This window comes from Ovis aries, chromosome 21 (assembly GCF_016772045.2).
Source record: "Ovis aries strain OAR_USU_Benz2616 breed Rambouillet chromosome 21, ARS-UI_Ramb_v3.0, whole genome shotgun sequence".
Taxonomy (NCBI): Eukaryota; Metazoa; Chordata; class Mammalia; order Artiodactyla; family Bovidae; genus Ovis; species Ovis aries.
The window spans coordinates 45,814,351-45,866,707 of NC_056074.1; the positions used below are offsets into that span (position 1 = coordinate 45,814,351).

A 52,357-nucleotide genomic window follows, 5' to 3' on the forward strand; every position below is an offset into this window, starting at 1 on the left:
GACCTCATTTTCTCTGCGCGTTAAGACAGAGCAGAGGCGCGAGGGGCCCACACAGGCGGGCTGTGTAGTCGGCTTGTGCTCCATGGGCAGCGGCACCAAAGATCGGTCCTTGATAGCCCTCAGACGAGGACAGGACCTGTTTAGGGTTATGAGAAAACTTCTCAGAGTGTTCAGAGTCCCCTCTACCCCTCTGCCCACCACACACAACATGCCCCCACCATTCACACCTTGCTCTCGGGGAAGAACTGGTCAACGTCAGTGAACTCATATTGAGACATTATTATAGGTGATGACGTTCACACTTCCCACCAGGGCTCACCCTTGCAGTTGAGCATTCTTGGGCTTGGATAGATGTATAAAGGTGGGTACTCACAGTGACAGCATCATGGGGTCCCGAGAAATAGTCTCACTCCCCTGAAAATCCTCAAGCTCTGCCTGCCCATCCCTCACCCGCCCCAAACCCCCTCAGCCGCTGAGCCTTTGACTATCTCCACTGGCCCGCCTTTTCCAGAATGTCACGTGGTCGGGCTGAGACCACGCGTGGCCTTCTCGGGCCAGCTTCTTCCCCTCAGCCGTGCACATTCACATTTCGTCCGTGTCTTCCGTGGCCTGATAGCGCATTTCTCCATATCACTGAGCAATAGCAGCATCACTGAATGATAACAGCCCACTGTCCTGGAGGACCGGCTTCTCCATCCATTTGCCTGTGAAAGGGCATCTTGGTTGCTTCTGCGTCTGGACGACTCTGTGTAAACCTGCTTTATGTCAGCCTCTGTGTACAGCTTTTCCCACACTGTCGCTTCTGTCTTGAATCCAGTTTCATTTCACGTGGCTTGTGAGCGTCCTCGGGTTCTGAAGGGAGCTCCTCTCTGGCCCCTTGCCGGAAGGACCTGGTGGGGCGCCCTCTGTTCCCGTAACTTCCCAGTGTCCTCTGCAGTCAGATGCTCTCTGTGTGAACGCCCACGTCTACCCCTGGTCCTATGTGTCCCCGCCAGGCGACGGCTCCGTCCTACATCTGGTTTCCCTGTGACATGTTCTCACGTCTTGCCGACTAAACCCTGCTCTGCCCTGCTATTGAGAGCATGCCCATAAAACTCGCCTCTTACCTGAGTGACGTCAATGGAGGAAAACGTGTGGCACCTTCATACAACGGAATATCACTCAGCTACGAGAAAGAATGAAACGATGCCATTTGCAGCAACATGGATGGACCCAGAGCGCGTCGGATTGAGTGAAGTCAGCCCGAGAAAGACAAACGCCGTAAGACATCGCTTCTACTCAGACTGTACTACTCAGACTGTAAAAAGAAATGACACAAATGAACTTATTTACAAAACAGAGACAGACTCGCAGATTTAGGGAATGAATTTACGGTCATCAGCGGGTGGGGCTGGGGGAGGGAGTGTTTGGGAACTGGGGGTTGGCATGTGCTCATTGCTGCTGCCACTTAGGGTCCCAGTCGTGTCCAACTCTGCGACCCTGTGGACTGTAGCCCGCCGGGCTCCCCTGCCCACGGAATTCTCCAGGCGAGAAAACTAGAGGGATTTGCCACACCTTCCTCCAGGGGGTCTTTCCAACCCAGGGATTGAACCCGGGTCTCCTGCATTGCAGGCAGATTCTTTCCCGCTGAGCCACCAGGGAAGCCCCTAGGTACTCACTACTGTGTGTAAAAGAGACAACCGACAAGGGCCTGCTGCGCACACAAGGAGCTCTGCTCAGTGTCACGGAGCAACCTAGACAGGAAGGGAATTTGAAAAAGCATAAGGTGCGTGTGTATCTATAACTGAATCACACGCCTGGAACTATCACAGCATTGTAAGCCAACCATACTCAGGTAGCAAATAAAGCTTCTTTTTTTTTTTTTTTTAAAGTTGCCTCTTATTCTGCTCATAGCGGGCATGGACAGGGAGGCCACTGTGAACCCTGACCCGCCAGGAAATGCAGGGAGCCTGCTCCCCAGCTCCGGGCCTCCTGGCTGTCCCAGGAGCTCACTCTCTCTGGGGAGAAGCCCGCTGGATGAGATGCTGGCTCTCATGCCCTGGCAGGCCGGGCCGCACCTTCAGGCGCCAGGCCGCACCTTCAGGCACCGAGCCTTGAGGCCGAATCTCTCATCCCACCCAAGTAAGCTTTCTTGCTGTGGCTCTTTGGGGGGAGCGTAGCAGGCACTGTGGTGCGCCTGGCCACTCACACTCGGAGCCTGTTTCCGCAAGTGGCTGGCTCAGAACCTCCTCATCTCTGCCCCGAGCGCCTGCTGCATGCTGAACAGGGTGTCCCAGCCATGCTGTTCCCAACACCCCCAGCCCGCATCTCCATGGGACTTTGCAAGGGGGTCCCTGCAGAGCCCAGCCTGCTCTGGGCCTCTCTAGGCAAGCTTCTCTTTACGTGCTCTGCTGACAGGGAGCTCACTCCTGTCCCAGGCTGACAGTGGCCCACTAGCCCCTGACCCTGGATCTCCTTCTGGGACGGCCTCGCCTCCCCTTCAAATCAGGTGGGGGCCTCCCTCATGGTGGTGCCTTGAGGGACTGCACACGTTTCCACTCGGATCGTCCCCACTTTCAACCGAACTCCACAAAGAGGCCCCAGGAGGACCCCAGGGCTGGGAGGGGGCACCCCACTTCCTGGCCCAGAATCTAATCCGGCAGCAGGCAAGAGGGGGTGCAGGTGACCCCTGCTGGCTTGGAGGGATGCCCGCCCAGCATCCCTGCCCCCTCACCACCACGGAGCCCCGCTTACACTCACATGTCCTCTGGGGGGCCAGGCAGCCCACATGGAGTAACTGAGCCCCACCGTGGTGGGGGGCCGTGTGCAAGAGCCCCACTCCTTGGGCACCCCATCTCCCTGGCCCGGGGGTCAGAGGCCAGGGGTCTCCCTTGAGGGTTTTCTCAAGGATGCGGGCAGCCCACCCAGCCAGGCTTCTGGCTCCACCCAGCCCATGCCCTGGGGACCCCAGCCCAGCCCTCACGTTTGGGGAAAACCAGCCACTTCCTGTTTGTGTACACAGGCCGCTTGCTTCCCGCGAGCGGCGGAGGGTCGGCGCGCCAGGGAGCTGGGCGTCCCAGTCCTCACGGGCCCGCTGCTCCAAGGAGAAACTTAATCACTTTGTTTTCTTGGTTTAAGTTTTGCTTTTTAATAAAAAAAAAAAAAAAAAATGACCCTGCTCAGCTCTGGCCCCAGGCCCTGTGACGTTCCCTGCACAACAGGCGTCACTTTTAAACGCTTGGCCGGCAGGCAGCTCAGGGCCAGGGCTCTGAGGGCGGGCGGTGGAGCCCAGGACTGGCTCCACGCTGGGAAGGCTGGGGGGCAAGGCCGGGGGTGGCCAACCTCCCCATGCTGCGCCCCCGGTCAGCAGGGCCCTGCAAGGCTCGGACCCTCCCCAGGCTTCGGCCCTCAAATGGTAGGTGGGCTGGGCAGGGAGAGGCCTGGGGACCGGCCTACCGAGATGGCACAGCAGGGGTGCCAGGCGCAGGGGCCACCCCAGAACCCTCTCAGCCCCCCTAACAGAGCTCACAGCACGCCCTGTTCCCAGCATTGAGCTCACCCCACGGAGGAGAGAGCTGAGCCGTCTCTGGACAGGGGCAGACGGGGGAAGTGACCTTGGCGGCTGACGGGGGCCGCAGTGGGCTTGGGCTGGGGAGCGAGGGCTGGCCTGCCGGCAGGAAGGGCCACAGAGGGAGACGGGGCTGCGGGGGCGGGCGGGAGAGCGGAGGTGTTCGAGATGCTTTTCCGGAAGGAAGGAAGGAAGGAGCCGCAGGCGCAGAGCCCTGGCTGTGTGGCGTGGGGACTCCAGTCATCAGGAGAGCTGGCTGCAGCGCCCACCGCGCACCTCACCCACTCTGCCTCACCTGGTGAGGACCCCACACAGGCCTCCTTCCCTCCCGAAGCTGGACATTCACTAGGCGGTGAGACCAGAAGGGCCCCACACGCATGCAGCTCGCAGTGTGATGGGGTGCTGGAGAGGCAATCCTGAGAGACCGGAGAGCCGCCGCCCGGGGCCAGCAAGGAGATGCAGCGTCGCCCTGGGCAACCAGGACCTGTCAGGGCAGAGGGGAGGGCAGGGGCCGAGCCCTGACACAGGGTGTGGAGAGTGAAGGGGTTCCAGGAGCGTCGAGGTGGGCGGGCCTTCTCCATGAGTGTCGGGGTCTTCATCTCAGGAGCAGAGCACGGGTGCAGGAGGGGGGCCTGGAGCATCTGAGAAATGGCAGAACAAGTGGGCCTGCATCTTCTGAAGGCTTGGGTCTGCGCGTGTGGGCGAGGGTGAGGGGGTTACAGAGAGCATTCTAGTGCCCAACCCACAGGCAACTTCCAGAGGTTTAGGAGCTGCAGCAGGGGTGGAGGCGTGCAGCCAGAGAGGGCAGCTGGAGAGAACGGGGACGGGAGGTCACGGCTGAGAGGCTGGGCCTGAAGCACCCATGCACTGGCCTGCGCGTCCACCCCCGTCCACCCCCACCCACCCCCCCATCCACCCACCCCCTCATCCATCCATCCATGCGTCCATCCATCCATCCATCCATCCAACCATTCATCCATCCATCCACCCACCCACCCATCCACCCACCCACCCCCTCATCCATCCATCCATTCGTCCATCCATCCATTCATCCATCCATCCATCCATCCATCCAATTATCCATTCGTCCATCCATCCATTCATCCATCCACCCATTCATCCATCCATCCATCCATCCAATTATCCATTTGTCCATCCATCCATCCATCCATCCATCCATCCATCCATCTGTCCATCCGTCCATCCATCCACCCACCCACCCACCCATCCACCCACCCATCCACCCATCCACCCATCCACCCACCCACCCATCCATCCACCCACCCACCCACCCATCCACCCACCCACCCATCCACCCACCCACCCATCCACCCACCCACCCCTCCACCCACCCACCCCTCCATCCACCCACCCACCCATCCACCCACCCACCCATCCACCCACCCCCCATCCATCCACCCACCCACCCAGCCACCCATCCATCCATCCATCCACCCACCCCCCATCCATCTATCCATCATCCATCCGTCCATCTATCTGTCCTTTCACCACCAAATGCCCAATGGGCCTCTGGGATAAGCCTGAGCAGCGGCACGGGCATTAGGAGCGAAGCCCCTAGTGGGAGCAATGTGGTTCCTCAGCGGGGGGGGTGGTAAAGGAGGGGGTCCTGAGGCCACCTGGGTAGGGAGGGGGGCTTGGAGAATTGGCCTGGGAAGCTCTGAGAAGGATGCAGCTTCTTCTCGAGGCGGGCTAGTGGAGGGTCTGATCTCAGTATCAGAGTATGCTGATATCAACGGCCCGAAGGGGCCAAAGCCAGGCACGGGGGGTGTGGCGAAGGAGGCTGAGGAGATCAGTCTCAAGGGGCTGGAGGTGGGGCTGAGGGCGTTTGCCGGGGGCTGGAGGCATCCAGGAAGGAGGCATCCCAGGTCCTTCTGGAGCCCCTGCAGGGATAGGATTGCCCTGATGGAGTGAAGGAGGGGCCAGGATGCAGCAGGATCTGAGAGGCCCAGGCGGGGCGTGGGGCTGGACCCTGGGTGTCGCTGAAAGAGGCCTGGAGGTAGACAGTGCTGCTGGGTGGGCCCTGGGCAGGTGGCCTGGGGAAGGGGCTGCTTCCTGCCTGCTGTTCTAGCCCCATCCCACCCACCCGGGCATGGCACCCCCTTTGGGCCAGCCTGGAGGTGTTTGCAGGAACTCTTAGTGTCTCCCCCTTTGATGGCCCCACGTCCTGGCCGCCTCACCAGCGAGGGCTGGCCCCAGGCCCCAGACTCCTGGCCGGCAGGGCTGGCCCGTGCCCTGCCCAGAGCAGAGGCGGGTGGAGAGCGGGTGCGGAAAGAGGGGACCCGAGGAGGCAGCCCTTGGGCTGGACCTCGGGAGTGAGGCTCCAGGGTGTGCTTCGGCCCCCGGGGTAAATCGGCTCAGCTATTTTCTGCATTAAGAAATGGGCCGGGGGGCGGGGGGCAGTGGGACGTGCTGTGTGTTTCCACCGCAGGCGCAGAGCAATTCGGTCATTCGTTTTCATTCCAGTATCTGGAAAACAGCTGATTCTGGAAACCTAAGACTTCCCTGGGCAAGGAGCAACGAGGAGGAGGGCGCCCCTCAGGCCAGGGTGGGAGCTCAGGCCCAGGGAGGCCTGGTCCCTACTTGGACGGGGGCTGCGGCTGGGCCTGTAGGGGAGAGCCCCCACACCCCCCGAGCCCGTCCCACCCACGAAGCCCAGCCAGGTTTCTATAGCACCGGTGAGCCTGACACCCAGGGTTCTGGAAACTTGGTGGGTTAATCTGGGCGCTAATCCTAGCAACAGGCTGGGCCTGTAGCCGCTTGTCGCCTGGGGCCGCTGAGCCAGGCCCGAGACCCTCCTGTAAGGGGCCTGGCCACACTGAGCCCGGCTCTCTGGGTCTCAGCACTGGGTGGAGCCACCCCAGAACTGAGGCCTGCCTGGGCACCCTTCCTGGGCACCCTCTGGGCTGCTGAGGGTCCCCGAGGATGCCCTTACCTTGAGCTTGCCAGAGTCCGAGGAGATTAGCAGGTGCTAGACACCGTGCGGCTCCCCGCGGCGAGCAGGAGGAACCCGGGGGCCACTGGGCAGGCTCTGGGACCGTGGCCCTGGGTCTGCCCGGTCACTAAAGACTCAAGGAGGGACAGCTCTGGAAGCCTCGACCAGGGAGCCTGCTGCATGTGTGTGTGTGTGTGTGTGTGTGTGTGTCTTGTGTGTGTTGTGTGTGCATGTGTGTATGTGTGTATGTGTGTATGTGTGTGTCTTGTGTGTCGTGTGTGTGTGGATGTGTGTTGTGTGTGCACGTGTGTGTTGTGTGTGTGGTGTGTGTGTGCATGTGTGTGCGTCTGTGCGTGTGTGTCGTGTGTGTGTTGTGTGTGGGTGTGTTGTGTGTGTGCATGTGTGTGGTGTGTGTGTGTGTTGTGTGTCGTGTGTGCGTGTGTGTTGTGTGTGTTGTGTGTGTGCGTGTGTGCATGTGTGTGTCTTGTGTGTGTGTGTGTGTGTGTGTGTGTGTGTGTGTGCATGTGTGTGTCTTGTGTGTTTTGTGTTTTGTGTGTGTTGTGTGTGTTGTGTGTGTCCTGTGTCGTGTGTGTTGTGTGTGTTGTGTGTGTGTGTGTGTGCATGTGTGTGTCTTGTGTGTGTTGTGTGTGTTGTGTGTGTTGTGTGTGTGCGTGTGTGCATGTGTGTGTCTTGTGTGTTTTGTGTTTTGTGTGTGTGGTGTGTGTGTGTTTTGTGTGTGTGGTGTGTGTGTGCATGTGTGTGCATCTGTGCGTGTGTCTTGTGTGTTGTGTGTGTGTGGTGGGTATGTGCGTGTGTGTGGTGTGTGTGCATCAGTGTGGGAGGGGCTGCTCCTCTGTGTCTCTGCCTGTCTGCCTCGCGGTCCGGTGGTGCATGTCTGTCCATCATCCATCCCTCCATCCCTCCATCCACCATCCATCCATCATCCACCGTTCTCCACCCGCCACCCGTCCTCTCACTCACTGATTCGATAACAGCCCAGAAGTGTCGTCCGCACCTGTGGCTGGCTGTGTTGCCCAGGCAGCAGCAGGGCTGAAAGGGTCGCCCCTGTGTGACCCCCGCCTTGGGGCTGGAGTCCTGGACGCCTCACTCTGTCCTCCTGGACCCTCTCAGACCAGCCAGCCTGGTTCACAGCTGGACCTCACTCTGCCGGAGGCTTGGCCTCTGCCTGGATGGGGATGAGATCCTGAGTCCTGGATCCCACGGGGCAGGGCCCTCTTTCCTGGGGGTTGCAGGCACAGGCTCCCAGAGACACAGAGGTGGGGCGGCCCCACCAGCCTCAGCGCAGGTCCAGGAGATTCTCGGCTGAGTGATGGATCCTAGGAGCCACCGTCGGACGAGGTGGATGAGGGGCTGACGTGGTTTTCCCCTCCCCACCTTCCGCCCTCTTCTGGCCTCTGGGTCAGGCCTGGACTCTACCCCATGGCCAGTCTCCTCTCCTGCCAGCTGGTGGTCCCTGGGAGGGAGGCAGAGTCCAGACTGGCCGTTCTGGGGGAGAGGTGGGGAACCGGGGGAGGGTCAGAAATAGGAAGGGGACGGAGGAGAGAGAAGGGGGCTGTTGCCTTCAGATGAGTGACCTGAAGGAAACGGACAGGGAGAAGGGACCAAGGAGAGCTCTGGGCAGTGTGCGGGAGGCAGCCCCAAGTCCTCCCCAGGCCCTGCAGAGAGGCCGGTCTCTCCTGAAGCCTGAAGGCAGCCAGGGCGGCTGGAGCCAGGCCAGCAGCCGTACCCAGAGGAGCAGCACCTTTTCCACTGCCGGGCCCGTTTTCTGCTCTCCAGCCCCCCACCCCCAGCTCCCTGGCATCCAGACCCAAGAGCCCCGGCACCCCATCAGAGGTGGAGGCGGCCTGGGTGGAGCAGGGCGGTGGAGGGCAAGGATCAGGCCAGGCCCATTGTTTAGAAACGAAGGAACTGACTTCAGCCCCGGGAGCGGGGCCTCCCACCCCACCCGGGCTTCCTGCTCCCCAGGCGCCCAGAGTGGACTTTGTCCACCTTATTTGGGGATTGAGAAGCCGCACAGCGTGCGCGTCCCTGCAGTCCACAGCCTCAGGGTGGAGGGTACCTCTCCAGTCACTCTCTGTGACTCAGACTTACAGCCTTTTGGAGAGAGAAAGTGCTAATCAGGTATCCATTTGATCCTCCATTCAACTGTCCATCTACCCTTCCAGGTATCCACCAACCCCTCATCCACCCACCTAGCTATTCATATGTCCACAGTTATCCTCCCTTCTACGCTCACCCCTCCAACCACGCAGCTACCCCTCCATCCACCATCCACCGTCCACCGTCCACCGTCCACCGTCCACCGTCCACCATCCACCCATCCACCCCTCCATTCACCATCCACCATCCACCGTCCACCGTCCACCGTCCACCATCTACCATCCACCCATCCACCCATCCACCATCCACCCATCCACCCATCCACCCATCTACCATCCACCATCCACCATCCACCATCCACCCATCCACCATCCACCCATCCAACCCTCCATTCACCATCCTCCGTCCACCGTCCACCATCCACCATCCACCCATCCACCCACCCAACCCTCCATTCACCATCCACCATCCACCCATCCACCATCCACCATCCACCATCCACCATCCACCATCCACCATCCACCATCCACCATCCACCCATCCAACCCTCCATTCACCATCCACCATCCACCATCCACCCATCCACCCACCCAACCCTCCATTCACCATCCACCATCCACCCATCCACCATCCACCATCCACCATCCACCATCCACCCATCCAACCCTCCATTCACCATCCTCCGTCCACCGTCCACCATCCACCATCCACCCATCCACCCACCCAACCCTCCATTCACCATCCACCATCCACCCATCCACCATCCACCATCCACCATCCACCATCCACCATCCACCCATCCAACCCTCCATTCACCATCCTCCGTCCACCGTCCACCATCCACCATCCACCCATCCACCCACCCAACCCTCCATTCACCATCCACCATCCACCCATCCACCATCCACCATCCACCATCCACCATCCACCATCCACCCATCCACCATCCACCATCCACCATCCACCCATCCAACCCTCCATTCACCATCCACCATCCACCATCCACTATCCACCCATCCACCCATCCAACCCTCCATTCACCATCCACCATCTACCGTCCACCATCCACCATCCACCATCCACCCATCCACCCATCCAACCCTCCATTCACCATCCACCATCCACCATCCACCCATCCACCCATCCACCCATCCAACCCTCCATTCACCATCCACTGTCCACCGTCCACCATCCACCGTCCACCATCCACCATCCACCCATCCACCCATACATCCATACATCCATTGATCCCTCTATCCACCCACCAGCCACTATTGATCCGCCATCCAGCCAACCACCACCTACCCATCCAGCCAGCTGTCCATCTACCCACTCCTGTTCTATATCCTTATCCATTCTCCCATCCATCCATCCATCCACCGCCCACCCATCCAATTTGTAACCCAACAATTTTGTAGCATCTTGGTTTGATCATTAGAAGCTCATTGCCAAGAAAACAGTTTGAATAAATTCCCTGGCCAAGAAGCAAAACGCTGCCTCACTTTGTCCCTTTCATCCGTGGCTTGTAGAATTTGAACTACCGTGAGTCATCCCTGGGACCAGGGCTGTGCCGTCAAGACTTTCCATTTTCCATGATGCAGATGACAGAAACATACGTGGGGCACCAACATGGCCACGACCCCAGTGGGGCAGGGTCTTTCCTGCGTGACCTTGAACAAGCACCTCATTCCTCTGGGCTTGGCTGACTCTCTGTTACACTGAGTCGCCGAGACTTCTGTGAGGGTCAGTGGGGAGCAAGAATCTTCCCGATTCAGCAATTTCAGTGTCCCCAGCAGAGGCTGGGATGGTGAAACCAAGGCAGTCCACGGAGACGGCTGACACAGGGGCCTGTTCCTGGGATTCCAGGCTCTAGCAGATGGTGCCCCAGCCCCTGGGCCTATCAGATGCATTAAGGGGAGAAACAGAGCTTTGGACCGTAGGTAGGGGGCCATAAGTCCACTTTAAGTCTCTTTTCCCAGCAGAAGCGCTCACGGGCCCTATCTTCACTCTCAAGAATCCTGGTTGTTTAATCATATGGTCATTAACTGGGCATGCTGCTGCTGCTGCTGCTAAGTCACTTCAGTCGTGTCCAACTCTGTGTGACCCCATAGATGGCAGCCCACCAGGCTCCCCCGTCCTCGGGATTCTCCAGGCAAGAACACTGGAGTGGGTTGCCATTTCCTTCGCCAATGCATGAGAGTGAAAAGTGAAAGTGAAGTCGCTCAGTCGTGTCCGACTCCTATCGACCCCACGGACTGCAGCCCATCAGGCTCCTCCGTCCATGGGACTTGCCAGGCAAGAGTACTGAAGTGGGGTGCCATTATATGACCAATTAATTACATGCTCCCTGTCCTGAGTGCTCAGCTCATTTGAGTAGGGTTTTGAAGGATGAACAGGAGTTCTCCATGTGGAGGCTGGAAGGACATTCCAGGCAGAAAGAACAGAGGTGAAAGGGAGGCCCTGGCTGGCATTTTGGGTTTGTAGAGAGTCTGATGTGTCTAGAGCTGGCATGCAGCTTATGCCCAGGCCGGAACTGGTTGTACTGGTGACTGGAGAGGGAGGGAGTGGTCAGTGGAGCCCGAGGGTCTCCCAGGTCAAAAGGTTGAATGTGACTGGGAGCCCATGGGTGCCAGGGTGTGGGCCAAGATCGGGTTCCTGGAGGAGTGGGTGGGAGGGCTGGCTGGTCAGAGCAGCTGGCTCTGTTAGGTGGGGAGGAGTGAGGAGTGGGCCCCCTAAAGTGGCTGTGAGAGGGAAGCTTCCCAGAGGGAAGGCGGTGAACCCAGGGCCTCTGCTCTGAGCTCCACACATCCCTTGCTGGACGTTTGGCCCTAGAAGGCTCCCCTCTGGTGTGCAGCGGATTTGGAAGTCTCCCCGAGTCTGCTGGCTGGGGTACCCTCTGCGCTCAGTCTGGCCTGAGTCCACCTCTCAGGCCCCAAATCCCAGCAGCCTCCCCGACCCTCCAGCTCACCCTGCTATCTGCAGCCCCGAAGCCCTGCCTTGTGCTCCTGCCCTCTTGGAGCAGAGCTCTGAAAGCCCCTGGTCACTGGCCTCTGACCCCTGACTCTCAGGCCCCATTCAGTGACCACAGGCCATCCAAGGGGACCCGTGACTCTCAGGCCCCATTCAGTGACCACAGGCTGTTCAAGGGGATCCCTGACCTCTGTTCTGAGGCTCCCTGGCCCTCATCCTGGATTCGGGCCTCAGCAGAGTGCATGGGGCTGGCAGACCCCACGGGAGCAGGTGGGGCCTGGTTGAGGTTCCGGGCTGGAGCCGGCTGGGAGATGGGCTGGTGGCGCCTGCCTCCCAGGCAGGGCGGGCTTCCTGTCTTCCACTTGCCCCGGGAAGTGACCCCCGCTGCCCCCAGCAGCCAGTGACGTCAGCGTCTGGGGTGACCAGGCCCGGGGCTGGCACCTGCCCACGCTTTGCCCTCTAAGGTGTCTGGACTGTGTTGTGTGGGAACCAGGTCCCCCGGACTTGAGGAGTGCAGCCCTCATGCAGCTTCTGGCTGGTGCCCGTGGACCCACTGCTCCGTGCCAGGCCTGAGCTGTTGTCGGTCAGGGATATACGGAGCCCCACACGCAGGAGGGGCCCACCAAACGTGTGTGTGAGTAAATGAACACTGGCCCAGCTGAGCAAGTCCTCCCTTGAGAGGAGTGGGGCCTTCCAGGGGCCAGAGGGCAGGCTGGGGCTCCAGTCTCCCTGCAGAGGGCAGGCTGGTGGCGGGCCAGGGTGCCAGAGCCCAGGGAATTCGCGCAGAGATGGGGAGGGCAGGGGTCTGCCCCACCCCCACCCTGGGAGCCTCAGGAGTCTTCAGGGGTGGCCAGTGCTGTGGGACGTCTTATGGCATGGGCACCCTGACCAGGGGCCCCCATCACCCTTCCCACATCATCTATTCCCCTCCCCCATCATCCTCCCCCATCCCCCATCCCCCTCCCCCCAGCCTCCCATCACCCCCACTGGTCCCTGTGCTCCCGCAGGGGCTGAGTGGCAGCAGACATACCAGCTGGCATGGTCCCCGAGTGGCTCCTTGGTCCTGGCCTCGGGCGGACGGTCGCGTGGGGCCAGGCCCGGCCTTCCCCTCGGGGCTGCGTGCGGACTGTGGCCGGCAGGTGAGTGGGCAGAGAAGCATGCCAGGGTGCACCCAGCTCAGCAGCCTGGCATCCAGAGCCACTCCCCTCAAGGGCTCCCTGCGCCAACCGGCAGGGCAGCCCACAGACGCTTATTACACTCTTGCGATGAAAACGCAGCTTCAGGAACCATGACTGGAGGCCCGAGGCCTGGGGAGGCCACGGCCCCACCTCGAGGGGCCAGGGTCCTGATGCATCCGAGGGGCGCGATTCACGGGCAGGCCCTGGGTACGGAACGGCACCCAGGCCAGTTGGGGGTGGGTCTTTCAGGGCGTTTGGGCCAGGCTCAGCCGAACTGCTTCCCAGGGTGCAGGGCTCAGGTCAAGAGCTGTGCTGGCCTGGCTCGCTGGGCGCTGACCCTGCCAGGGCAGGATGAGGACAGCATGGACCCAGCGTTTTGCTGCCCTGGCTCCAGGGCCGGGGACTCCGGGCGCCAGGGGGACTTGCCGGCTCAGGGCGGGAGGCAGGAGGCCCGGCTGCCTGCGGGACGTGGACGCCCGGCCTCGAGGGTCCACTTGGCCTGTGGGGCCGTCCCCACACCAGCGCCATCCAGGCAGGAGGCCCCGCTGGCCCGAGAGGAGGCTCTCTTGGCCCCTGCCTCAGAGATACTCAGCCGGAGAGGCAGAGTGGACGAGGGCCTGAGGCACATGGGGCAGGCCAAGGAGACTGCAGCTGGGGGTCCAGAAGCTACACCCCCAACCTGGGAAGGGCACTCCCTGGAGGCCCCACTGGCGGGGCGCCCACTGTACAGTGGGGAGTGGGAGGCCTGAAGGAGGCAGCCGTGAGGATGCGCCAGCCCCCCCACCCCCTGACCTCCCCGCCCTCCCCAGCCCTCCCCAGCCCTCCCCACCCCCCCAGCCTCCCACCCTCCCCAACCCTCCCCAGCCCTCCCCACCCCCAGCCCACCCCACCCTCCCCACCCCCAGGCCCCCCAGCCTCCCCACCCCCCCAGTCCCCCCAGCCTCCCCACCCTCCCCAGCCCTCCCCAGCCCCCAGCCCACCCCACCCCCCCAGCCTCCCCAGACCCCCCACCTCCCAGCCCCCCAGCCCCCCCAGCCTCCCCGCCCTCCCCAGCCCTGCTGCTGCGCTGGGCAGCTGCACCCTTGGGGCCTGGCCCCCAGAGGGGAACGGTTCCAGACCCGCTGTCTCCTGTCCTTGGTGCCTCACCCTGATCCCCGGGTGCCCTGTCCCCCCACGTCCCCCTCACGCTCCCCTCCACCACGGCTGAGGGCCTCTTAACCGCCACCTGACAGTAAGCACGGGATTCCCCATTTCGAGTCTATCAGGAGCTTTAAGGACCATCGCAGGGGCCTCTCTGCTTCCTTCCCACTGACAGCCAGCTAGAAAGCCCCGGCTACGGCCCAGCTGGTGTCAGGCAGACCCCCGTGGAGGAGAGACCCCTGGGCTCCACGGCACTTCTGGGGCTCTGTGCCCTTGCTTCTGTGGGGGGTGCGCCAGCCTTTCCTTGGGCAGAGTCTCTCTCGGCTCCTCGGACCTGCCTGCCCGAGAAGGCACTTGGATCCCAGAGACACTGACTGGTCCCTAGCCCTGGGCGCCAGTTTCCCTTGGCTGCCTTTTGCCCTGTGTCCACCCTGATGCCTCCACCCAGGGACAGGCCCAGTGCAAGGCCCACCCTGCCCCTGGCACCGAAAGTCCTGCAGACTCCGAATGACTGCCCACCCCCACGCCCCAGCACCGCATGCCGTTGCGGCTGGCCCTCTGTCAAGCATCTTGCGTGCTAGCTCACGGCCTCCCCAGCGCAAACCTTGCAGAGGGTGCTGGGGGCGTCCTCACTTCACAGACAGGGAAACTGAGGCTGGGAGCCTGCTTTCTGACCCCACTGGCAGAGGCTGTGGGCAAGAACAGCGGGTGCACGTGTCCCCCTGCGGGAGGCGCGTTGAAGCTGAGCCATGGGGGAGGGGGTGCTGCCTCTGAAAGGAACAGGGAAGGGGCTTCTGAGGCAGGGATGCCCTGTATCTTGAGGACCCGGGGAGGGGCACGTGTGGCCAGAGCCTTGGGCGGGTAGGTGCCAAGAGGAGGCTCGGAGGAGGATCTGACATCGCCCTGGTGCAGCTGGGGGCCTGAATGCACGTGGCCGCCCTGTGGAAAGCTGACTTGGGGTGGGCGGGCATCTACGTGAGGGTCAGAGCTGGCTCCAAGAGCAAGAGGATCGTCCCGACATCTGGGGAGCTCAGAGCGGGAAGATGGGTGGCCATGAGCCCTGATGCAGAGCTTGGCATGGGCAGAGGGTGGGCCGTGAGCCCTGACACAGAGCTCGGCACAGGCAGAGCCAGCCAGGGGCTGGCATGGCTGGAGGGTGGCAGCGGGCGGAGCAGAGGTGAGGCTGGGCGGGGAGGGAGTCCTGGGCGGGGAAGGGGAGGACCCTGGGGCGCTCCCTGGAGAGGCCCCCTTTGACCCACACACGAGGGCCCTGGTGAGTCCGTGTGTGGCCCCGCTGTGGCTTGCCGGGCACACGCCTCCTCTTCTCCTTGGACACGGCTCTGCAAGGACCCAGATGCTCTGTGGGCCCCTCAGGCCCGCCTGAACCACGTCTGGGCGGCTGGAGGCAGCAGGCAGGGCCATGGCTGGGATCCAGGGTCTGGAAGGTCCCCAGACGCTGTGGTCACTTTCTGGGCTGTCCGGACGCCCGGGCAGACCCAGCTGCGGGGCCAAGGAGAGCAGGAAGCCACGGGGCCACGGAGAAGAAAGGGGTGTCTGGCAGGGGCGCGTGCCAAGGGTGCCGCTGGGTGGTGGCCCAGGGCCAGACGCGGGTGATGGCTCCGGCCTGCCGCCCCGCCTTGCTGCTTCCGCTGCCTCACAGGGCCGGGCTCCGCTTGGCCGAGTTACAGCGGGTACAGCCGCCTGCCCTGTACGGTCCAGCCCGGCGCATCTCGTCACCTGCGCCGGGCAGTGTGCTGGTTTGCCTACAGCATCAAACACAAACCAGCCCCGCCTTCCTGGAGCCGCCAGTCCCGTCCTGGTGGCTGCCCAAGGGAGACGGGATCAGTCACCTGTGTGGGGTTGGGGGGATGCAGGAGGGTGGCGTGAGGCTCCAGAGAGAGGGACCCCTGGCTCTTGAAGCTGAGATGGGTGGGGCCTGAGACGGGGCAGGTGTCACCCCTCATCGAGGGAGGCCCCACCCCTGGCTGCTGTGATGGAGAATGCAGGGGTGCGTGTCTCTGCGGAAAGCGGATGCCTCTGCTTGACTCTGGGTCCAGGGGACAGAGTTCTCCGGGGGTCCCGGGGCCAGATGATCACATTTCCCGGCCTGGCCTGGAAGCCTCTGCCGCATGGCTCTTCACTCCACAGCTGTCCGGGCGGGCCTGCAGTGGGTGGGTGGGGTGACCAGCTGGAGGGCCGTGCCTGTCCACCTGAAGCTCCACCCGGGGTTCCCGCAGCGACAGGGCAAAGCCCAGGACCCCCTGGACTGTGGAGGGGTCCAAGCAGGCCTCGGGGTGCCCACTTGCCCCTCAGCTCTCCGGCGTCCGCAGCACTGGCCGGCCGCTTTGTGGAGGGGTGTACTATTCCTGTCCTGGGGGCTCCCAGATCAAAGAGAAGGGGCTGAGACCAGGGGAAGTGACGCCCTGCCGTGCGGGGATGCGCAGATGCTCAGGATGCTCAGGACCCACCCCAGGACCACGAGCCTGGGGCGGTGCAGTGCCCTGGGGGATGGGATGCGAGTGTTGCCAGAAGCCGGTCCAAGGGCAGTCCTGACTGTCTGCACAGTCACCCCAGAGCCCCGGGCAGCTGGGGGTGGAGTTGGAGGGGTGTGCCCAGCTCGCTTCCCCAGAAAGATGGCGCCTCAGACCTGGAGGGGTGGTGGGGAGCCTGGTGGGGGTCAAAGGGTGGAAGGGCAGGGCCGGGCAGGCAGGAGGCTGAGGGGCTCCAGCCGGGGGGATTTGACGGGCAGGCTGACGCTCCGAGCCTCCGTTTCTCCTCTACGCAGCGGGTAGTCCCTCACCTGTCTTCTCGGGGCTACTGTGAGCTGCGTGGACTCTCGGGTCCGGGGAGCCTTGGCTTCCCACGGAGGCAGCCAGGAGCGAGGGCAGGAGCCTCACCAGGGAAGGGCGTTTTGAAGGCTGGAATGGCACGCACGCAGGCGCCAGGCTGTGGACAGAGGCATGGAGGGTCCAGTAGGTCAGGGCGGCCGAGAAGCCAGGGGCCACGGCCCTACCCTGAGCCCCAAGCAGACCTGCCTGGGGGGAGGGAAGCCCTCCACGGGATGGAGGAGCAGCTGGTGCCAGCTGTGGAGGGGGCAGCCCAGCCACCAAGGCCAAAGCCGTGTGCTCTGAACCCCCTGCGCAGCAGCCTCCGGGGGTAAAATGTGGCCCCTCTGCCCTTGGTCTGCTGCACTGGGCTCAGGTGCCCGCGGGCAGACTCGGGTCAGCACACCTGCCCCCACTCCCGGGCCGGGGCCCAGCAGTCCACTGCAGGAGCGCAGCCAGCCTCTGTCTGCCTGGCCTGGACGAATGTCGGGGTGCTGTGGACCCCCTGGAGGCCCGCTGGCCGGGCAGGCAGGAGAACCTTCAGCAGGCTGGCCTGTGAGGGCAGCGGGCACCCCGAGTTCCCGCCCCAGGCACATGCCCGAGGCCGTGGGTCAGCGGCCCCCACAGTGGGGCCTTAATGAGGAAACAGGGTCTGGAGCTGTGTAACGGTGACAGCCCTCGCGGGGCGTGGCGGGGGCGTGGCGTGGCGTGGCGGGGGCGTGGCCTGGCATGGCGGGGGCGTGGCCTGGCGGGGGCGTGGCATGGCGGGGCGTGGCGGGGGCGTGGCGTGGCGTGGCGGGGGCGTGGTGTGGCGTGGCGTGGCGGGGGCGTGGCCTGGCGGGGGCGTGGCCTGGCGGGGCGGTGCGGGGGCGGGGCGTGGCGTGGCCTGGCGGGGGCGTGGCATGGCGGGGGCGTGGCATGGCGGGGGCGTGGCGGGCCGGGGCCGGGTGGCGCGCTGCCCTGTCCTCGCACCCTGCCCCCTGACCCCCAGCTCACGGCATGTGACCGCAGTTTCCCCGGGCCGGCCTGAGGGTGACCGGCCTGGACTCAATTTATCCCAAGTGCGCGTGTGTGTTTTTGTACTTCGTCACTGAATCCCGTGCGTAGTGAATTAGTTTCCTGATGTAGTAAACATTTCGGAAGGCCAAGATCCTCTCCCTCCTGTCCCCGTGCCAGCGAAATTCCCCGAGCCCCGCCCTCCCTTGCCGAGCGGGCTTGCTCCTCATCCAGGAGGCGTGAGCCCTGGTTCCGAGACCCTCCTGTCGGCCCCCAGAGTTCCCCGGGGGCCCCAAACCTCCGTTCCAGTCCTGCTCCCTCTGGGGGAGCGTTGCCAGCCTAGGGTTCAGGGGGTTCCCAGGCACCCCCCCTCCCGGGGCAGGAGTGGTCAGAGCTGCCTCTCAGGCCTGCAGAACAGTGGTGATCAGGGCTTCCGGTGAAGGAAGGTCCGAGTTTGAACCAGTTTCTTAAAGCTGGTCTCCACAGCCAAGGAGCAGGAAGAGGCCCTAGGCTGGAGGCCATCTTACCAGCTCCTGAAGGCCAAAGCGGCCCATGGCAGGCTGGAGCAGGCTTAGCAGGAGCTGGGGTGTCCTCGGGGTGCGGCTCGCAGGCTCTAAGGCGGATGCTGTGGCCAGCCCCGGGTCCTCCCAGCTCCCCCCACCCAACACTGTGTTCAGGCTGCCAGAGTCCCAGGGACCTCTGAGAAGGGGACCCCCTTGGTCTGATGGTAGAGTCTTGCTGGGGAAGGATTGCTAAGGCCCCAGGATGCCCACCCTGCCCTGGAGGGGCCCCAGGCCCCCAGCTCTGAGGACCGCTGTGGGACGCGGACCTGGGCCCCAAGTCACATGGCTGCCTGCGCTGACCGGCAGCTCCTGGCATTCCGGTCCCGCTGGGTTCTCCACAGGGCCTGGGGGCCTGGGGAGGTGATGGGGAAACTGAGGCAGAGAGCGGGCAAACCTCTGCTAGCAGAGACCGTAGGGGGGGCTGGGCACAGCAAACTGACCCACACACAGACCTATTTCTACTTTGCAGCCTGGACGGGGGAAAGGGCTACCCCGTAGCAGTGTGTGTGTGCGTGTGCGTGTGTGTGCGTGTGTGCATGCATGCCTGTGTGTGTGTGCCCTTACGCCTGTTTTCACGTGCGTGAATGTGTGTGTGAACGCATCTGCACATGTGTTTGCACACACAGGCATGGGAGTGTTTCCATCGTTCTGTGTGTGGGTGCCTGCATGCTTGTGTGTGGGTTTGCACACGTGTTTGTCAATGTGTGTGCTTGTGTGTACACACGCGTGTGTGCACATGTGTGTGCGCGTGTGCGTGTTTGTGCCCCCGGCCCGGATCTGTCTGCACTGGTGTTTTCTTGCACATGTTTGGCATACTTGGCTGCTGAGTTGGGGGGCAGCGGTTTGGGGGGAGGCCGGGCGGTGGGGGAGGGGCTGTTGATGCCAGTCGTCCACCCGGGCTACACATTCTTGTGGTTCTGTCTTCAACTTGGTAAAAATTTGGGAAATTTCTAAATAAAACAAAACAAAGGAAAAACATTTTCAAAAGGATTTCAAAATCGGTGCTGCCACTTCTCCCAGTAACCAGACCCGTGGGGCCTGGGAGACGACCCTGAGCGGGGAGCACGGAGAGGGAGAATCTTCTGGCAGTCAAAGAGCCAGGCGTGTCGTGAAGGGGTGAGTGCCCCGTCAGGGGGAGTATGCGAGCCGTCCTGAGATCCCCACCTTCCCTGTGACAGGAGGTCAGAGTGTCAGGCTTGGGGGCGGATCTGAAACCTTCCCGTATGCCTGCGGGGCAGGGGGTCTTGGACCCCAGCTCTCTGAGGCCAGTGGGGGCCCTGCGGGAGCTTGGATGTCACTCAGGGCAGCTGAGACCACAGCTGCAGATGGGAGAGAGGCGGCCTGTTGGTGGATGGACATGCTCTCAGCGAGGGTGGTGGCTAGTTTTGGGGAGTCTTCTGACTGGGGAGGTGCAGGGGGCCGCTAGGCTGAGTCATGGGGTGTGGACGGGGGCCCAGCTGATGACAGCCCCCGCCTCCCTCTTGGTGGACAGCAGCCAGGGGCTAAGGTCGCTGGTGAGGGGCTGGTGGCAGCCCCGCCCCTCCCCTGGCAGGGGCTCCACAAACCTGCGAGCAGGCTGCAAGCCCTCAGCTGGTGGGGGGTGCCAGAGGGCAGGGCCCTGTCAATGGGAAGTAGGGGACCCCGGGGCTGACAGTGAGGATCAGTCTGGCTGGGGAGCAAACGCAGAGTTCAGGGGCTACATGGGGAGCCTGGGGGCAGTGAGAAGGCAGGACCTCGCGAGGTCCAGGGTGGTCTGGGGGGCTTAGCGACTGTCGTCGGGCCCAGACAAGGGATTCCCACAGGACTGGGATGCTTGGGCTGCTGGAGGAACAGAAAGGTTGAGGGGCGCTGGGCCTCCCAGGGTGACAAGGCACCCACTCTGGGGCACAGTGGAATGAAAGCCCCTTGGGCCTCTCTGCTCAGCATCGTGCTCCGGTCAGGCCCCCCAGGCTCAGGTGGGACTGGTGCTGTGGCCTCCCTGTTTGTGGGGTCGGCATGCACGATCAGGGCCGTGCGTACCTGTGAGGTGCTGACCCCCGCCTTCCGCACCCAGGGCCTTGTCCTTGGTGACCCTACCTCCCTGAGTCAGCCCTGCTGTCCCCAAGGACTCAGGGGAGCCCATGGAGACGATTCAGGGCTTGCCATTTCCCAACCAGACCTCCTGCTTTGTTTCCCAGCGAGTTTTAGCTTGTGACGGCTCCCAGTTTCCTTCCGGGCTGGATGGGCATGTAGTGAGGAGGTGGCAGCCCCAAGGCCACTGGGCAGGGCTGACCTGTCCCCTCCGTGCCTCTCAAGTCAGGTCCAGGCTGGCAGCCTGGAGGCCAGTCTCCGAGGGACCTCAGGACGCCCCCTGGGCCGCGTGTCTGGGCTGGGAGCCACAAAGACTCCGTGGGCCTGCGGCCAGCCTCGGCGGCCTGCTCCCACTGTTCCGGACGTCCAGGGCCCGGCCAAGTCTGGCGGCTCCTCTCTGGGCACACACCCTGCACATTCCTGTCTTTGCCCTTTGCCCAGGCAGTACCCCCTCCCCTCACCATCGCCTGCCTGCCCTCCTGCCTACCCCCACCTCCCGTGTTCAGCCTCGGGCCAGCCCCCAGGGCTCTGTCACTTTAAGAGGGCGATGCCCATGGCCGTGGTTGGCTGGGAGCGCCTAGGATGAGGTGCCACGTCTCACCCGGGGGTGGGACCACAGGGACCACTTGCCGCTCACTGATTTGTGGCCAGGCAGGCTCTGCCCTCTGGCTGAGAGGGCCACTGCTCTGTCTCCAGAGCCTTCTGTGGCTCCCCGGCACCCTTGGTTCTACCCCCAGGCCCCTGGCCGGAGCCCCGGGCACTTACTCTTCCTTCTGCCCTCCAGGTCCCCACCGCCTGGGCCTCTGCTCCTCTGCGGGGAGCAGCAGCTCCTCCTTCCCTCCTGTTGCAGGCCCCACACGCCTTCCATACCCAGCTCAAATGTCAGCCCCTCGGTGCCGACCACGTCTCCCTCCTCTGTGACCATGTCTGACTCGCCGACTCGGGGACCTGATTCAGCAGCCACTTCCCGAGGCTCCTCCACCACGGGGCCCCTTGCTGGATGGCACAGGTAAGGGGACCCAGGCAGGGGCTGGTAACAGGGCCCCCTCTGGAGGGGCCAGGGCAACCAGCTGTGATCAAACACCCCTCGCCACTGGCTCAGGAGGGCATTGCCCTGGAAGCCTGGGAAGTCCAAACTTCGGGCAGGGGGGCAGCGGCTCACAGGGACGGGCTGGCAGCCATGCCCCTGGCGGAGCCACAAGCGGCCACTCAGAGGGGCAGGGGGTCGCCTCCCTGGGCAGCCAGGTGGGAGACTCCCTGGGGAGAGTCAGCGTCCCACACCCGCAGCATGACCCGCCCCCTAGACTCACCGGGAGAGCCCACCTTGTCAGTGATGTTCTCGGGGCCTGCTCGGCGCTGGGTGTCTGCACTGAGGGTGCGCAGGGGCAGGGCAGGCCCGGCCCCGCCCCCAGGAGCTCGGGGGTGGGTGGTGAGGGCTGGATCTGGCGGGGAGGACCATAGGAGGTGCCTGGAGCAGGCAGGTCGAGGAGCGCACGAGGGCCGAGAAGCCAGGCGGGCAGAAAGCCGGAATGCGTCAGCTCCCAGGTGGGTGGGCCTCCCGGGCGCGGCTTGATGTCTAGAAGGAGACAGTGAGTAGGGAACGTCCAAGCCAGCCTTCCCACCTCTGGGAGCTCCCTGGGGGCCGCAGCCTCGCCGCCCCAGCTGGCCATTTCTGGAGACCTGTGTGTGGCCCAGGCCCCTGGCCCTGCTCCTCCTACAAGCCTGGGAACTCCAAGGGGCTCTGGCCCTGCTTTACTAGGGCCCCTCTGCCCACTGCCCAGGGATGCACTTGAAGGGTGGGCCAGGGAAGGGCGGGGAGATGCCTTGGGAGGTGGGGGGCCGCAGGGATGGGATGAAGCCTTGGGAGGTGGGGGTTGTCTGGGGCTGCACAGGTCTTGAAGGCAGAGCTGTAGGCTGGCTGGTGCACAGCACCCAGACCAGGGCTGGGGGTCTGGCCTGAGGCAGCTGCTGGCTGGAAACGGGCCTGGGGGCCGCTGCAGAAGAAGGGCAGAGGGAGCGGGAGCTGGGCAAGACCTGGAAGGGGCTGACTGAGGCAGCGGCTGCCGGAGTCTGTACGCAGGCAGAGGTCCAGAGTGTGGCCCTGGATCGGGGGTCGTGAGCAGGTCTCTCCTCAGATCCCCACCCAGGAGGCTCCCGCCAGGCTGTGGCAACAAGGCCGGGACCCAGAGCGGCTCACGGCACCTGCTTCTGAGGTTCTAAAGATTGAGAAAGGGAATCCCTGGTGGCCCAGGGATCACAGCTCTGCGCTGTCACTGCTGAGGGCACGGGTTCGGTTCTTGGTTGAGGAATTAGCAGCCCACAAGTGGTATGGCATGGCCCCTCAAATAAAGTAAAGTAACAATTGAGATGAATGGACAGAGAACAGTGTGTTAGTTCTAGGCGTACATCGAAACAGCCTGATGGGTGTGTACATTGCAAAAGGGTCCCCACAACGAGTTTTGCTAACGGCCGTCACCCCACAGTTACAGTTTGTTTCCCCAAAGGAGGACCCCTGATTTTGCTCTCCATCCCCACGTGAGGGCTTCGGGAATCTGAGGCAGGGGGCACCGTGCCTCTGCCACTTCACAGGAGGAGATACTGGAGGGGCCAGCGTCCTCGGGGCAGGCCCCGGGCCCGGCTGGACCCTGGGCCCCTCAGCTAGGAAGCAGCAGGCAGAGACGTCGGCAGAATGTGGCTGTTTCCGATTTATAACCTAACAGCTCCACGTGCTCTGGTGACTGAGCTGTTTTCGGCTGGCGTGGTGGTCTCAGGGTCTTCTCAGCGACCCCGTGGGCCAGACAGGGCTCCATTTCCAAGTGGTTCTGAGTAGTGGCATCTGGGGAGGCCTGGGTGTGTGGTGGGGGCCTCGGGGTTGTGGTGGGGAGCCCAGGTGTGTCGTGGGGGGCCTTGGGGTGTAATGAGGAGCCTGGGCATGTGGTGGGGGGCCTTGGGGGTGTGGTGAGGGGCCTGGGTGTGTGGTGGGGGGCTCGGGGGTGGGGCTACTGCCCGATTTCTGGAACCTGGTCCCCGCCCCCCGCCCCGGCGAGCCCCAGAGGCCTGAGGCCCTGCCTGCACACAGTCCCCCAGCACCATGGGACCCGGTAGTCAGGATGCCTGCTGGGCTGTGAGGCCCAATCTGGGGCACCCTGCCCATCAGCTGAACAAAGGGCGTCACCTGCCCCACGGGACAGAGAGCCCAGTAAAGGCCCACGGGCGGCCGGGGCTCTGGTCCCTCCCTGGCTCTCGCCCCGCCTCCCGTGCTGGTGCCCAGGGCCTGATGTCAGTCAGACCCTGGTTTGTCCGTCGGCAGCCGTGGCTGCCCCCGTGCCCTCAGCCCTTGGCCTCTGGCCGGTGGCTCCTTGGGTCCCTGGCCTGGGCTGTGGCTGGGGTATGGGCAGCTGCCGTCCAGGTGTGTGCCTGGGGGAACGGCTCTGGGGACGCAGGCAGGAGGAAGCAGGGGTTGAGGGGGTGCCGTCCTTTCTGGGAGAGGCAGTGTGAGGCCCCAGGCTCTCTGGCCCCATGTGTCCAGCCTTACCTGGCCCAGAGCTGAGAAGCCCAGGCTGGGACACAAGGCGCTTGCTAGGTGGGCAGGCTGATCCAGGGGCTACAGCCCAGACCCCCTGTCTCTTTGCAGACTGTCTTCAGGGAGGGTTCCTAGGGGATGCTGCCCCTAGGAAGCAGCTCTGGGGGGCTGCCCCCGTCCCCGAGCCAAGGGCTGCAGGTAGGCGAGCTCCCTGTGAGGTCTAGGGGAGGGTCCCCCTGCCTCTTCCAGCTCCGGGGGGCTCCCAGCCGACTTGGGCTGTGTCTGCCTCACTCCAGTCCCCGTCTCCACCATCACATGGCCTCCCTCATAGTCAGAGCTTTGCCACTTGGAATGGCGTTTCAGTTCAGTTCAGTCGCTCAGTCGTGTCCAACTCTTTGCGACCCCATGAACCATGGCACGCCAGGCCTCCCCGTCCATCACCAGCTCCCAAGAGTCTACCTAAACCCACGTTCATCGCATTGGTGATGCCATCCAACCATCTCATCCTCTGTCGTCCCCTTCTCCTCCTGCCCTCAATCTTTCCCAGTATCAGGGTCTTTTCAAATGAGTCAGCTCTTCATATCAGGTGGCCAAAGTATTGGAGTTTCAGCTTCAGCATCAGTCCTTCCAATGAATATTTAGGACTGATTTCCTTTAGGATGGACTGGTTGGATCTCCTTGCAGTCCAAGGGACTCTCAAGAGTCTTCTCCAACACCACAGTTCAAAAGCTTCAATTCTTCGGCACTCAGCTTTCTTTATAGTCCAACTCTCACATCCATACATGACTCCTGGAAAAACCATAGCCTCGACGAGACAAACATTTATTGGTAAAGTAATGTCTCTGCTTTTTCATATGCTCTCTAGGTTGGTCATAACTCTCCTCCCAAGGAGTAAGTGTCTTTTAATTTCATGGCTGCAATCACCGTCTGCAGTGATTAGGGATGCCAGAGAGCCCTGCTGCCCCGTCCCCATCGTGGGATCTCGCTATCTCCGCCTGGCCCCTGCTCCCTGTCTCTGGGCAACCGCTGCCATGGTGGGGTGACTCCCAGGCTTGCCTCCCCACCGCCGACTACTGGGCGGGCCCCCCCGGCCCGGGCACTGACCCCCTACGTGTCTTCTCAGTCCTCTTTGGGACCTAGAAGCATCGCTGATGTGTCCCCCCGTGAGCGGGATTGCCACTTCCCCACTGCGAATGCTATCCCTCTGCAGCCTCCCTCGGGAAGACCACCAAAATCTCAGTTTCTCAGGCTCCAATCCTGGGCCCGTTGTTTGGCAGATGAAGCATCTGAGCTTCTCATTCATTTTGTCCATTGTGACCCAGAGGAAGAATTATGAAGCTCTGAGGGGATGCTCAGCAATGGAGTATCCTATGTATTTGATCAGGAAGCAGAGAACTTTTTCTATAAGAGGTCAGAGGGAAAGTGTTTTAGGCTTTGTGGGCCCCAGGTCTCTGGGTCTGTGTTGCAAAGCCTCAGTTCCCCTAATGGAAGCAGCTGGAGGCTGTCAGTCAAGAAGGAGGGGTTGCCTGCCGATAGAAAGGCGTTTACAGAAACGCAACCGTCACTCAGCCCCCGGCCGCCACTGGCTGACCCCGTAAGATGCAGGTGGTCGAAGTGGCTAAGCCAGACGTTTACAGACAAACGAAATCTCACAGTGGCGCTTGGTCTGGGCACTTATGGTGGCTTGTGAGTCCCCGTTAAGCTGCTCCAGTCGTGTCTGACTCTTCGCAACCCCATGGACTGTTAGGCTGCAAGGCTCCTCGGTCCATGGGATTCTCCAGGCCAGAAGACTGGAGTGGGTTGCCGCTTCCTCCTCCAGGGGGGCTCCCCAGCCCAGGGATCGAACGTGCAGCTCCTGCATCGCAGGCAGATTCTTTACCACCAGGGAAGCGCATGGCGGCCTCATCCACCACTTTCAAATGGAACACAGTAGCGTTTCAAGAGACTAAAGGATTTCCCCCACAGTTTACACAGAATAAAGGGCTTTCCTCTTTGCTTAAACAATGATGAGCTTTTCAAAAGGCACCAAAGCCAGATCATGGCCAAATCGCCACATAAAAATCTAAAAATAGAGTAAGACAAGTGGATTCCATCTTCTTTCGATTGTGGTAAAATATACACAAGAACAGAAAGTTTACCATTTCAGCTGTTTCTGAGTGGCATTAATTACACTCACGCTGAAGAACCAAGGCCACCATCTGTCTCCAGAAATCCATCCATCCTGCCAAACGGACATTGTGTCCCCAGGAAACCTTCACTCCCACCCCCGCCCCAGCCCCTGGCCCCAGCACCCTCCTTTTTGTCTCTGCACGGGATGACCACAGCCCAGAAGCTCACTGCTGGCCTTGCGGGTGCTGCATGCTTGGGCCCCGTGGGTCACACACCCCTCCTGGACTCTCCTCGGCATGGGGATGGGGACCACTGCTTCCTCCCTGTCCTAACGCTCGGACTCTCGCCGCCCCCCACCGCGTCTGCTCACCAACACCCGCTGAGCCGGCCTACCCCCTGCCCCCTCCAGCCCAGATGCACATCCTAGACTCACAGCTGTGGTTGGCAGCTCTGGGGCACCCCACTAATCCGCAGCCCACTGGCTGTGCTGAGACTCGGCCACAGGGACCCTTGGTTGCCCCTGGGGCCCCTCCAGCCCTGAGAGCTGGCCCTGCCCGCAGGGCTCCCCCTTGCCCCTCCTGGCCGCCACTGTGGACAGATCTGAACATCGCTGGGTCTCCTGCCCAGCCCCCCACCACCCCCCCAGCCATCCATGGTCCACAGTGGGTGCAATGGACCCAGCCAGTTGCCGCTCCAGACCCCTCACAGGCTTTCAGAGCCCCCAAGATGACAGTCAGTCATAAGTTTCCCCCCTTTTCTTGGTGGACCCCTCTCCCTTTCGTCCTGATGGTCCTGCGTCTGTTCACTGGCCCCCACTCCCCACATGCATCCCCTCTCTGGAGGCTTCCTCTCCTCTGATTGGTTTCAAAGCCAGGGTCAGGGGAGGGAGCACTGTGGCCTGACCCTCTTCTGGGGAAGCTGGGGTGAAGCCAGTGCCCAGAGTTTCCCGGCGCCGGCGGGGAGTTCAGGGACCTTCCTTCTCCTAGTCTCCTCCTGCCCTCCAACTTTCCCAGCACTGGAGTCTTTTCCAGTGAGTCAGTTCTTCGCATCAGGTGGCCAAAGTATTGGATGTGAGGCTAGGATGTGCGTTCGGGCTGGAGGGGGCAGGGGGTAAGCCGGCTCAGCGGGTGTTGGTGAGCAGATGGGGGGCCGGGAGTCCGAGTGTCAGGACAGGGAGGAAGCAGTAGTCACTTCAGCATCAGTCCTTCCAGCGAATATTCAGGACTGATCTCCTTTAGGATGGACTGGCTGGATCTCCTTGCAGTCCAAGGGACTCTCAAGAGTCTTCTCCAACACCACAGTTCACAAGCATCATTCTTTGGCACTCAGCCTTCTTTATGGTTTAACTGTCACATTTGTACATGACTACTGGAAAAAGTGTTTGAAATTGTCCATCAAAATTGGGGGGAAAGCCCCATATTCAAATATCTTTTCAGGGACTGAAAAATGCAGGTGTGGGATGTCAGCAGGGTCGGGGGAATGAGGAGGCTGGCAGGACCCGAAGCTGGGACACCTGCCTGGAGGCAGGGATGAGGGGGCGTCTGATGAGCACAGGGTGGCCGAGAGTGCTACTCCATGGGCCTGCTCAGCCTGCTGGGGGCTGCGACGCTCGAACACGTGAGTGCCCGTCAGCGGTCTCGCCCTGGAGGAAGGTACCAAGGCAGCCAGCTTCGACCCCCTCGCGGACCCCAGCCAGAGGGCACTGACCCCAGAGGTCAGGCGTCTGACTCCATCTTTCTTGGACCGAAATTAGTCCTAATTCAAGTGCTCCCCCGGACCAACAAGTGCGGCGCCCGCAGGGCATCCGGCCAGGAAGGCAGCCCGGTGCGGGGGCACGCAGGCTCTGTGGGAGTCAGGGTTTGCCCTCAGGACAGAGCCCAACGTGCTCTTCTGGGTTCAGTGCCCGTTTCCAGCAACAAGCCACCCTGTGGCGTGGTGAGAGCCTCCAACCTGCCGGCTGTGGCTGGATTTCAGGATCCCGGCTACTAGAGGGCGCGGCGCAGGTTCCAGGCGCTCAGGGCCAGGATACCCCGCTGAGAGCGCCTGCACGGCGCTCCTGGCTGGTCTCCACTTGGCCACTCCTGGCGGTGGGGCGCTCGCTACCTTTGCTTTCGGCACTCACCTTCATTGAGGGGCCGTGGCTCTCTGCCGGCCCCTCTGTCTATGGAGCTGAAATCTGCTGCCCAGGGTGCCATCCCCACCCCTCTTATCGTGGGTCCTACATCCAGAAGGGTCTCCTGTGTCTTCTCTCTCTGAGCCACCCCATAAAGGCTCCAGCTGAGGGACAGGCCTTTGCAGGTGGAGTCCCACCCCGACTCACCCTCTCCTCCCCATCACGTGGCCCCAGTACCGACCCCCACTGCCCAGAGCATCCCGACTTCTCTCCCACCCTCACCCTCAGAGGCTGCTCTTGCTTCTGGCCTGGAGTTGGTGGGCCCAGCTGGGCCCTGTCAGTGGGACCTGGGAGGCCTGCTGGAAGGGGCCAGACCCTTTGACCCCCCAGGTCACCCCTTTCCCAGGGCCTTCCCTTGGGGAGCCAGGGAGGCGGCTGCCCCAGGCCCTGGCCAAGGACACAGAGGACGCCACGCCATGGAGCGAGGCCCCGCAGAGCACCGGCGGCCTGGCCGTGGCCGCCTGGCACCCAGCACCCCGTCAAGTCCGCCAGGCGGAGGTGGGTGGTGCTGCCAGGAGTCGGTCCTGGGGTCCTCAGGACCAGGATCTCCTCTGGAGCCGAGAGGACAGGGCTCCTGGTCACGGAGTGGCCCCCGCTGACGGGCCTTGCCGATGAAAACCTGAGCCAGAAGTGAGGTACAGGCGTGGGGCCCCAAGACGCTGCCGGCCACCCCATGTCCCTCTGCGGAGCTGGCGGCAGCCACAGTCAATGCGGGCTCCCAGAGAAACGCTCAGACACACAGACCCACGTGGACAGCACACACCGGCACACCGAGCGTCCCAGAACTGGCTCAGCACGTTTGCTCTGAACCCAAACCAGACTCCCGCTGGCTGTGTCCCCTGGGGCCACACATGGGGTGGGCGGGCTGGTCCCCAGAGAGACCCCCCCCTTCCCCACAGTGCACACAGGCCCTCAGGGAGACCCCAGCCTTGGCCCTGCATGTTCACTGAGGCAGTGGGGGGTGGACGGGACCCTGGACGCGGAGCCCTCTAGCTGTGAGCCAGTGGAGTGGCCTGTCTGAGGTTGAGGGAGGGTCCCCCAGACCCGGGCACCCTGGTGCATAAAGACGAGGTGGTGGCTCCTCTATGCTCAGCTCCATCCCACTTCAGGCGTCCCCTGTTGGGTGTGGCGGCTGCAGCCCCCAGCCTCACGGGGAGGCTGAGCACAGGGAGGCCCTCTCACTTTCTTCTCCTCAAAGGCGCACGGGCCCAGCCACACACGGTCTGACCTTGCCAGGCCCCAAACAGAGAAAGGCTCTGGATCTTTACGGGAGTCAAAGAGCCCCGGGGGCCTCTGGCTGACTCAGCCCACCCAGCCATCAAAGAGCCCAGGGATCCCTCAGGGGCGCCCTCTGCACCCACTCCAGGAGCCCCTGTTCCCCGGCAGCACCTTCCAGAGCAGGCAGAGAAGGCCCAGGTCTGCAGAGCCCAAAGGCCACTTTTAGGAAGGAGAGTCCAGCAGGCTGGTGAGTGTCTCAAGGCCGAGCCGGGATCTGTGTGCACCTCCGCAGGCAGGGCCCGGAGGAGTGGGTCTGAGCTCAAGGCTGCAGGGTCCCCGCTCCCAGCCTCCGTCCTGCCCCTTCCCCAGGTGGGGTCTGCCCGGAGGGATGCCCTCTCCTGATGGGGAAGGAGGCTGTGCCAGGCACGTTCCAGAAGGGGCTGCAGAGCCCATGCTGCTCCGCTGTGTGTCCAGACCTGCCCTCAACCCCTTGGACCACAAGGTGAGGGTGAGGCCCCCTGAGCCTCCAGGGGGCCCCTCCTTGTCCCAGACGGACTCTCTGAGGCCTGTAGACCAAGAGGGCTCGGGATGGACCAGGGCCGGCACACAGAGCATCTAGCTGGGAAAGCCAGTGGCCATGCGGCGGGGAGACCCAGCAGCTCCCAGACCGGGGCCCTCAGGACGTGAGGACAGCACCCCAGGAGGGCCAGGGCGTCCAGGACGCTGGGCACGGGTGTGTGCCAGACCGCGCCCCCCCAGCCTGGCCGCGGGGAAACAGGACGGAGGGTGGAGGCCAAGCCCAGGAGGCACGGACTCCTTCTGGCCCACTTGTTCCTCCGCGCCCCAGTCGCTCCCTCAGTCGCTCAGTGAGCTGCTCACTCATCTGCTTGCTCACTCATTAACGTGCACACTCACTCAGTCCTTCAGGCACACACTCGTTCACGCACGCACTCACACACTCACGCACTCACTCACACTCGCACTCACTCACTCACTCACTCATTCATTCATTCACTCACTCATTCACTCACTCACTCATTCACTCATTCATTCACTCACTCATTCATTCATTCATTCACTCACTCATTCATTCATTCACTCACTCATTCATTCACTCATTCATTCACTCACTCATTCGTTCACTCACTCATTCATTCACTCACTCATTCATTCACTCACTCACTCACTCACTCACTCACCCTGTACTCAGCCTCAGTGGGACACCAGACACTTTTCCAGATGCTGAGATAGAGCCGTGATCAAAACAAACTCCTCTTGTCAGGAGCTTGCATTCCAGGAGCAGAACCCTGGGGCCCCCACCCACACTCACCACCTGGGTTGTGCTGGGTGTGGCTGTGGGGATGGGGCTTCCCCTCCATCCTGGGGGGGCAGCCTTGCCTCCAGCTGCGCCCAAGGAACAGAGAGGGACGCCCTCGCCAGCTCCATGCTCCACTCAGAGCCTCGCTGACCTAACCTGTGACCCCCGCTGTGCACCACCCCCCTCCCCAGGCGGGCACACACAGCAAGGGGAGACAGGCTCAGGATGAATGAGACGGATCAAAGGCACAGATAGGGCCACGCAGAGCAGGGTCTGGAAGCATTTAGGGTCTGGGGAGGAGGGGCTGCCGCCCTTGGAGCTCCATCTCCAGGCCCGCCTCAGCTGACTGCGCCCGGCTCCCGTCGCCGGCGCGGAGAAGCCACGCCAGCTGCGGCGCCCTGTCGGCGGGGTGAGGGCGTCCAGAGCCTGCTGTCCAGCTCTGCAGCCACGTCAGAGCCCACAAGCCCTGCAGGAGCCCCACTCCCTGAGCCTCAGTTTCCCCACCTGTCAAGGGGTGCTCTGCCCCCACCAGACCCCCACTGGGTTAGGGGCTCCCGCGGAAGCTCTGTGGACAGATGGGGCGGCCTGGGGAGGGAGTGGGTGGGAGGACAGGGGGTGGAAGGGCGTCAAAGGCTCAGGGCAGAGGCCCAACCTCCCTGGCTCCATCCCTGGGGCACTTCTGTCCTGGGCATCCTCTGGGCACCGCTGGGCACCACTGGGGTGCCTGCCTCCTGCAGACAGCCACCCCTCGGGCCGCCTCCCCTGAGCTACAGACTCACCTGCGTGTCCGCTCCCCGTGCCCTGGAGCCAGAACTGCCGCCGCCCTCACTCACACCTGGGGCAGCGCCATCCAGTCACCCCAGCTGGGACCCGGGGGCCCCCTTCATGCCCTCTCTCCCTGGGGCTCAGGCGAATTGAGCCCGCCCTCCTGATGAATTCTCACCTGTGTCTCCTCTTTGCTGGAAGCTCCTGCCCACGGACCAACTCTGCCCACGGCCTGCCCACAGGCCGCTGTGTCCTCTGGCCCCCTTCCCCCGCTGCCAGATACATCAGCAGGCTGCATGGCCCACTGTCTCACCCCGTCTGAGGCCCAGTCCCTCTCTGTCTCTTGCACCTGGACCACTGGGAGGGCTCCTGACTGTGCTCCCCAGAGATGTCCCAGGGCCCAACTAAGAGGCAAGGCTCTGCCTGTGAGCCAGCCTGGCTGCCCGGCTCGGAATTCACGCCTGCCGCCCCAGCACAGCCCAGCAGCTGGATTCGCCCGGTGCCCGGCACCTTCTCTCCAGCGACTCCAGCCCCGTCCCAGTGAGCATCCGCTATGCCCCTTCTCATCTATGCTTCCTAGGTCCACACCCTCCATGTGGCCCCCAGGTTCCTGCCCAGTGGACCCTGCCAGCCCCTCCGGGGAGCAGACGCTCACACCCAGGGCAGCGGGAGCTTTCACCCGCGGCCGAAGAGCTGCCACATCTTCCCTGGGGCAGGGGCTGGGCGCGGGGGCGGGACCTCCCGCGGGCCTCGATGCCCTGAGCACCCGGGTCCTTCTGTGTGGATCTGAGCCTCAAACTGCTGCTTCCTGCCCTGTCCACCCCCGTCCCCACCCTACTTGCCTCCCTCATCCTCACCCTCCTCTAGGTGGTGTCCCGGGTCTCCAGGGACCTGGCGGCAAAGCTGGCCCTGGCGCCTTCCTGCCCTCCTCAGCATCCTCGACCCTCAGACCGGCCGCGTCCCCTGCGCCTGGCCTGCTCCTCTTGCCGTCCTCACTGGTGGATATCGCCCACTGGCAGAACCCCAGGTCTCCCCGGCCGGCCCACTCTCCCCTCCCGTCTTCAGCCCTGAACCTGACCCAGCACGTGGCCAAGGGATGTCCTGGGAGACGGCCCACGAGCAGCTCGGTTTCCACCCGTCAGTTGAAGGGGGACAGGTGACCCGCGGGAGGAGCCTGGGTCCCGGAGTCCCACCTGGAGGCCCCGCCGAACACCCACCTGAGCGGTTGCGTGAGCTGGAGGAAGAACGTGGACTGTCTGAGAGGCTAGCTGGCTCCCCTGATGGGTTTTCCCCTCCAAGGTCTCGCCAACAGCTCGGTGCAGGGCTGACCGAGCGCTGAAGGCCTCACAGGCGGGGGCAGGCTGATCCGCGGCCGCCGTGATGCGTGCAGTCACTTCTACGGCCCTCGGGCCTGGGAGGCTGTCAGCGTGGTCAGCTGCACGAGTTCTTAATTTTTTCTTCCTAAGGCTACTTTTTCTTGTGTTTTATAAAGAGGCTGAGGGTTTTTTTTTTTTTTTCAGGCTATGAAAATAATGTATCTTTGCAGAATGCACCTTGGATGGTGGAGAAGGAAACTGGAGAAGAAGAAACATCGCTCAGAGCATGGAGGTGAGGCCTCCCACCAATGCCATCTCGGCCCCGTCTCATCTCTGTCACTCGAGCGGTGGTTCCAGCATTTGAAACATCAGGGTGAGGAGGGGGCCGACGGCAGGCGGACAGCGGAACTCAGGGTTGTGACTAAGTTACTCGACGGAAGGACCTTGAAAACCCGAGGGCAACGTGCGCTCACTGGGGACTCGAGCAGGAAAGCCAGTCCCTTGCGGCTCCCAAAGAGAGGTGAGCTCCAGGGTGACCGTCAGGTGTCCAAGCCTCTGGCGTGGGGCTGCTGCCACGGCCCTGCTCAGGAAAACCTGGGATCCCGATGGTGGAGCTGGTACGGCTGGATGGACACCCCCGGGATGCTGAGTTCCAGCCTGAGTCTGACGGTCGCTCTGAGCCTGCGTGGGAGCAGACCCCCTCCCTGTGAGGAGCTGGGTCCTTTCCTGACTTCCAAGCCTGCTGCAAGCCTGGCATCACCGCATGACCCAGCCTGCAACCTCCTTACGGAGGGGAGGGCGAGTCACACAGGGACAGACGGTGAGGACAGGAGCCCTGAGTGTCAGCAGTGGGAGGGCGACACCCACGCGGCTGGCGGTGCCGGGGCGCAGGGGCTCGCCAGGCCTCGAGGGCCGATGGGACGCGCGCTGCCAACCGGGCTGGCGGTTTCCATTTCCCAAAAACCCCTCATGGTGCTGCGCTAGGTTCTGGCCCACAGCAAAGCGATCTAGGTAAATGCCTTCTTTTTGCATTCTTCCCCATTACAGGCTATGGCAAGATACTGCATAGAGTTCCCTGTGCTGTCCAGCAGGCCCCTGCTTTCTGCGTGTTTTATGCACACGAGTGCGTATCTGCTGATCCCAAGCTCCTGCTGCACCCCGCTCCCCTCCTGGCCCCCGTGGTAGCCGCAGTCTCCGTTTCTCTGTCTGTGGGTCTATTTCCGTCTGTATCAGTCTGTAGATTCTACACATAATTGATGTCATAGACTATTTCTCTCTCTGTGTGACTTACTTCCTTAGTGTGATAACCTCCAGGCCCATCCATGTTGCTGCAAATGCCACTGTTTCATTTTTTTATAGCTGAGTAATATTCCACTGTGTGTGCACGTGTGCGTGTGTGTGTGTGTGTGTTAGTCGCTCAGCTGTGTGCGACTCTTTGCGACCCCATGGACGCAGCCTTCCAGGTTTCTCTGTGCGTGGAATTCTCCAGGCAAGAATACTGGCGTGGGCTGCCATTCTCGTGATATATATACACATCACGTCTTCGCTATCCACTCATTTGTTGGTAGACATTTCGGTGCTTCCACGTCTCGGCTATTGTAGACTGTGCTGCTGTGAACATAGGGATGCGTGTATCTTTCCAAATTGTGGTTTTGCGCAGACATATGCCCAGGAGTGGGGCTGCTAGGTCCTTGCTGTTGCTGTGCAGTCTCTCAGCCGTGTCCAGCTCTTTGTGACCCCAGGGACTGCAGCACGCCAGACTTCCCTGACCTTCACTATCTCCCGGAGTTTGCTTAAACTCATGTCCATCGAGTTGGTGATGTTATCTAACCATCTCATCCTCTGCACCCCCTTCTTTGGCCTTCAATCTTTCCTGGCATCAAAGTCTTTTCCTATGAGCTGGCTCTTCACGTCAGGTGGCTCAAGTATTGGAGTTTCAGCTTCAGCATCAGTCCTTCTAATGAATATTCAGGGCTGATTTCCTTTAGGATTGACTGGTTTAATCCCCTTGCTGTTCAAGGGACTCTCAAGTTTTCTCCAACACCACAATTCAAAAGCATCAATTCTTTGTGCTTGGCCTTCTTGATAGTCCAACTCTCACATCCATACATGACTACTGGAGAAACCATGATTTTGACTGTTTAGACCTTTGTGGGCAAAATGATATCTCTGCTTTTAATATGCTTTCTAAATCTTTCTTAGCTTTTCTTCCAAGGAGCAAGCGTCTTTTAATTTCATGACAGCACTTGCTGTCGGCAGTGACTTTGGAGCCCAAGGAAGCACAGTCCGCCCCTAACCTTCCTTACTGGACCTTTCAGAGGGCCCTCGTAGATCCAGTCGTTGGGATTGCTAACTGTCAAGTGTCTCAATGTCATTTATAAATTCGGAGACCGTGAAAAGGACCACTGCGTGGGTCTGTGAGCCCAGTAGACCAGTGTGGCTGGATGTTGACCTGACTCTATTTCTTGACCCCGTGGGTCTCCTCGTTAATAGGGACCCATGGCAGCTCTTCAAGATCAGGGTATCGGTGATCTCTATTTAACACCCCCACAAGCACACAGCCACTTGAGTGAATGGCCTTGGTTACTTCAGGGGAACAGTCGAGAGACCCCAACAGCAGTGCTTACCATGATGTGTGAGGCCTTCCTCTCTCCAAGCAGCAGGTTCTGGGTCTGAACACAAATGCAAGCGCGGCGGCAGGGCCGTGGCTGGGCTCTGCCGTGGGGCCGTCCTACCTTCGGCCTCTTTCACGTCCATCCCTGATCCCTTTCGAGAGCAGCTCCACCGAGATACAGGCCACCTGTGGACATTTGCAACTCACAGCCTGACAGCTTTGACACATATCAAACTCACACACGCATGGTGGGTAAACTGCAGCCACAGCCGGGTGGCACGCACACCCGTGGCGCCCAAGGTGTCCTCCTGCCCCTCCCCTACCTGCCCCCTGCAAACGCTTGCTGTCGTGCTCTCCAGAGCCTTCTGTCCTCGGAACCAGGCAGGGAGCCCCCTCGTGTTCCTTTGGCTTCTTGCCTTCCGCACTGCCCCTGCCTATCCTGGGCTTCCCTGGTGGTTCAGCTGGTAAGGAGTCCGCCTGCAACGCGGGAGGCCTGGGTTCCATCCCTGAGCTGGGCGGATCCCCTGGAGAAGGGAAAGGCTGCCCACTCCACTATTTTGGCCTGGAGAATCCCACGCACTGTATAGTCCGTGGGGTTCCAAAGAGTCGGACACGACAGAGCGACTTTCACTGAGACTGCTACCGCCTTCCTGAGCACCAGCTCCCCCATTCCTTCTCGCCGCCCAGCGGACTCTGTCGCTTAGAGTCGCCCCTGCTCACTTTCATCTGGTTTTCTGCGGATGGGCATTTCAGCTGTTTCCAGTCTGGGATTGTTGCAAATAAAGGTCTCATGAGTGCCCGCTCGCAAGTCTTCATGTGGGCGTGCTTTCTTCCTCTTGGGTAAACGCTGAGGCGGAGAGTGGCTGGGCTGTATATGGGAGGCGGGGGTGGCTGGGCTGTATATGGGAGGCGGGGGGTGGCTGGGGTTTATATGGGAGGCGGGGGTGGCTGGGGTTTATATGGGAGGTGGGGGGTGGTCGGGCTGTCTATGGGACCTGGGCGGTGGTTGGGCTGTATATGGGAGGTGGGGGGTGGTTGGGGTTTATATGGGAGGTGGGGGGTGGTTGGGGTTTATATGGGAGGTGGGGGGGTCACTGGGCTGTATATGGGAGATGGAAGTGCTCAGGGCACATATATGGTAGATGTATATTTGACTTTTTAGGAAACTGTACCCTGGGAACTTCCCTGGTGGAAGAGTGGAATAGAAACCACCTACCAATCCCAGGGACAGGGTTCAATCCCTGGTCCGGGAAGACCCCACACACCAGGGCACCTAAGCCTGTCCACCACAGCAACTGTAGCCTGCTCGTTCCAGGGCCTGAGAGCCAGAACTCATGGGCCTCTGTGCCACTCCTCCTGACGCCCAAGCACCCCCAAGCCAGCAAGTGGCAACTACCGATCCCACGTGCTGCGGCTACTGAAGCCCATGCTCCCCGAGCCTGGGCTCTGCAGCGAGGGCACTCCCTGCAGCGAGGAGCCGGGGCACGGCACCTCCAGAGTGGCCCCCGCTCTCCGCAACTAGAGGAGAAAGCCCGTGTGCAGCAGGGAAGACCCGGCACAGCCAGAAGTAAATGAGTACGCACAGCTCTGTGTGCACGCCGATCTCAGGCAGAGGTTTAAGGCTTTTTTTTTTTTTAAAAGAAGCTGCACGTTGGAATATAAATGGAGGCAGCCGCCGTGGGGAACAGCATGACAGCTCCTTACAAAACTAACAATAGAATTACCATGTGACCCAGCAGTCCCACGCCTGGACATGTATCCAGAGAAAACTCGAATTCGAAAGATTCGCGCACCCCAATAGCAGCACCATTTACGACGGGCAAAACACAGAAGCAACCTCAGTGTCCATCAGCAGAGGACTGAGTAAAGGGATGCAGTGTATGTATACATGGACCACCGCTCAGCCATGACGAGGAGTGAAACGGCGCCATTTGCAGCAACGTGGATGGGCCTAGAGATGACCAGGCTGAGTGAAGTAAGCCAGACGGAGACAGCGCCACGCGACAGCCCTTACTGTGGGATGTAAACCGTGACACAGGCGAGCGTCTCCGTGAAGCAGAAGCAGACACACAGACACAGAGAACAGATGTGAGGTTACCAAGGGGAGGGGCGCGGGGAGCCGCGGGCCCCAGGCGGCGCTGGAGATGAAGAACCCGCCACCCAGCGCAGGAGAGATGATGAGACGCAGGTCCGATCCCTGGGTCGGCAAGAGCCCCTGAAGGAAACGGCAACCCAACCCAGTATGCTTGCCTGGAGAATCCCACGGACAGAGGAGCCTGGCGGGTACAGTCCATGGGGGTCACCGAGTCAGACACGACTGTGCGGCTAAATGACAAACAACAGTGATGGCGTAACTGATCATGAGCCACCTGTGAACAAGCATAAGCATGATTCCTAACTGCCGGCCAGCAAGGGTGAGCAGGAGGGGATGACACGGGCCCAGCGACACTCAAGGTCTGACCCGGAGTGGCTTTTAGGGGCCCTGCGGTCGGGGACACGTTTCGAGCCTTCAGAACGCACGTCACTTCCCCTGTGAAGTCGGTCTCACGTGGCCTGGCGGGGCTCAGCTCTGCAGAGAGCCCAGTCCCCACCAGGGGTTTCTGTGGTCGTGGCCGGGGCGGCGTGGAAGCCCCAGTGGGGAGTAGCATGGCCTGGACCAGGAGACGGCCCTGCGCACCCTGATGCGGACACAGTGCCCGCCAGAGAGGAGTGGAATGTTCTGCCCACAGCCCAGCTAGAGGGGCTGCTTGGCGAATATCAAAGGCCTTCGTCAGGAAGTGCACCATCCCTGAACTGAAGGGTAGAAGCCGGGGGCCACCACCCACTTGCCACCCTGCCCAAAGCCTGCCCGGGGCTGGGGCTCTGTCCCCCACTCTGGCCTGGGGCGTGAACGACAGGGCACGGCTGCCCCCAGCGCCCTCAGCGTCCTCACATCCAAGGACCAGCTGGCGAGCAGAGAAGCCCTGCTCAGCGGGAGGAGACAAGGCTGCCGCCGCCCTGCATGGCCTTGGGATGCGTGCAGGACTCAGGTGGGCAGGGGGGCGTCCTGGTCCTCCCGGCCCAAGGGTAACCATGAAGGGGCAGGGTCGGCAGCCCCGGCCTCAGAAGGGCGCGCTCCAGCGCTCAGACCGCCCAGCCGAGGGGTGGAGCGAGCTTAGGGAGCAGGGTGGTCTCGGTCTGGGGCCGCCGCAGCTGAAGGTCACACAGAGGGCAACCTACACAGAAGAGGTTTATTTCTCACAAAACTGGAGGCTGTGAGTCCAAGATGAAGGTGCCAGGGTAGGGACTGGTCAGGGTCCTCCTTCTGGCTCACAGATGGCACCTGCTAGGCGAGTCCTCTCCTGCGGGGAGGGGGCTCTGTGGGGTCCCTTTCTCAAGGGCTCTTACCCCATTACGGGGCTCCTGAACCGCCCTCCCTCAGGTGGGGGCTTTGGGAGGAGCAGGGCGAGGTAAGCTCAGCAGTGGAGGGAAGGCAGAGACCTCGGGCCGCAGGGAGGCCGGAGGGTGGGTGGGCTGGAGTCAGCAAAGGAAGGAAGGGCCCAGAGGAGCGTGACGGTGGAGGACGGGTGTGGAGCGTTAATAATGGAGAAAAGGTGTGAGTTACAGAGGATGAGGGGCAGCGGACAGAGCGTCAGGAATGGAGGATGGCGCGGAGAGCAGGAGGCGGCGCGGGAGGAGCGGTCATGGGGGACGGATATAGAGCCAGGGAAGGCGTGCAGAGTGTTAGTGGAGGAGGAGCACGGGGGATCGGGAGGGAGAGTGAGGTCTTCAGGATGGAGTGTGGATTGCGCAGCGCTGTTAACAGGGGCGGAGAGCGGAGCATTGACTGGAATACGGAGCATAAGGGAGAGGGGAGTGTTAATAACGGGGCGCGGAGGACGGAGTGCAGAGTTCCAGCGTGGAGCCCAAAGTGCTGGGAATGGAGGCCTGAGCAGAGCAGCAGCAAGGAGGGCAAGCGGCGGGGCAGGGAGCGCTAGCACGGGCTTGGGCGTGGAGCGTGGAGAACAGGCCACAAGGGGTGGACCGCCGAGCATCAACAGTGGAGGGCGAAGCAGAGAGCGGGGCTGGTGGAGGGCAGAGTGTGAACTGCGCGGGGCGAAAGCGCGGAAAGTGGAGCGCAGGGCACCACGGAGCGCGGCGCACGGGGAACGGAATGTTGAACGGAATAGGGCTGTGGAGAATCAGAACTGGAGCCTGGACTATTAATAACGGTGTGGAGTGTGGAGAGTAGAGTGTGGTGTATTAATGCTGGACTGTGGAGAACAGAGTAGCCCCGCCAGGTGGCTCGTAGGGAGTCTAAAACAACGCAGATACAAGGAAGAGGCCGGGTTGTCCCAGGCATGAGTGTGGCGTGGTCCAAACGGGCAAAGCGGTCCCAGGTCAGGGGGCCCTTGTTCAGCCAGGTTAGCACCACAGAGTGCAGGGCGGTTGAGGATGTGTGCAGGGTGACCACAGTCCTCCAGCGGAGTGGACACCACGTGGGCTCTGCCATGAGGGAACAGAGGTGGGGTGGGGGTCACTGGGCCCTGGGCAAGCCGGAGGGCAGGGGGCACCAGGGGCCAGAGGTGCAGGGTCAGCGCGGGGCTCCTTGGGGGCTGGGGCAAGGAGGGAGGCCCGGTCCCGGCACTCAGGGCTCGGGTTCCAGAAGGATGCTGGGTACGCAAGAGAGAATCACCCAGAATGGAGGCAAGAGGAGGGTCAGAGGGCAGAGGTGACAAGGCGGTAAGTGCCCAGGGCCGGGGGGAGACCTGAGGTTGGGAGGAGCACAGACTCTGTGCCCGGAAGGTGACGTGAGCCTCGAGGCTGGGAGGTCTCGGGGGACAAGGAAATGGTCTGGAAGCCCACCGGGGAGTGAAGAGGAGGCTCGCCCGCTTCTAGGCCAAGGGCCCCAGCCTCCATTGCAGCCCCTCGCTCTCCTTAAGGCTGGCAACCTAGTGTCCACCTGCCCTAGTGTCCACCTGCTGAGCCAAGGTTCAGCAGAGGCAGGGCGACCCGCTCTCTGCACCTTACAGACCCTGTCTCCAGCAGACACCCTACCTTTGGCCTCCTCCACCGGGGCCCCTCTCCTGATCGGAGCCTCCCTCCCCACCCTCTCCATCTCTGGCTCCCAAGCCTCTGGGCGGGTTTCCACCAGCCAGATCCTGTTGAGGAGGATGGAGACTTGAGGAACTGGGACCCTGACGGCCCCTCCTAAAACCGCCTGAGCACACCCAGCCTTGCACGCCTCCACGTGACTCCAACCTCGGGGTGCGCCTCCCCACCCAGCCCACAGACACGCACCTGCCTGCCCAGCCCCAGGCCGGCCCTGCCGAGCCTGCACAGAGCAGCCCCAGCTGACTGGCGGGGCAGGTGCCTGCAGCCCCCCGTGGGGCTCAGAGCGCCCATCAACCTGCCCGAGGCGGGCGGCTGGGCCCCGGAGCGGGGTTGGGGGGCAGCTGCAAGCCGTCACCCTGGGCCCAGGTGAAGGCCGCGGGAGCGGAGGGGGCGTTGCACAAGCCAGGAAGCAAAGGTTGGGGAAAAACAAATGTTATAAGTCAGCTTTTCATCCCTTCCACGAAAAGGCCCTCCATCCAGCCTCGTGGCAAGCGGGGCAGTCTGCCAAGGTTGCTCGCCCACATGCTTCAGGTCCCTTCCAGGCCACCCGCCAGCCCTGGGTCTTGGCCTCACCGCCCCCCGCAGTTCTCTCCTGAGGGGAAGGGGCTGGGGCCCCAGGAGCTGTCTGCTCCCTGTACGGCCTGGGGCCGAGCCTGGCCACCTGCGGTCAAGTCGAGTGACAGTGACCGGCTGGGGAGCGCGTCGCGGGACGGGGTGGATGAAAGCCCTTCTCCTGCACATCCGCGACCCTCCCCTCCCACCACAGGGAGGCCCCCCGGGGGCTCCCCAGCTCCAGGCAGCCCCCAGACCACCACAGACAGGCCAAGACTTGGCTGGGAGCCGCGAGCAGATGGGGAAACTGAGGGCAGGGGAGGAGGGTGGGAGGGCGCAGGGAGCACCCCAGTCCCGGGAACTAGCCCTCGATGCCGGGATGGGAGTCGGGGCTGGCCTGGCGCTGCTGGTGCCTTCCAGCCTGCCCCATCCTCCGTGCCCTCATCCCCGGCCATGCCAGGGTAGGGAGGGCGCTGACAGGTAGAGCCAGTGTGACTGTCAGGGCAGACCCCAATGGGCCGGAGTGGAGTCCAGCTGAGACAGCATCTGCTTCAGGACCCCAGACGTGCTGAGAAGGGTGGAGGTCGGCTGGGGGCTCCTGCCCCCACCCCAGGTCGCAGGCCCTCAGGTGGGCTGGGTCTGGCCCAGGTCTGTGGAGTTCCCCCACCAGGCCTCCGTGGCTCCGGGCTCACCTTTGCTCAGAAACCTTCTATGGCTCCTCAGCACCTGCTGGAGGGCTGCCCTCCTGCCCCTCGAGTGGGGAGGGGCTCCTGCCGCAGTGCCCCTTACCGCCCCATTGCCCCAGGTCCCAGCATCGAGGCAGAAGGGACACGGGGCCGGCTCCCACCCCGTGGGCTCCACCCAAGGTGTGTCCAGTGGCCTCTGGGGAGACCCCCACAGAAATAGAGCCCCAGGTCCAGAGCCCGGTCCTTCCCCGGGGTAGAGGGGACGTCAGCAGGGAGGCCTCCTGCTGGGAGGGTCCGCAGAGGGCAGCTGAGTCTGACAAGCCTGGGAGTGAGGATGAGCTGTGTCCGCATCCCTATCAGGCCAGGAGACTCTCGGAGCCCCACAGGGCCAAAGGAGCGTCCTGGGGACCCGCCTGACAGAGCTGAGCTGGGGGCTCAGCCCAGGAGCGCCCCCCGCGCCCCACCTTCCTGTCCTGCTCTGGGTGCATTGTCCTTGCCCAGCAGCCCCCTTGGTGCCCCGCCCAGGGCCTCCAGCACTCGGGCCTCCCCACCCAGCCTCTCCCACGCTGCCTCTCCCAGGCTCCGGCCGCGGCCACACCCCCGGCTCCCTCTCAGGCCTTTCCAGAGCTGCCCAGTCCCTCCTTCCTGCCCCCAACCTCCACCCCGGTGGTGCCCCTGGAGCCCGCTTCCACAGGCACAGACTGGGTGGAGCCGCGGGCCTCAGAGTCTCAGTCCTGGCTCGGCCTCAGGAGGGGCCTCCACCACCCGCCCCAGAGGCCTGGCCCTGTGCAGGGGGAGGGTGCGGGGTGTGGTCAGAGGGCGGAGGCTGCAGAGCTGCTGAGGGGTTGGGGCAGGGGTCCTCACACTGGGGAGGGAACTGGGGGTCCCCCATAAACTGGCTTAGCCCAAAAACCTCAGCCCACACGTGTCCTTCCCCTTCGAACAGCTGAAATGTTGTTGTCTCCTGCGCCCCCGTGAGGTCAGCGGACCTCATGACACCCACTTTGGCCTCTGAGGTGGGGTGTTTGGGGGGGTGCGGTGGGGGGCACCCCTGCCCCCGTCCCAACCAGCCCCCAGGCCGGGCCCTCCTTCCTGGTTTCTCTGCCTGTGCGGCCCAGAGGCCTGAAAAGAAGGCAGCTCTTTCCAGATGAGGCCCCGCCCCCTCTCACTTCCCTGAAATTGGGGACCCTCCTGCCGGCCACAGAGACCCCTCAGCTCCTGAGCCCGGCAGGCCGGCTGCACAGTCCTAAGGGGAGCCCTAGGCCTGGCCTGGGCAGGACTCCAGCTGCAGGCTGGGCCCTGCCCGTGGTTCTTGCGTGGGCTGAAGTTTTCAGGGACACAGCACGACCCCTGACCTCCAGGGAGCAGAGCCTGAGGGTCACAGCGCTCAGCGCATGAACGCTGAGCCCTGGCCGCAGGATGAGGCTCCCAGGAGACTGGTCTTGAGCTTTCCAGGCCGGCCGGCAGGCCTCAGTCTAAACAGAGGACGCTGATAAGAGGGTGGTGGCCAGGAGGCCCAGGCCACCCGCCTCTGCTGGCCTCCTGGGTGCTGCAGGCCTCCAGGGAGGGACGCTCAGGAACACCCGCCCCTGCGCGGGCCTTTCTGCCCCAGTGAGGGAGCAGGCCTGTGCCTGGGGGGCCTGGATCCCAGGAGCCCGTTCCCTGGGCCTTGGACCACGGGGTGCAGCCCAGAGGCAAGAAGACCAGGTCCCTGTGATGGGGAGTCACAGGGAGAAAGAAGAGCCACGGGCACCTCAGGCCCCGTGAGCTGCTGGTGACGCCCTGAGTGCCCTGGCCCGACGGGCAGGGGCCCTGAAGAAGCAGAGGCTGGACGCTGTCTGGGGGCGGGAGGAGGGGTGCTGGTCACACACATCCACCTCCCCCAGGGTCAGGGGCCACAGGACACGCAGTCCCCCACGGTGCGAACCGGGAGTGTAGCAGCCCTACCCTTCTGGGGGGGTCTCAGCGCAGAGGAGGGCCTTCCCTCATCCCGGGGGAGCCCTCTTCAGATCAGACTGTGCTTGGGGGGAGGGTAGAGATGGGTCCGTTGGAGGGGAGCCTCCAGGCAGGCAGGAACCCTGTACCCTGGCTGGGGGCGTGTCAGAGCCCCTCAAGGAGGGGTGAGGGGAAGTCCTGAAGGCCCCCTCCTCCGTCAGCTGACCCTGCGAGGCTGGGGTCAATGGAAGCCACATGCCTTCCCAGAAGAGGGGCTCTGTGCCCCCCTCCTTGCGCCCCAAGCCCAGCCGTGCTCTGCCGCCTCCTCCCACCCCTCGGCGGCTCATGCTTGCTGATCACTCCTATGCTGGTGGCCTCCAGGCGAGGCCACCTGTATCTTCCGCTCGGCCTCTCCCCGGCAGCCCAAGGTCCCTCCTCCTCGGCCGGTGGGTGAGGTCTGTTTGGCGGGGTCCTTCTGTGCCTCCCTCCCTGGCTGGGCCCCTCCTCCCACCTCCTGGCTCAGGAAAGGGGATGGACAGCTGAAGCAGGCCCACTGGGCGGGCCCTGGCAGGGAGTGTCCCGGCCACATGCTCAGAAGCACCCAGGAGCTTCCCCAGGGGCTCCGACCTGCCCTGACAGCCCTAGGCAGACACGGGTGGTGGGGCGGCCTCCTGGGCACGTCCAGCCGGGCTGCCCGACCATCCACCTAGCAGCCTATGTTCCAGCCCAGCTGCTGGGCAATGGCTGTGGACCCCCCTGACCCCAGGGCCCCGGGACCCAAGATCAGGACTCTGCAGGCCCACCTCCAGGGCCTTGCTGTAGCCTGCCCGCCCAGACACCCAGGATCCTCTCCTGGGCTGATGGTGGCACCACCTTGCCCTGTGTCTGGCCTCCCAAGATGCCCACCCCCGTGGCAGAGCCTTCCGTGGCCGCACAGCCCCCCACGCCCAGCTTCCGGGCACGGCGCAGCGGTTAGCCCCGCATCACCTCCGAGAAGGGTTCCTTGGACCCTACCGTCGCCTTCGGGGCGGCTTCCGGGCACAGTGCAAGGGTTAGCCCCGCACCACCTCCGAGAAGGGTTCCCTGGACCCTACGGGCGGCCTGCCATTCGCCTGTCTGTGGGGCTCCCCAGGTGGTGCGGTGGTAAAGAACCCGCCTGCCCGCGCAGGAGGCATAGGAGACGCGGGTTCAATCCCCAGGGTGGGAGGACCCCCTGGAGAAGAGGATGGCAGTCCACTCCAGTATTCTTGTCTGGAGAATCCCTTGGACAGAGGAGCCTGGCGGGCTACAGTCCACGGGGTCACAGAGACAGACAAGACGGGAGAGACAGCACGCACGCACGTGGGTTTGGAAGGCCCAAGTGGCCTTCCCTCCAGCACCAGGGAGTCCCTGGGACCTCCTTGGATGTTAGTGCCGGGAGGAAGTAGAGTATCCCCTACCCACACACCTCCCTAGGGCCATGTCTGGTGACGTCACAGAGCTGGACCAGCCTTGTGTGTGGCCGTAGCTCGGCCTTGGCCCTCCTGGAGCTCAGGCCTCCCTTCTGGACCCCGGTTCCCTGGCCACTTCCCTGGCAGACCTGCTTTTCCAGGCCAAGGTCACTGCTGCTGAGGGCTTCAGCTGGACAGTAATGCAGCATTATCTCTCTGAGGACCCCAGCCTGCCTGAGGGTCCTGGCCCTTTGGCCTCCGCCTGGGGAGGGGGCATCCGCAGGGGCTGTGGGCTGGCACAGACCCTCCAGCCCTAACCCTAACCCTCACCCAGGAGGGCCTGCACGTGGGTGAGATGGCCTCCAGGGATCTGCCTTCCCCAGGGCTGCAGGGTCCTCAGGCCCTGACCCTCCCTCTGGCAACCCTGGATCCTAGAGCAGGTAAAGGGTCCAGGCGCCCTCTGAGTGGAGTTACCTCCTCCATCAGACACGATTGCGTCCCCCACCAGGGACAAGGCTCTGACCTGCCCTGAGTGGCCTGGAGCACCCATCCCCAGGAGTCTCTACTGCTCTAATGGGGAACAGGAAGGCCTCCCCCACAGGCGGGCCCAGGACTGGGTACCCGGCTGGACCACGAGAGCCCCAAGCTCCTGCCCCATGTCTGTCCTGCATGGGTTCTGCAGCTCTGGGGTCCGGGGGACTGAGCAAACTCTGGAGACTCAGGTGGGACTCAGGCTGGAGACCCTGGCGTTCAGGCACCAGGGCAGCCAGCTCGGGAACGACAGCCGGACGGCTCCAATCTCAGCTGGAGCCCTCGCACCCAGCTGGCCACCCACCACTCCAGCGGGCACCCCTAGTCCCGTGCAGGGCCGGCCGCTGTCCTCTGCCTAGCCTGCGGCACCCTCTTCCCCCTCCACCCCCCTCCCATCCTCAGTCCTTCCTTCCTGGGGGTGCCCACGGTCTCCGGGCTGTTCTTCCCTGGCCCCCATCTGCCCCTGTTCAGCATGTGCACAGCCTCACATCCCTCCTGGCCCACCAGCCCCTCTTGGAGACCCCCGATGGGACCCGTGCCAGCCCCTCCACACGGCCCGCGACCCTGCAGGACTGTCCCTCCCGTGGCCTCTGAGGCAGCTTCCTTCTGGGCCCAGCGGGATAAACACAGGAAGCAGGATCAGCGAGGAAGGGGAAGCGGCCCCCGAGAAGGCCTCTGCGGGCCGGGCCGGGTCGGAAATACCTATCCTTGAGAAACAGCTGGCGTCGTGGACCAGGGACAGCCTTCCTGGGGCCGCATAGATGGGGGCGGTCAGGAGGGAGCGGGGGGTGCAGGCAGATGGGCCCTACTGGGCCGTGGAGCCCACCGCAGAGCGGGACTGGGGTGCAGCCTGGGCTGGGGGGCATGGTGGGGGTATCCCCAGAGAGGCAGCTACCCCAGCAGGACAAATGACAGTGGGGAGCACGGCGCTGACGGCCCCCTGGTGTCCCCGCCCCCAGCACCCGGGGCCTGCGGCCCAGCCGGCCAGCACACTCCGTGTGCGGGGGGCACGGGACCCTCTTGCAATCACAGCAGCCGCTCTTTCTGCCGCCCTGGAGCCAACGTGGCTGGTGGTGGCCTGGGTCCTCTGTCCCCGCCTGCTCCCCTCCCCGCAGCTTCGTGGGTCGAGGCCTTGGCTGTGGGCGTCTCCTGGGTGTGGGCCTGGCCTTGCCTGGCCCCTGTGGGTGGGCACCTCTGGCCTGAGTCTGAGCGGCCTGGGAGCCCCACCCAGCTGCCCGGGACCCTAAGCCTCCTCCTGGCAGCCCTGGGTCTGCCCAGGGGAGAGAGCTGGACGGGCTCCGGGCTCCCCGCTGGCCTGACCTGAGAGTATCTGCCGAGCCACCCCCACACAGAGAAAGCAGTGGGTCCTCCCATCAGCTGGTCCCCAACAGTGGGAGCCCCAGAGTCCCTTCACTGGGAGCGGTGGGGCCCTGGGCGGCCAGCATGTGGGCTGGGCAGGTGGAGGCCAGTGTGCAGACTGCCCGCGTCAAGGTGGGGGGCAGGGGATGACCAGAAAGCGTAGGCTGCAGAGAGAGGAAGGGGGAGGTGACGGGGGAGGGGGAGGAGGGGGGGGGAGGAGGGGCCTCTGGGGGGTCAGCAGGAGGGCGAGTCCACACAGTGTCCTCAAGTCTGGACACCCCTCGCCTCGCTGGGGTCCAGGCCAGGGGCATAGAATGTGGCCCTGGAGAGGGGCCCTCTCAGCTTTGTGGGCTCTCAGAGGTTCTGGCCTCCGGCCCTGCGTTCCTGCCCTTGCGGGGGCGTCCTGACGTTCCAGGCTCCATGTCCCCAGACAGGCTGGTGGGGCTCTGCTCAGACCTACTCGTGGTCCCCTCTGACCCCACAGGCGGCCCGGGACTCAAGTGGGTGAGCCCCCGCGCGTGGCACCTGGGGCGGCTGGTGGGCAGGCTCTGTCTCCCCCATCCCCACTTCTGCAGGCCTGTGGGCCCGCTCAGCCCAGGGAGGGGGGACGCGGCAAGAGAGGGGCAAGGAGGAGGAGGGGGCAGAGTGGAGGTTGGGGTGCCGAGCCTAGGGCTGGACTGGAGACCTGGAGAGCCGCCTCCAGGGAGTTGTTTCTGGGTCTGGCTCGGAGCCGACGTCCCTGCAGCCATCCCCACGGCCACTGCTCCCCATGGCTGCCTGGAAGAGGCCAGGCGCTCCTCTGGCCTTTTCTCCCTGCAAAAGACTTTGAGGGATTTCTTAGAAAGAGCAATTAGAGCTGCAGGCCTGGCACTCTGGGAGGCTCCCAGCCCAGCCCAGCCCGCGTCCTCCCCGCCAGGAACCCAGGGTCCCAGGGAGCCAAGGACGCAGGCGGCCAGCCTACCCAAACTCGGCGTCGCCCAGGAGAAAGGAGTCTCTTTCTTCTCTAGTGGGCAAAGGCGCCGCGTGGAGGGACCCAAGGCAGTCTCCGAATCCACACCGTGGATCCGTGGTAGACCAGCAAGCCCAGACTAGCGGGGCTTCATAGCTGTCCAACACAGATGGCCCACCCCTGGCTGCAGCTCCACCAGGGCTCATGGGTCCTCCTTGGGACCGACCCCCCCAGCAGTGGGAACCACAGCCTCTTGGGCTTTGGCTTCGGCTGGGTGGCGGAGGCCAGCATGGGGCGGGGGTGGGTGCATGGGTCTCCCAGGAGTAGAGGGACCAGGAGGCTTCCGGAGGACAGGCCAGCAGGGATCTCCCCTAAACAAGAGGGACATGTGGTATCTGCTCCAGAGAGCTTGGGCTGTGATGTGCTGGTTTCCAGGCACAGGGCAGTGAGCCTGGTTGGGCAGGGACCTCCCCCCGAAGCTTCCCAAGGATGGGATTCACGTGTCGAGGGGCTGCGAGTGAGCAGGAAGCCCCCAGGGACAGAGCAGCCGCCAGGTGCCCTGCTTCTCCCCACACTCCAGTCCTGCGGGCTTTGAGGACCGAGCTGGGAGAGGGAACATGTCTGACGTGCCACACAGCAGGGTCCATGGCCTCACGAGCCCGGGCCCCCTCCCTGGGCCTCCTTCCACAGGCACCCAGGAGCCCCTGCCCGCTATGGGGTCCACGGGGCTGGGATGCTGAGCCTAGGAGAATGCTGCGACTCCGCGCTCAGACCAGACGTGGGTCCCGCGGCCCCCAGGGCTCCCCGGCTGCTGCCCTCCTGCCGGACACTAAGCCGCCTGCCCCGGGCTGGCAGGGCCTGCAGGACTCCCCTTGTCGTCCAGTGCCAGCCCCGCATGTACAGTCCCCCCTGGAGCAGAGCCCAGGAAACCAAGGCCTGCACAAATGCCCTGTGCGAGGGCCCTGGGGCCTCAAGGGCGGCAAGACTGGCCCGCGAGGCTGAAGGGATCTGGCAGCGCTGCCCAGCTCCAGGGACGCCGTTCATCATAGCCGCAGCTCCGCGGTCAGCGCCCCAGGCCAGGCTCCCGCCCCCACCCACGCTCTGCCTGCTGGTGGCTCCAGTTTCTCGACTCCAGAAGGCTCTCTGCCCCTTCTGTCCAAACCGAGGCCCCTCAAACCCACCCAGCACTCCCCCCGACCACTCTGCGCTGTGCCGAGCACGGGGGAGGGAGGCCGAGAGCCTGGGCGGCCACTCTGAGAAGTCCTGGCAGGCAACCCCTACCCTGTGCCCACTGCACGTGGGCACCCCGTAATGAGTCACTTCACAGAAAGATCCCTGCCCCCCGCCCGCCACAGTCCCTCTCAGGAGCGTTTCAGGGGCGCCTTATTGTGGCAGCCTTTCAAGGGTGCTGTGGGGATGCTGGCTGTGCGCCCCATCTGGGGGCTTCCAGTGGGACATTTCAGAGATGCTCCGGCCGGGCACCCTTGGCAGAGCGGCCGCTTCTGGTGGGCACCACATGCTCCAGGCGGGTGCTGGGGAGAGTTCCTTATGCTAAGCCCACATGCTCTCCTGGCCCAGGGCTGACTCTGCCCTTCAACCGGAGGGGACCCCTGGACGGACGGAGGCTGAAGCTGTGGGTTTCCTTAGGACCCCGGGGCTGGACTCCTAGGGAAGGGTCTGTCCCCACTGAAAGCCACACACTGGGGCCCAACTGGCCTGACTTATGCCCACACCCCACCCAGCCCCGGTTTCACCTGCTCAGGGCAGGCAGCTGGTTGGGGAGCACTGGGACCCTGGCACCTGCTCGTCCCCTGCTGAAGGCCCCCAGGAGGCTCCATCAGCTCTTGAAATAAGGCTCCAGAAAGCCCCCTTCCCACAGCCTTGCACCCCCTCAGTGGGGCACCAGTCCCCCAAGCCTAACAGAAGGGAAGAAGGGGCCCTGGTAGGAGGGTTTGGGGGAGGACTAGGGCCTGTGAGGAGGACGTGGGCCCTGGAGCTCCCAGCAGCCCCAGCCCGGAGGCCTAGCCTGGAGGCCTAGCCTGGCGGTGCTGGGCCAGGACCAAACCTCCAGGCTCGGTGGTCACTAGTCTCAGCCCTTCCTGCCCAAGACTCCTGGCCAGCTCTCCTGGCCTTGTCAACAGCAATGGCGACCGCGGGGCCAAGGCCAGGGAGTACTGGCCTCCAAACCACGCCTGGCACCCCAGGAAAGGCACGCATGCCGCTGCCCAGCGCTGTGCCATCCCTTGGAGTCCCGGCCAGCTGGCCTGGCCTCCACCCAGGAAGACCGCACGCTCCCTGCAGGCAGAGCCACCACGGGTCCAGACCCGGAGCCTGGGCTCCCCTGAGCACAAGAGGGCCTGAGGTGACCCCTCTGCCTGGCCCCTGCTGTCCGTCCCAGGGACTTGGGGCTCCTGGCTGGCGCCTATGGGGCAGGCGTCCCCACTGCCCTCCCCGTCGGGAAGAGGATGGAGAGTGACTCTGGAGCAGCTGCCGTCCTCGGCCTGCGCGCCCATGCGGTGCCCATGCTGACCGGCCTCCCCACAGGGGGCTCAGGGGCACTGCGGGGGGACAGGCCCAGAGAAGGCCCCACACCCAGCAGGGGCAACAGGGGTCTGAGGGAGGGCCGGGGCTGCCGCTCACAGGAGGCAGAGACCAGAGGGGGCAGCTGGCAGGGAGGGACCGTGAGGCCGTTCCGTGCTGAGGACAGGACTTGAGGTGAGGCCAGGGCTTGAGGTGAGGCTGGGGCTGCGAGCCTTCCAGACCCAGGCTGGCTGGAGCCCACCGCTCTCCCAGCGGCCCCTCCGGCCCCCCGGCATCAGAGGAGAGCTCGGTGGTCCTGGCTTAGCAGGGCGGAAGCCTGGGCTCTCTGACTTTGCAGGGAGAGGAGCCCCAGGTCCTCAGCCAGGGCCTTGTGGACAAAGGGCGCAGGCCCTAGCTTCCCACTGGGTCCCACGTCATCCTGGGCACCACACCATTGACACCACCCTGCCGTGTCCGCAAGTGCCAGCCCCTACTCTCCTGGCCCTGAAAGCTGGGGCTAGCGGGGAGGGTGCAGGAGGAGGGGCCGGAGTGGGCGGGGGGACCCTGAGCTGGCGCCGCCTCCCTTGTTTCCTGGGGGCACCCAGCTGCTCGTGTCCTTTCTGGGGTCTCAGATGACCCCAGGGCCCACATCCCTGCCTCTCTGGGAAGAGAGCCGAGCTGCCAGGCTGGGAATAGCTGTGCCCTGAAGTGGCCTTGGGGACACCTGGGCAGCGGGGCCGGCCACCCCAGCGCAAGGCTTGGGCACTGGGGGTGCCCCCCAACCCCGTGTCCTGGCTGTCTCTCAGCCTTTGTCTCCCTGCTGCTGGGGGTCTGTGGGCAGGCCGGGTGCCCCCCAGGCCAGCAGCTGGGGCTGGGGGGTCCTGCCTCCTCTTCCCGTACAGACAGTGGGGGCCTCCCAGGGCAGGCCAGGCGGGCTGGGCCAGGGCTGGGGCAGGAGTGAGGCATGGGCTGGGGGAGACTCCAGGCCGGGGGGCCGCGAGGAGCAGCTGCGGACTGCGGAGAGGACGCCCCACGGGCAGCCACGCTCTGCGCACGATGTCTCTCCTGGAGGCCCCGGCCTCACAAGCTCTCACTTGCTGAAGCTTCTCACTTTCAACCGCTTCCCATTTCCCGTGTTTGCTTTCCTTGCTCGGGGCGAGTGACCCGGAGCCTGCTCTGCACAGCTTGGCTCCTTGGGACGGCGCTTCCTGGCAAGCCTGGCGGGTTGCGCCCCGCTGTCCTGCTGCTGAGGTCGGTGGGGGCCCCGGAGGCACTGCCCACTTGCTCGAAGACCCCTGTCGGGAGAAGCAAAGGCAGGCCGGCCTCAGGGAGTGTGCCGAGAGCAGGGGGCTTCGCTGTGTGCCTCCCACGGCTCTGTGGCCGCAGGCAAATGCCTCCCTCTCAGGCTCGGTTTCCACATCGGTCAAGTTTGGGGTGGGGCTGGCCCCCTCTGGGCCTCTGGTATGCAGGTGCCAGCGCCGAGCGCCCACTGCCCTCCTTTCTGACCCTGTCACGGCCCCCCAAGAGCCTCTGCCCATGAGGACCCACCTCCACACTGGCCCACGCCGTCCTCACTGCCCTGGCCAGCCCTCCCTGTGGGACCCAGCTCTGCCCCTTCCCCTCCCCACTATTCCCTGGGGTGGCTGCACAGCGGGCATCCTGCAAGGACTGCCCTCTGCCTGCAAACGTGCACCTGGTCCCCACAGTCAGCCCTCTGTGACGACCCCCTTCCCACTAGTCAGGAGACCTTCTCAAGGCCAGCTGCCCACTGGCATCCCAGGCCGGGGTGCAGGCTTTGTGGCTAGAGTCCCACCCATGTTGGCCAGGACAGCCCCGCCAGGCCAGGGCAGGGCCCAACAGCCACCTAGGGGTAGAAAGGCGGTTCCGAGAAGCCAGGAGTCA

The 52,357-nt window shown here is 63.4% G+C and overlaps 1 protein-coding gene across 1 annotated transcript; it reads left to right on the forward strand.

Annotated features, from left to right (window-relative positions):
* Positions 1 to 21,016: 21,016 nt before the first annotated feature.
* LOC105604151 (uncharacterized) lies at positions 21,017 to 36,207 on the forward strand. The gene is made up of 3 exons (XM_027959342.3): positions 21,017 to 21,372; positions 32,990 to 33,605; positions 33,833 to 36,207. Exons 1-3 carry the CDS (start codon positions 21,364 to 21,366, stop codon positions 34,036 to 34,038), a joined length of 831 nt encoding a protein of 276 aa, XP_027815143.1. The 5' UTR covers positions 21,017 to 21,363; the 3' UTR covers positions 34,039 to 36,207.
* The last annotated feature ends 16,150 nt before the right edge of the window (positions 36,208 to 52,357 follow it).

Coding starts and splice junctions, on each gene's coding strand:
- LOC105604151 (XM_027959342.3), top strand. Junction 33,606..33,832: donor GAGTCACACAGGGACAGACG/GTGAGGACAGGA, acceptor TCCCCATTACAG/GCTATGGCAAGATACTGCAT.